At 38.4% G+C, this 72,089-nt stretch overlaps 1 protein-coding gene and 1 non-coding gene across 10 annotated transcripts; one reads left to right on the top strand and one right to left on the bottom strand.

The window, feature by feature from the left end:
• Window positions 1–13,470: 13,470 nt before the first annotated feature.
• LOC122039165 lies at window positions 13,471–13,576 on the top strand. Its single transcript, XR_006128054.1, has one exon. It is a non-coding gene; the product is annotated as a small nucleolar RNA R71 (small nucleolar RNA).
• A 33,981-nt stretch (window positions 13,577–47,557) lies between these two features.
• Window positions 47,558–59,776, bottom strand: LOC122038150 (bZIP transcription factor 1-D-like). 9 transcript variants are annotated; one of them, XM_042597774.1, is made up of 14 exons: window positions 59,632–59,776; window positions 56,695–56,884; window positions 56,517–56,582; window positions 56,314–56,400; window positions 55,617–55,703; window positions 55,460–55,519; window positions 55,345–55,372; window positions 55,203–55,266; window positions 55,047–55,101; window positions 51,285–51,327; window positions 50,945–51,213; window positions 48,336–48,413; window positions 48,122–48,247; window positions 47,558–48,022 (listed from the first exon to the last, which is right to left on the bottom strand). In XM_042597774.1, the coding sequence occupies exons 2-14, from the start codon at window positions 56,749–56,751 to the stop codon at window positions 47,879–47,881; spliced, it is 1,164 nt and encodes a 387-aa protein (XP_042453708.1). In that variant the 5' UTR covers window positions 56,752–56,884; window positions 59,632–59,776; the 3' UTR covers window positions 47,558–47,878. The 9 variants fall into 9 exon arrangements, with proteins under 9 accessions (XP_042453708.1, XP_042453706.1, XP_042453711.1 ...); XM_042597772.1 differs by having other exon boundaries at window positions 55,203–55,372; window positions 56,695–56,776; window positions 56,862–56,884; window positions 59,632–59,763; XM_042597777.1 differs by having other exon boundaries at window positions 55,203–55,372; window positions 56,314–56,450.
• Between the last annotated feature and the right edge of the window lie 12,313 nt (window positions 59,777–72,089).

The raw sequence follows: 72,089 nt of genomic DNA, 5'->3' as shown, positions 1-72,089 counted from the left end.
CCTGGTTAAAGGCGCCTCCAACGCCTGGTCAAAGGCGCCTCCAGCTTCCTCCGAGGCACCTCCAGCTTCTCTGGATAGCTAGCTTCGGCTAGCACCCGAGGTGCCTCCAAGCTCCATGGAGGCGCCTCGGACACTGTTCATCCGAGGCTAAGTGTGCTTCTTTGTTCCTGTAAAATGTGTTAGTCCCAAACACAAACCCTGCAAAACAAAGTTAGCACAGAAACAATATGATAAACATTATTGACAGTCATCGGACTATCTGGGTCTGACTTCGGATTTCCAACCGAAAACCCTAGGTCGACCCGACGCCTACTGTTCCCTCTATGGGGAACGCGTCCTCACCTACTCCACTCAGGAGATTTATCTGTTGCCAGTGCGATCCTCCAGATCGACTGGACTTTTGCTCAGCGTTTAAAGCTTCCGGACTTTCTGCTGGACTTCCGCTTCCCGGCCTGTCCAGTCTTTCACCTGGTTCGCGACACTAGGACTTTCCACCTAGGGTTACCCCCCTAGGACTTTTGCCTGAAGCTGTCAACCCGCCAAGACTTTCCGCATAGGGTTACCGCCCCCTATGACTCAAGGTTACCACCCCCTAAGATTTTCCACTAGCCTAACCGCAGCTAGAACTTTCCTGAAACACTCAATTAAGTACCTTAGATCACAAAACAACTTAACTTTGAATTCTTTTGCCATTATCAAAACAACTGTCGATCGTCAGATGCTTCCCACACCAACAATCTCCCCCTTTTTGATTATGGCAACTGAAATTCAAAGCTAAGTAAAATAGATGCATAAAGTTTGAGTAAGCAAGCTTAATACATTTTGAATGCAAGCATGGTTAAGCTAAAACTTAAACTTTGTCAGGCTCCCCCTTAATAAAGGCTTTCTTTATAAAACTTTCTTTTGAATTTTCCTACTCTCCCCCTTTGCCATTTATCAAAAAATAAACACGTTTGAAAAAATCTTAACTTTTTATAAAGATTTAAGGAAAAAGGTAAAAGGAAAAAGACTAAGTAAGGATTCTTTAAGTTACTTTGTTTTTTTTTTCTTTTTAAAAGCCACATTTCTTGTAAATCAAATTTGCTAAGTAAGATAGTTTGAGCTCAAAGTTGGCTTTCTAAAACTTTATCACTTAATTTAGCTTAGAGAAAGATTTTTCTTTGCAATATAGTAAAAACTGTAGTTTCAAATATTTTTAAAAAATTCCTTAGGACACTTAGCTTTTTATAATTCATTATAAAAGTCTTAGCTAAGTGAAAATCAAAGTCGAAAGAGTATTTTTTTCTTTCAACTGAGTTTAAAAGGCTAATAAAAAGTTGACTTTGAAATGTAACTTTAGCCAATTTTGAAGCCTAGTTGAATTATTTGAAAAACATGTTTTAGTGCTAAATTTTCAACAGTTATTAAGGGAGAGATTTGAAAGACTTAGCTAAATTCGAAAAAAGCGTTGTTGATAATTATTAATTTCAAAAAGACTTTTAAGAACGGCTAAGGCTAAAAAGAACAAAATGATTTTTGAAGGGAAATTTTTGAAAGCAATAAGCTAAATTTTGCAAAAACTTAGCTAAATTTGAAGGGATTTTTCTTTTAGACGAATAGTCAATTTAAAACTTTTTGAAGGCAAAAGAGGAGCTTAAAGCCTTAATATCCAAGCATGAGTTGAGTTAGATTGATTGTAAATTAGCTTACTTCTTTTAAGTAAGATATCAGAGCCCTAATGTTCAAGCCTGAGTGAACTAAAAAATTTAAAAGTCAAGCACTTAGGTTCGCGGTCAACTGTCTAACCATTTAGCTACTTGCTGATTACCTAGAGGGCAACAACTTTCACTTGGTTAGTCAAGTTAAGTCAATAGATCCAGTTAGATTTGACTAGGGATGGATAACTTGACTTGATTACTGTTACTTAGGTGTTTAACGCCCAGACTCATATTGATGCACAGACATAAGCATTCTTGAGTCTAGGCTGTACCCTATGCATCTCACACCATTCTATGTTTTTCAAGCATAATCAAGGTACACCTAGGTGTTTGTAAGATGCTCTGGCTGAATTCTAGGAGAACATGATTTCTAAGGTAGAGCCTAGGCTAAGTCCAAATTTGAAAATCTAGAAAAATTGGAAGTTTGAAAAAAAAAATTTCCTAGAATTTTAAAACATAAGATGATTTTGAAAACAAGTAAAAATGTAGGAAACTGATTTGAAAATAAAAAACTATTCTACCTAGCACATTCCTATTTGTCTTCTAAGAGTAGGATTTAACCAAAAAGAAACTAATAAGCATAAATAAGTAGAGTTCAACAAAGCACCAGTACAGTCAAACTAGACAATATAGGTCTCTATCCAAGATACACCAAATAATAGTGTCATAAAGCAAGATCATCGAAAGCAGGATCATCAGCTGGAGGGTCGTTAGCTGGAGGTGGTGCAGGGGGCTGCTCGGATGCAGGCTGAGGTTGTTCCTGACAACGTATCTCACCTCAGAGAGAGGCGAACCCCGCAGTTATCTCGGATCGTAGAGATCAGAGAAAGCGATGGCTCTCTCGAGCAGCGCGTCGAGTCTCAATGGACTGAACCTCAAGACGGGTGAGTCTGTCCTCGACGGAGAGTGATGCCGAAGTCAAAGGCCCAGCTGATGTGGAGGGCTCGACAGAGGTGGAAGGATCCGCGAAAAACTCCTCTGCTAAGAAGTCAGGCCACTCCTCTCCCTCACTTGGTGCATCCTCGGCCTATGGAGCAGCGACTGGCGGCGGCCGGCCCTTCCAGGCCAGAATCCCCTCGGCAGTGACCTCTATACCGGCTAATCGAAGACTCTGCTGCCCTAACTCATCGTATATGGTAAGTGGGATGAGTGTCCCTATGGTCATGTCTATCCTCGAGGTGGAGAAAATTTGGGTCAGGATATAACAGTAGGGCATATGGATCACTCCAGAAGTGACTGTACTAGACGCATGAATGATGTTATGAAACATATGCAGTGCAATGTCTATATCTAGACGCTGACTAAGAGCATACAAAAAGAATGAATGGGATGGTCGCATCTTCGAGACGTCTCGAGATGTGATGGGCAAAATGCATGCTGTCAGGACTCTGTACATAACATAGTCCTGAACCCTAAGAAGGGTCGACCTGAACTTAGTCAGTCCAAGAGGTCTCTCCTCCCCAAAAAAATGCATATAGATGTCATATAAGGTGATATGGGAATAGGAATCACCGAATGGTAGATCCCGACTCCAGTAACATAGGAATGTACACATAGACTCCCTAAGCTCTAAGATGGTGCGAATCAGGGAGGGAGTAAACTGAATGTTAGTTCCACCAACTCTGGTGGAATAGGTATTATCATCAACCTTTTCAAGGTTGTGATAGAACTGGGCAAACAAATCTTGATTTATTGTGGTGTTGCAGTCAACCAGTTTCCCTAGGTGATAGTAGTCTATCATCTGGACTGCGGGGAGACAAAACTGGGCAAAAAATGCCCTACCTACATACCTAGGTTTAATGGACTCAAATGTAAACCTAGCAAAATGTACCCTATGTTGCTCCAAGGGGAATCTAGGGTCCGTAGAAGGGGCCCTAGCCGGTGTAGGATCAACAATGCGACGTTTCCTATTTTTGACAATATATGAAAAAAATGCAGAATAACTACAAATAAGGATAATAGGGAGGTGTAAGATATACCTAGGAGGCATTGTAAGGGGGATGAGGGAGTTGGAAAGGGTTGAAGGTGCCTTAGGGGAAGGGATCGCACGATTTGGAGAGGGAATTGCGGAGAGAAACAAACCGTGAACGAAACAAAAAGCTTTTGTTCATTTCTGAAATCTCGGATTGGAGGCTCCTTATGCGGTTCTTAAGGCACCTTAACGGGACATTTGGAGGCGCCTCGGAGACCATCCGAGGCGCCTTAGGTTAAGGTGGCGGGAGTTTTCCCGCCGCTATTTAGGGCGCCTCCCTTGTTTGGGAGGTGCCTCTGAAAGGTGCCACGTGTATTATTATTATTATTATTATTTTTTGTTTTTGTTTTTGGCTAACTTATGTTAAAGGTTGGGTTTAAGTTTTGAGGAGTATTAGGTTGATTTAATTCATTTTAATTTTAAGTTGATTTAATTTTGAAAAAAAAAATTAAGTTAATTAAAGTGAGTAATAATTAAGTTAATTAATCTAAAAAAATATTTTAAGTTAATTCAATTTTTGAAAAATATTTTAAGTTAATTGAATTTTTGAAAAATGTTTTAAGTTAATTAAATTTTTGAAAAATATTTTAGGTTAATTAAATTTTTGAAAAATATTTTAGGTTGATTAAATTTTTGAAAAATATTCTAAGTTAATAAAATTTTGAAAAATATTTTAAGTTAATTAAGTTTTTGAAAAATATTCTAAGTTAATTAAGTTTTTGAAAAATATTTTAATTAAATTTTTGAAAAATATTTTAAGTTGATTAAATTTTTGAAAAATATTTTAAGTTGATTAAATTTTTGAAAAATATTTTAAGTTAATTAAATTTTGAAAAATATTTTAAGTTAATTAAATTTTTGAAAAATATTTTAAGTTGATTAAATTTTTGAAAAATATTTTAAGTTGATTAAATTTTGAAAAATATTATGTTAATTTAATATTTTTTTGGAAAAATATTTAATTTAATTTTTGGAAACTATTTAAGTTAATATAATTTTTGAAAAATATTTAATTTAATTTTAGAAAACTATTTAAGTTAATTTAATTTTGAAAAATATTTAAGTTAATTTAATTTTTGAAAAATATTTAAGTTAATTTAATTTTTGAAAAATATTTAAGTTAATTTAATTTTTGAAAAATATTTAAGTTAATTTAATTTTGAAAAATATTTAAGTTAATTTAATTTTAAAAAATATTTTAAGTTAAATAAAATATTTTAAGTTAATATTTTTAAATTAATTTGAAAAATAATTTAGTTAATTAACTTTGAGGGATAATTAATTTAATTTTAATTACGAATTTTAATTTCGAATTTCAAATTTTAATTCGAATTTCGAATTTGAATCTTGAATTAGAAATAATTACGAATTTGAATTTCGAATTTTAACTCGAATTTCGAATTTGACTCTTGAATTAGGAATAATTACGAATTTTAATTTCGAATTTCTAATTTTAATTCGAGTTTTGAATTTTAATTTCAAATTTCGAATTTTAATTCGAATTTTGAATTCGAATCTTGAATTTTAATTTCGAATTTTAATTTCTTTTAATTTCTATTTCTTAGTCATCTCACCCGATCTAAATTTTCAATCAGGTAATTCTATAATTTTTGTGAGATGAATTAGGTTCAATTTTAGGTTGTGGTTTAACTTTGTGTTAGATTCAGGTTTAGCTTTGGGTTCAACAAGTAGGCGTTCTTTGGATAAACTTTTGGGCTATGGTGAGTCACAAGGACATCATTAAAGTAACCATGCCTTCGAGGTTTTCCAAATAGTCCTACCCATTGAACTTAGTACAAAACCTTGGTCTAACTGGTTAATTAGGATCCATAAAGGGTAGCTTCGGTCAGTTCCACTTAGCCAAATGCACCAGGCCGAAGTCATATCTTCCTAGACATGCGATTACTAAGCTTCCCCAACGTACTATCATCCAATACTTCACCAGTACCGTGAGTCAAGTTAAACATAGCCCAGTTTAATCTAACCTTAATTACCCTGCCGGGTAGTCTACTCTTGGTTACCCTTGTGGGGTGGATTAAGTTTGGAGGTGCCAGCTATTCTGGAGCCTTCCCATGGATTTTTAAGATTTTGTTTGACTTTGATCTTAATTTTAATTTAATTTAGATTTTGATTTAATTTGAATTTTAATTTAATTTTATTTTTAATTTAGTTTTATTTTTATTATTTTTCTTCTAGCTCCCCCTGGATCATAACCTCGATATGGTCTATCGAGGTAATGTATTTGATCCTTAGGGACCAAATATTGACCAAATCCAACTTGATTAACCAAGTTGGACTAGGGTACCCATGCTTGGACTAATTTATCATTTTGTCTATTTACTAAGGACAGGTAAGATCTATATTTTCTTTTAGTTTTATAACCTAGCCCAGTTTTGTTGTAAACGACTCTTTGTGTCCCAAGAATTAGGTCAAGCTTCTTGGAGCCCAAAGAGAACCGTTCTAATGTGTTTTTCAAATCCTTGACCTGAGTTTTTAGACTAGAATTTTCTTCCTCAAGTTTTTGAACTCGAGTTGAACTTCCAGTCTGAACTGGGTCAGGTAAGGTCTTGGGATTAGTCACTTCTTTAAGGTCTGCTACTTCCTTTAGAAGTGACTTGACCTTTAGATTTGACTTAGCTAATTTGCGTAGTAAGTAATTAACTAAATTGTTAAGTCGAGGAACACTTACAACGAGGTCAGGCCCTTCGGAAACGGATACGGATACGTGGCTTCGCTCGGACTCGGCTTCTGACTCGCTCTCGCTTTCGGGCAATTCAATTTGGTCCCGGGCCATCAGCGCAAGTAGACTCGTCTGATCGAGTTCATCGTCGGTGTCTTCTTCTGAGGATTCTTCCCAAGTTGCTTTCATCACCTTCCTTTTCTTCTGCTTCTTTGCTTCCTTTTGGTTTGGGCAGTTGGCCTTGATGTGCCCTTTCTGGTTGCACCCATAGCAGATCACCTCGAACTTGACTCTTGAGCTGGGTTGACCTTCCTTGGATTGTACTGCTTTCTTTAGGTCTCTCTTGTTGAATCCCTTCTTCTTCTTGTAGAGTTTCTTTACAAGATTTACTAGTTCAGTTGTCAATTCATCGTCTTCATCGTCTGAGTCAGGTTCGACTTCCGATTTCGGTTCAGTTCTTCGCCGTGATTTTGGTTCTCGTGTTCGACTGGTACCTGCAACCAAAGCAACACCCTTCTCGGTTGGCTGTGTATTAGTCTGTTCATGCAATTCAAACTCACAAAATAACTCATCTAACTTTATAGAAGATAGATCCTTGGAGACTTTGTAGGCATCAACCATTGATACCCACAATGTACTCCTTGGAAACGAGTTTAGTGCGTACCTTATGATGTCTCGGTTCTCGACTTTCTGCCCGATTGCATGGAGGGCGTTGAGAACGTCTTGTATGCGCGCGTGGAGTTGACTTGCCGTCTCTGTTTCCTACATTTTTAGATTATATAGTTTATTGAATAGAAGATCTCTTTTACTGACCTTGGTGTCGGAGGTGCCCTCGTGGAGTTCGATCAGCTTCTCCCAAAGCTCTTTTGCGCTGGAGAACGGTCCAACTCTATTGAGCTCCTCCTTGGTCAGTCCGCACTGGAGGGTGCAGGTCGCTCTGGCATCAACTTCAACCTTCTTGATTAGAGTCGGTTCCCATTTTTCGTAGGGTGTCGGCTTGCCATCTTCATCGGTTGGCAGTTGTATTCCAGTCTTGATAATCATCCAGGTATCAAACTGGATCTTCAGGTAAATTTCCATTCGTCCCTTCCAGTACCCGAAGTCTTCTCCGGAGAAGAGCGGGGGACGAACGATGCTGAAACCCTCTTGTTGGGCCATTTGTTAAATATGCAAAACAAAAATAGCAGAAATATCCCAAGAATATGTCTTGGATTAGCAGTGCGGGAAATAAGGTTAAGAAATAATGAACTCGAGTGGTGTTGCACCAGCCTCGAGCAAAAATCGATTCGAAAAAAATAATTAGAATATAGCTATTAAGTTAATCCTAATTGACTCCGTAAAACTGAAAATATCATGAAAAATTGCGTGATTGGTGGTTGCACCAGATCAACGCGACCCCGCTCTGATACCAATTGTTGGATCGAAAGCACTAGAGAGGGGGGTGAATAACGCTCGTGGCTTTAACTCTTTTCGAATTCGTAAATCGTACAAGTTTAAGCAGTAGAATAAAGAAAAGGGAACAAAAACAATACACAAGGACACGAGGAGTTACTTGGTTCGGAGCCTGTGGCGACTCCTACTCCAAGGCCCGCGATCGTTGATCGCTTCCGGTGGGCAACAACTATAAGCTCGAAAAATATTAGAACTGAAGTACAATAAGGATTACAGCAACATAAACTGAAATATAATACCGACAACAACAGATTGAAGAATCGCAGCTCCGGGTCGTCGGAAACTTGTCGTAGCACTTTTGGGATGTCTTGTTAGCAGCACACAGGAGAAAGGTCGCTTGAGAATTGTTGTACTAAGCTGCTGCTCGAACCCTCCTTATAAACAGTGATGGAGGCGCCTCCAAGCCTGTCCGAGGCGCCTCCAGGCCGCCAAGTCGCACGCGTGGATCAGCTCTGATCTGGTCGCACCTTATCCCATTGAAGGCGCCTCTAAGCTGCTCCAAGGTGCCTCGTCGCCTCCAACGCCTGGTCCAAGGCGCCTCCAGCTTCTCTGGACAGCTGGCTTCAGCTAGCACCCGAGGCGCCTCCAAGCCCCATGGAGGCGCCTCGTACACTATTCATCCGAGGCTAATTGTGCTTCTTTGTTCCTGCAAAATGTGTTAGTCCCAAACATAAACCCTGCAAAACAAAGTTAGCACAGAAACAATATGATAGACATTATTGATAGTCATCGGACTGTCCGGGTCTGACTTCGGATTTCCAACCGAAAACTCTAGGTAGACCCGATGCCTACTGTTTCCTCTACGGGGAACGCGTCCTTACCTACTCAACTCAGGAGATTTACATGCTGCCAGTGTGATCCTCCAGATCGACTGGACTTTTGCTCAGCATTCGAAGCTTCCGGACTTTCTGTTGGACTTTCGCTTCTCGGCCCGTCCAGTCTTTCACCTGGTCGCGACACCAGGACTTTCAACCTAAGGTTACCCCCCCCCCCTAGGACTTTTGCCTGAAGCTGTCGACCCGGCAAGACTTTCCGCATAGGGTTACCACCCCCTATGACCCAGGGTTACCACCCTCTAGGGGTTTCCACTTGCCTAACCGCAGCTAGGTGATGTGCGTAGATTATATATACTTTTATGCATGCTTTGACGCACATCTACTTGTATTTTATTAGCATAATCTAATTTTATTGCACCCTATTTCATTATAATGTCATACTTCCATCATATTTTGTTCAGAGATCTACTCTTTGCTTGTTTTGATTGATAGGATGCAATTTGAAGCAAAAACAGAGCTTAAATGAATTCTAGAGCTTTCAGAGTGTCACGGGCATGCAAAAATATAGTTTTCCCAAGTTTAGGCCATGTGGAGACCACACCCCCATGTCAAGGCCGTGTAGGGGGCGTACTAAGGCCGTGTGAACTTCACACGGCCGTGTGAAGGCCGTGTGAACATCACACGGCCGTGTGAAGGCCGTGTGAACATCACACGGCCGTGTGAACATCACACGGCCGTGTGAAAATTCAGCACTGCAGACCAAAAGTAAAATGATCATAACTTTCTTTTCAGTTGGAGTTATGAACCGTTCCAGATATCAAAATGTAGATATCTTCATGATCTACAACTCTTATGAAGACTTCAACCAGAGAAAACTACGTCCTGAAGGTCTAAAATGCGTTTCTATGAGACACGACCTTGGCACACGGCCGTGTGGAATTCCTGCATTGCATACCAAGAGTAAAACAGGCATAAATTTGTGCTCCATTGGTGTTTTGGGCTGTTATTTAAACCAATTTGTAGATAACTTCAATCTCTACAACTTTGAAGAAGACATCAACCAGAGAAAATCCCATCTTGATGGAGTAAAAGACGTTGCAATAAGATATAGCTATGCAAGGGGGGGTGTGTGAGCCACATGGCCATGTGATGTAAGGGGGTGTGAGCTCCACATGGCCGTGTGAGCCACATGGCCGTGTGAGCCACATGGCCGTGTAATGTTTCCAGAGGATAAGTATGACATGGCCGTGTGAATCCACACAGCCGTGTAACCTTAACAGAGTAGGAGAAGAACATGGTCGTGTGTAGCACACGGCCGTGTAGGCCATCCAGTGTTGAAACCTTACATGGCCGTGTAGATCTACATGGCCGTGTAAAGAAAACAGAAGCAGAACATGACATGGCATTGTAGATCTACATGGCCGTGTAAAGAAAACAGAAGCAGAACATGACATGGCCGTGTGCACCACACGACCGTGTGGATCTCACACGGCCGTGCCACGGGGCCATGTGGCGCCCAAACCTCACCTCTATTTAAACTCTTCTTCAAGATTTGAAAGGGGATCTTCTCCCTCTTGGGGAGAGAGAGAGATTTGGAGCTTTCCTTCTAATCTTGGGAGGATTTCTGGGCAATCTAAAGGTGGATCTTCAACGGAATCGGCTCCGGGAGCGTGGATTGGATCCGAAGACGAAGCTTCATCTTAAATAAGTTTTCTTTCTCTCCTCTTCTTGGATTTGGGGGGGGGGGGGGTCAAGAAATGCTTGTAATCTTTGTATTTTCGGATTTCTCTCTTTGATTCATGGAGTAGATCTCTTTGTTCTAGGATGGAGGGAGTATTTGTATGATGAATTGATGTAAACTCTTGTGGATTTGCCATTTCCTTATTTCTATGATGTTGTCTTGTTTGTATCAATTCAATCTTGGATGTATTATTATGATTTGGACCTAATTCACATTCTTGATTGATTGTTTGAATGTCTTGTGGATCTTGTAGAGATTATCTTTCACTCGATTTTCCAAGGGAAGCACGCGTAAGGTGCAAGCCCGTGTAAGGACGTGTGAGGGATGAACTTTAGGGGGGAAATAGGATAATTCAAGAGGGTAGGATATGTATGCATTAATCTTTTTATCTAATGGGTTGAGAGGCAATGATTTCTATGTTGATTTTCTGAGGGATCTTCGTGACAGGAACATGCCCGTGTAAGGACAACATAGGTTCATATCCAATTGATCGCATTTAGGTATAGATTTCAGTCCTAAGTCGGTTGTCTATTGCAAGAGAGAACCGGCAACCTTCTATAAATGTTGGACAATTGAGAAATAGGGTTTGGTAGATCATTTACATTGAGGAATCTTACAAAGAAACCAAAACTCCTAGAACATTCCTTTATCATAGCACATAATCTTGTTTGTTGATCTTTCATTCCTATGTTTACTTTTCATTAGTTACATTTAGCTTTTGGAAACCAATTGATTAATTATTTAGCTAACTCGTGTTGAAACATTTCTAGTGCTTATTCCAGTCTCTGTGGATACGATAATCTTTTATATTACTTGTGACATTTCCGTACACTTGAGCCTCATCCAGTAACCAAAATGGAGTTTGAGAAATCACCATGGAAACCAAGTACTAAACAAACAAGATGAATCATGACTATTTCAATGATATCAACTATTCAAGCATCAAGTTAAAGTGTAGTGAAAGTAAGATCCTTAAGGTCAAGCCAAAACTAAAATTCATCTCCATAAGATACTTAGCTTATTTCATGCTACCCAAGATAGAGAAAAGAGGTACATTAAACATACTACTAGCATCATTTAAAACATCATGAATTTAGATAATGAACGTGCTAACATTTTCACTTGAAGACAAGAAAGCATATAAGTGAAGTTTGATGTTCTCAAGATGAATGCCATAAGAAATCAAAACAAAATGCAAGACATAAGCAAAAACAAAAACAAACAAAGCAAATCAAATGCATCTAATGCATCCCCCCAGACTTAAACTTTTCATTGTCCCAATGAAAACTAAAAACAATGTGGAGGAGATTTTAAGAGAAGTTACCAAGTGATGAGCTCCAAATGGTTGACATTCATGTTTTTAAAGATACTCCTCCATCCAATACTCACATTCCTCCACAACTTTGAATTCTACAACAATAAGATAGACAAGAAAAATTAAGTAGAGGATACAAGTTTATTATAAAGAGAGAACTAAGACATAAAAGAAAATAAGAAAAATGAACTTGGGTTGCCTCCCAAGAAGCGCTTTTTTAAGGTCATTAGCTCGACCACCTCATTAGATTCATCGAAATCTCGCTCTTGGAGGGGTAAGATATTTTAGAACCCTCCTACCAAGGGCTCTTATTATGGAGAGAGCTTTCATCAAAGGAGCTACAAAGTAAAGTATAACTCTCTCCATCTTCGTCTTCTTGGAAATTTTTTTAGGTGGTCGAAGACGGTTCAGATTGAGCTTCCAATTATTGGCCCATGTGAAATCTGCACATCCAAAAGAAAAACAAATCTCCCACAAGCATGTTATATAGTATAGAGCTAGAACCATATCAAGATAAGATGAATAAGTAATAAAAACTGAATCACATCCAACAAAGTCAATTATAGGTACCTCCATAAAGTTTTCCAAAAGATCACAAGAAATACAAACCTTACTTTGCTGAGAAATACCTGAAATTTCTAAACATGTAGATGTGACTTCCTCTGAATCAAATGATAGTTCTGGCTCTATCTCAGGTGTTGATGATATCAATGATGGTGATTCTTGAGACTCTGCTAGCTCTGCATAAGTTCCTACACATTGTTCCACAACATGATCAATTCTTAAAACCTCTAAGGGTTGTGTTGACAAAGGTGGTGATCCTTGAGATGTTGCTTCCACAACACAGCTCCCTACACATTCTTCCATATCATCATCATCAACACATACATCAAAAAATAATCCAACATCTATGTCCTCAATAGGAGAATCAATAACAAGAGGATCAATAACTTCACTTGCAGTTTTAAGTTGATCTACCACAGCACATTCATCATCTGAAAATTCAATGTCACTATAACACCCTATAAAATTTTGAGGTAGATCTGAAAACTTATTTACCACTACATTATCAATAAAATCCTCATATGAAAAATCCTCATCTTCATATACATTCAAAAATCTGCACTCAACCATATTAGTGTCACAGGATTTGCCGAAGTCTTTATTTTCATTGACCCCCACTAACCTTTGTGGAAAAGGAACCCTTAGTGAAGGTCCTGGGAAAGACTGAACTTCCTTTTTCCCAAATTCCCTTTGAGCTTTTGGAGGAGGTCCAACTTGCTTATCTAGTGTTGGTGTGATTAATCGTTGAGGGAAAGGTACTTGTGGCCTTTGGGAACTTCCTAGAGAAATAGAACTGAGTTCTTGTGATCTTCTATTATTCTTCTCCTCAATTCTAAACATGTCATTCTTCATAAGTTCTTCATGATTTTTGCCACTTCTCAACCCAACATCATCACACTTTTCATTAGATCTTGATTGTGTAGGAGGGGGATCTTCTTTAAACCATTTTGAAACAATACTATCAAGCTTTGCCCCCAAATGTTTGAACTCCTCACTCTGTGACTTGTGAATTTCAACATTTTTAGGTGGTTGAACTTCATTTTGTTTGACAGACTCTCTTACATTTATGGCTTGCACTTCTTGAATATCTGAGGGAAATTCCATCCAACTTTTGTTCGACCATTCATGGAGGTTCAATGTCACTTGATCAATTAATGAATAAGCTTCATCTACACTTTTATCCATAAAAGAACCTCCAGTTGATGAATCCAATAAACTCTTGTTTGAGAAAGAAATTCCCCCATAGAATATGTGCAAAATCAACCATTTTTCAAAACCATGATGAGGGCACTATCTTTGAAGACTCTTGAATCTATCCCATGCTTCAAATAATGATTCTCCATATGCCTGAGCAAAATTTGTTATGCAATGCCTCATATACACTGTTCTACTTGGAGAGAAAAAATGATTCAGAAATTGCTTCTCCAATTGTTCCCAACTTGTGATGCTTTGAGGACAGAGAGAATATAGCCAAGTCCTTGCTTTATCCTTGATACTGAAAGGAAATGCCATCAATCGAACTACATCTGCTGATACTCCTTCACATTTCACTAAATCACAAATCTCTAAAAATGTTTCAAGATGCAGATAAGGACTTTCTGATACTTCTCCTCTAAATTTGTGACCTTGTATCATGGAAATTATCTCTGCGTCTAGTTTGAAACTTTCTTCTTCAATTTGAGGTTGCACAATGGGAGATACAAATCTTGCAGAAAATGGTGTAGAAAAATTTTTCATAGGCCTGCTTGACATGTTAGTGCTCATGGATATTCAAGAAAAATTATTAGAAGAAAAAAAAATTGAAGAATCAAAGACAAGAAATAAAATGCAATATGAGAAGCAAGAAAAACAATGCAGAATTAAAATTGCAAGAAAGAAAGCGCATAATGAAAACAAGAAAGAAAAGATAAAAAGAAAAAGAAAAATGTCTAGAATAATTCATATGCTAAGAACAAGATTGCAAGATATGTTTACAAAAGAAAAAGACAGAGCAGAGTGTTAGAAATCAAGAATGCAAAGTTAGAATTAGAATTAGAATTGCAAAAAAAAGAATTGTCAAGAATGTTATTCAAGAAAGGAAAAGCTTATAAAAACAGAATTCTAAGAAAAAATTAGTTGCAACTATGTAAATGAAAAGAAAGAAAAGTTATGTTTAGTCTAATTCAATTGATAATCTCTAATGTTATAGTGCAGTCCCTGGCAACAACGCCACTAGGACTTTCCTGAAACACTCAATTAAGTACCTTAGATCACAAAACAACTTAACTTTGAATTCTTTTGCCATTATCAAAACAACGGTCGATCGTCGGATGCTTCCCGCACCAACAATCTCCCCCTTTTTGATTATGACAATTGAAATGCAAAGCTAAGTAAAATAGATGCATAAAGTTTAAGTAAGCAAGCTTAATACATTTTGAATGCAAGCATGGTTAAGTTAAAACTTAAACTTTGTCAGGCTCCCCCTTAATAAAGGCTTTCTTTATAAAACTTTCTTTTGAATTTCCCTACTCTCCCCCTTGCCATTTATCAAAAAATAAACATGTTTGAAAAAATCTTAACTTTTTATGAAGATTTTAGGAAAAAGGTAAAAGGAAAAAGACTAAGTAAGGATTCTTTAAGTTACTTTGTTTTTTTTTAAAAGCCACATTTCTTGTAAATCAAATTTGCTAAGTAAGATAGTTTGAGCTCAAAGTTGGCTTTCTAAAACTTTATCACTTAATTTAGCTTAGAGAAAGATTTTTCTTTGCAATATAGTAAAAACTATAGTTTCAAATATTTTTAAAAAATTCCTTAGGACACTTAGCTTTTTATAATTCATTATAAAAGTCTTAGCTAAGTGAAAATCAAAGTCGAAAGAGTATTTTTTCTTTCAACTGAGTTTAAAAGGCTAATAAAAAGTTGACTTTGAAATGTAACTTTAGCCAATTTTGAAGCCTAGTTGAATTATTTGAAAAACATGTTTTAGAGCTAAATTTTCAACAGTTATTAAGGGAGAGATTTGAAAGACTTAGCTAAATTCGAAAGAAGCGTTGTTGACAATTATTAATTTCAAAAAGACTTTTAAGAACGGCTAAGGCTAAAAAGAACAAAATGATTTTTGAAGGGAAATTTTTGAAAGCAATAAGCTAAATTTTGCAAAAACTTAGCTAAATTTGAAGGGATTTTTCTTTTAGACGAATAGTCAATTTAAAACTTTTTGAAGGCAAAAGAGGAGCTTAAAGCCTTAATGTCCAAGCATGAGTTGAGTTAGATTGATTGTAAATTAGCTTACTTCTTTTAAGTAAGATATCAGAGCCCTAATGTTCAAGCCTGAGTGAACTAAAAAATTTAAAAGTCAAGCACTTAGGTTCGCGACCAACTGTCTAACCATTTAGCTACTTGCTGATTACCTAGAGGGCAACAACTTTCACTTGGTTAGTCAAGTTAAGTCAATAGATCCAGTTAGATTTGACTAGGGATGGATAACTTGACTTGATTACTGTTACTTAGGTGTTTAACGCCCAGACTCATATTGATGCACAGACATAAGCATTCTTGAGTCTAGGCTGTACCCTATGCATCTCACACCATTCTATGTTTTTCAAGCACAATCAAGGTACACCTAGGTGTTTGTGAGATGCTTTGGCTGAATTCTAGGGGAACATGATTTCTAAGGTAGAGCCTAGGCTAAGTCCAAATTTGAAAATCTAGAAAAATTAGAATTTTGAAAACAAAATTTTCCTAGAATTTTAAAACATAAGATGATTTTGAAAACAAGTAAAAATGTAGGAAACTGATTTGAAAATCAAAAACTATTCTACCTAGCACATTCCTATTTGTCTTCTAAGAGTAGGATTTAACCAAAAAGAAACTAATAAGCATAAATAAGTAGAGTTCAACTAAGCACCAGTACAGTCAAACTAGACAATATAGGTCTCTATCCAAGATACATCAAATAATAGTGTCATAAAGCAGGATCATCAGCTGGAGGGTCGTTAGCTGGAGGTGGTGCAGGGGGCTGCTCGGGTGCAGGCTGAGGCTGTCCCTGGCGACGTATCTCGCCTCGGAGAGAGGCGAACCTTGAAGTTATCTCGAATCGTAGAGATCGGAGAAAGCGATGGCTCTCTGATAACCATGATTTTGGCTATATTATCTTGATTTATAATGCACATTTTTAATGGTCTTTTTACAGCATAATCTCACATTTAGATTGCATTTCATAATTTGCATGTGATCTTGAACTTAATTGCAAATTAGCCTATTTTCATGGTATTTTGGTGCTAATATTTGTTTATTATTTTGTAGGCATCAAAAGGGTCATGGACCCGATCAAATCAGACCGCATTTGGGCTTAAATCAAGGGCTTAATGAGGCGATTACACCTTGGAGCTATTTGGACCGTTCATCTACAATCAAGCAGATCTGAGCCTTCCGTCAAGAATCTGGTCTATCCGACCTAATGAGAAGCAGATCCAGTCCATTGATGAAGATCCGGAAGTTTTGATTCAGATTCGAGATGATCCAACCGTTGATCGAGCCCAAATCAATCTCAACCGTCCGATCAGATGAGGAGAGGTTTAAAACGTTTGATAAGCTGCAGTGCTTCCCTGAGCTCGGTTCACGATATTTTGCTACAGTGCCATCATCTTCGTCGCGCGACGCCGAGACTCCCATTCTCCGATTCCAGATTCGTGAGCTTAGCTTCTTCTCCGACGACGATAATCAAGCTTCGGCGTTCATCTTCCGGCGATCAGAGAGCAGCCGAGGGAGGTTTCTCAGCCGCGCCTTGATTCTGTCCACCGCCACATTGTTGTTCGGGGAGGTTTCCGATCAGTGATCTCCGCATCCACTAGAGATTCGAGGGAGGTTTCTGTTGGTGCAATATCCCTCAGGTCAAGGTTGACCTGGGTAACCAAGCTGAGTCTTGGTTTGGGTTTAGATGTTTGACAATAAGATATTGATTGAAGAAGAGTCAAGTAGGTCAAGGTTGACTGGATACTTGACTGGGAAGTCCTAACTGGGATGTTAGGCAAAATGAAAGACCTAGTGAGTGAAGCTAGGCAGATGGAAATCCTGGTGAGTGAAGCCAGGTGAAAGTCCTAGTGAGTGAAGCTAGGCAGATGGAAATCCTGGTGAGTGAAGCCAGGTGAAAGTCCTAGTGAGTGAAGCTAGGCAGATGGAAAACCCTAGTGAGTGAAGCTAGGTGAAAGTCCTGGTGAGTGAAGCCAGGCAAGGGAAAATCCAGATGGATCAAGGATGATCGGACATCTGGTGCTGGGAAGTCCAAGTAGGTCAAAGGATTGACTGGATACTTGGCATGAAAGAAAAGTCCAAGTAGGTCAAAGGGATTGACCGGATACTTGGCACAGAGAAAAGTCCAAGTGGGTCAAAGGGATTGACCGGACACTTGGTAAGGGAGTCCTAGCAGGTCAAGGGAGTGACTAGATGCTAGGCATGACATACCAACAGGTCAAGGTTGACCGGATGTTGGTTTGGGAGGTTTGGGACTTGGTTTTGGACAAAAATCAAGTGCTGGATCGATCAGTGAATCGATCCAGACCTGTCCCAGCGAACAGAGAGCCTCTGGATCGATCCGTGGATCGATCCAGAGGTCCCAATCGATCAGTGGATCGATTGGGACGCGGCTGCTTCGCGCGATAAGCGCTGGATCGATCCGTGGATCGATCCAGGCGTTTTCCCAGAGCACAGAGGCGCTCTGGATCGATCCGTGGATCGATCCAAAGCCTCCCCGATCGATTGGGAACATTCGAATCGATCGGGATCTGACCGTTGGCATCGATAAAGGCCGCAGGCGCACGATTCCTTCGGCAATATCTTCTCCGATTCACTCCAGATTTCTCGCCAGCTCCTCCACAGCACTCACAAAGCTCAGATCGCCAGTTCTTGAAGGATCTTGGAAGTTTTCCAAGTCAAGAGGCGGATCAAAGCTAAGAAGAGAAGCTAGGGTTAGGGTTTATACTCATTGTAGGCTTGTAAGCTTGTATTTCTTGTATCCTTTCCCTCTCTTCTTGTATTGAGTCTTGTAGGGCTTCTCCGCCCTTGGTAGTTACCATAAAGGAGAGTTTTATTTAGTGGAGGGTGTGTGTGTTGGTGTGGATCCTTGGATTAGTCACCTCTTGTGAGGTGGATACCAAGTAAAACCAACCGTGTTAGCGTTGTGTGTTTGTTTCTGTATTTTCCGCTGCACATCTTTGAAGGAACAAGCAACGCCGAGCAACGAGCGAACGCGACGAGCTATTCACCCCCCCCCCCTCTAGCTACTTTTGGTCCTAACAGTTTCTTGGAGTTTTTGTACCTTTTCCGCATCCCATTCCGCAGCTACATTGGATAGATTTGGCCGATCGATCTGATTTGCGCATTCTCAGAGTCAAGCTCTGTTTTCTTCGGTTGATGGTGATACCAGTCAGATGCGAGCTTGAGGGGAGGTTTCCAATAGCTATGAACGTTATCTGGTGATAGTAGAGCGCTTGGAGATTGCTTGTTGGGTGTTTGAGGGGAGGTTTCTGAGAGCACCTTTGTTTCGGCAAAGTGGAGAAGATTTGTTCCGATTTGGTTTGTGGAATGTTTAGGTTTTGTTTTTCTTTAACTTGTCTTTGAATTGTGTTCAAACTTTGCTCAGATCTTCAGGTCTGATACCTACCTTTGCAATTTCAATTTCTGTTGAGATTTTATGTTTTTGATTCCGAATTCTTACTTTCAAACTCGGATTATTAACCTGATACTGATACTGATATTGACCTTAGTTCTGTTAGGTTTATTCTGCTACTAATGCTGATAGTTGTAGGCTCTTGTAATGTAGTTAGTAATTCTTTGCTCTGATTTTGGTCTTTGAACTTGTGAGCTTGCTTAAATGAAGATGGATCAACTTTAGTTTTGATTGTTACCTCTGTTTAAGGAGTTTATGAGTTTATCTATTTCTGTAAATGAGCTTAATTGTAGAAAACTTAACTTGAGATTTGATTGTGTACCTTGTTACTGAGATTGTATATTGTAGAGATAGGAATTGAACCATTTGATTCAATGATGCATAAAAATCCTCACTTAAGTGATGTTCATTTGGTTTTGGAAGGAAGGTGATCAAGTTAAGAAGAAAGTGATATGTAGAAAAGAATAAACCTTATCTGATTTTAGTTTGAATTGAAGAAGAACTCAATTTGCTAAGTGAATCAATTCTAGAATACTCACACATTTATTAGTTACCCTTGGAAAGAAAAATACGACTTGGGACTCGTTGCTACAACGCTTGTATTAATTTTAATGAGTTTCAATTTTAATTAATTTGATGTGCCACGTGACATGAAAATGGCTCACACCACTCTCTCGAACAGCGCATCGAGTCTCAATGGACTGAACCTCAAGACGGGCGAGTCTGTCCTCGACGGAGAGTGATGCCGAAGTCGAAGGCCCGACTGATGTGGAGGGCCCGGCAGAGGTGGAAGGATCTGCGAAAAACTCCTCTGCTAAGAAGTCGGGCCACTCCTCTCCCTCGCTTGGTGCATCCTCGGCCTATGGAGCAGCGATTGGCGGCAGCCGGCCCTTCCAGGCCAGAATCCCCTCGGCAGTGACCTCTATACCGGCTAATCGAAGACTCTGCTGCCCTAACTCATCGTATATGGTAAGTGGGATGAGTGTCCCTATGGTCATGTCTATCCTCGAGGTGGAGAAAATCTGGGTCAGGATATGACAGTAGGGCATATGGATCACTCCAGAAGTGACTGTACTAGACGCATGAATGATGTTATGAAACATATGCAGTGCAATGTCTATATCTAGACGTTGACTAAGAGCGTACAAAAAGAATGAATGGGATGGTCGCATCTTCGAGACGTCTAAAGATGTGATGGGCAAAATGCATGCTGTCAGGACTCTGTACATAACATAGTCCTGAACCCTAAGAAGGGTCGACCTGAACTCAGTCAGTCCAAGAGGTCTCTCCTCCCCAAAAAAAATGCATATAGATGTCATCTAAGGTGATATGGGAATAGGGATCACCGAATGGTAGATCCCTACTCCGGTAACATAGGAATGTACACGTAGACTCCCTAAGCTCTAAGCTGGTGCGAATCAGGGAGGGAGTAAACTGAATGTCAGTTCCACCAACTCTGGTGAAATAGGTACTATCATCAACCTTTTCAAGGTGGTGATAGAACTGGGCACACAAATCTTGATTTACTGTGGTGTTGCAGTCAACCAATTTCCCTAGGTGATAGTAGTCTATCATCTAGACTGCGGGGAGATAAAACTGGGCAAAAAATACCCTACCTACATACCTAGGTTTAATGGACTCAAATGTAAACCTAGCAAAATCTACCCTATGTTGCTCCGAGGGGAATCTAGGGTCCGTAGAAGGGGCCCTAGCCGGTATAGGATCAACAATGCGACGTTACATATTTTTGACAATATATGGAAAAAAAAAGCAAAATAACTACAAATAAGGATAATAGGGAGGTGTAAGATATACCTAGTGTTAGGACCTTCGGATGCGGCTAGAGAGGGGGGGTGTGAATAGCCGACCCCAAATTCTCGTTTCTTCCTACAATTTGAGTTAGCGCAGCGGAAATAAAAGATAGAAACGAAACAGAAAAATATAAAACCTCAAACGTGACGATATAACGAGGTTCGGAGATGATACTCCTACTCCTCGGCGTGTCCGTAAGGTGGACGAATCCTATCAATCCGTCGGTGGATGAGACCCCGGAAAACCGGCTAATAAAAAACTCCTTCTGGGTGGAGAAACCTCGCCACAATCTCTCTTGCAACAGCAAGATCAGTGTACAAGAAATACAGCAAGAAGCCAAGAACAATATGAATGTAAAAACACTAGTTTGCTTGCCTTCTCGTCGACTATTGATGAAGCAGCAACTTCACGGATGCCAACCACAGCAGCAACTGTTGTTGGAGACCCAGCCGAGGGAAGCTCACACGAAGCTTCAGCAGTAGAGAGCTCAACAAAGCTCAGATCGCAGAAGCAAGAAGAAGAAGAAGAAGAAGTTCTGTAGAGGCCCTCAACTTCTTTTATAACCTGAACCCTGCGAAGAAAGAAGACACAGAAATCTAGCCGTTGTGTCTCAACGGCTAGGCCTGGACCGATCAGGCTCCATCCTGATCGGTCCAGAGCGGATCTGATCGGTCAGGGGACCGATCAGGGCCTAGGCTGATCGGTCCCTAGACCGATCCCAACTCTTACAGAGAGTTGTTGCCGATTCCTGATCGGTCTGTGGACCGATCAGGGCATAGGTGGATCGGTCCACAGACTGATCCCCCTATTGATCCCCTGTTGTCTCGCTTCTTACTGATCGGTCACCAGACCGATCAGATAGCCCACAGAAAGTTACTGTGTGGTTACTGATCAGATAACTAAGGTATCACTGGATCGGTCGACAGACCGATCCAGACAGCCAAAGTATCACTGGATCGGTCAACAGACCGATCCAATGCCTCTGTTGGTTTTAGAGCTTCCCAACCCTAAACCCTAACGTCTTCCTGGTCCAGAGAACGAGCTACCGAGCCCTCTCTGACCTAGTCCGGAGAACGAGCTACCGAGCCCTCTCCGACTCCCACATCCGGTCCAGAGAACGAGCTACCGAGCCCTCTCTGACCTAGTCCGGAGAACGAGCTACCGAGCCCTCTCCGACTCCATCCAGTCCAAAGAACGAGCTACCGAGCCCTCTCTGACCTCCCATGCCAAGCTTTCATATTTGGACTTTTCCCGTGCCAAGCTCCCTGCTTGGACTTTTCCGTGCCAAGTCTCCATACTTGGACTTTTCCCGTGTCAAGCTCCCTGCTTGGACTTTTCCGTGCCAAGTCTCCATACTTGGACTTTTCCCGAATCAGGTCAACTCAAGTCGGGTCAACCAGGTCAACCTTGACCAAAGGTTGCACCCACAATCCCCCAAGTTCCTATTCTTGTCAAACATCAAAGTATAACTTCTCCATTCTTGTCAAACATCAAAATATACCTCGAGTCAGGTCGACTCGAGTCGGGTCACCCAGGTCAACCTTGACCTAAGGTTGCACCAACAATCTCCCCCTTTTTGATGTTTGACAAAAATCATAATCAAGTTAGGTTAACCTGATAACCTAACTTAGGTTTTCCAATAGTTCTCCAATGTTCTTCCTTGAACATTCTCTGAACATTCTCCCCAAACTCCAATGTTCTTCCTTGAACATTCTCTAGACATTCTCCCCCTTTTTGACACACATCAAAAGGGGTGAATCAAGGTTAAGAGTTTCTTCCTAATGAAAGTCTCATACCTTTCATTGAAACCCTTAATTTCCCCCTTGATACTTAAATCAACAATCAAGTTAGTGATTATCACATATCACTCATCCTCAGAAATCTTGATGAGTAAAAACTCCCCCTAAAAGTCAACTCCCCCTTGACTAATAGGTAAAACTCTCCCTAAAGGTCAACTCCTCCTTAACCAATAGGTAAAACTCCCCCTAAAGTTCAACTCCTCCTTGACCATTGCACCAACAATGTCTTGGAGAGTTTCAACCCTTTAGAAATCTAAAACACCAACTTCCATGGCTGAAATTTCACACAACAGTCGAAAATCAGCATTTTGGCACACTCTGATCGGTCACCAGACCGATCAGGACTCCCCTGGATCGGTCACCAGACCGATCCACACTGCCCTGGATCGGTCCAGTGACCGATCCAGACTTCCCTGGACCGATCAGAATCCTCTCTGATCGGTCCACAACTCTCTGATAAGGATTTCTGATTTTTCTCCCGAAATTCAGAAACCCCTAAAAAATTACAAAAAATTCAAAAAATTGTAAAATTTTGAGGATGCATTCCTCATAACATATATTATCATGAAAAAATAGTTTTCTATGAAAATAACTCCCAATTTTTAATCTTGATACAAAGTTCGAAATACTTTGAAATAGCTCAAGGTTAATCCATCTTTGTATCAACTTGCTCAATGATGAATGCTATCACTAGAAAAGCTTCATCAAGGTTTTTCAAATCAATTTTGAAATGATCTTAAACCATTCAATTTAGGACCACAATCTTAGGGCTAAATGTACATGACTTGTACACAAGTTTTCCCTATGATCCTCAAATTCGAATTAGGCTCATCTAGGTACAAGAACTATGCACCTTGATCCTAACTCATAATCCTAATATCTCACACACATCTAAGGTGTATCAAACACATCCAAGTCAATTTTGATGTGAGATATGGGTTTAGGTCATCTTAAGCTAAGTTCTCATGCATTTTCTAAACAACAATTAGATCTCCATATCAAATTGTGTTTTTATCCTTAAATCAAATTAATTGATCATAAATGCAAGAGATGATGACATGGCATAAAATAATATCATAAGTGGAAATATGTGTCAATGTCATGATGTCATGGCATAAAGTATGAAACTTAAATAAGGCATGATATATAACTAACCTAAGTATTATCATGACATTTCAAATGATAATAAATATGATGTCATGACATGGCATATGACAAACAATGTATGGCAAATAACATATAAAGGTATAGAAAATACCTAATTCTAGCCTTAGTTGCCATTTTTGATAATTTTGATCATTTTGCCATAAATTCTATATTCCTAAGTGTAATAGACCTAAAATCATAAATTAGAGATTTTTAGATCACTATGTGCCAATTAGATTGATCCTAGAAAACTCCTCAAATGTGGTTGGCACATCCTAATCACCTTAGGAATAATTCTTAATTTCATTTTCAAGGCTTGAACACACCTTGAAAATTCCTAAAATGCCACCTTTTGCCATGAGTAGGTTAACTACCTATCCAATTAAGGTTGGCACACCCTAAACCATCTAGCGTGAAGGAATCACGCTCCTAGGAACCCAATACCTATTTAAGCTCATTGGGTTCACTAAATATTCACTAGGGATAACTTCCCTAGCAACCCTCCTAATGACCCTCCTAGGCTTTAAAGCCTTGGTCATTTGGGACTCATCAAGATCAACTCTAGGGGTGACTCCCCTTGTGACCTTGGTGATGGTCTTCTTAGCCCTAGGTCTTGTTCCATAATCGAATGGAACATTATGGTAAGCGGGCTTGACCACTTGAGACTTAGGTTTGTGACCCAAACCTCTCATGTCCTTGGGCTTTGATTTTTGACCCTTAGACCCTAGAGTTGACTTCTCCAAATTCTTAAGAGCCTTTTCTAAAGTGTCAAGTCTTAACCTCAAGACTTGATTTTCCTTCTTTAATACCTCAAGCTTTAATTTTCCATTTTTCTTTGAGGTATTCCTAGGCATATGTCTAGTTGTTTTGGGATTCCTATCTAGGTTTTCCTTAACCTTAGATGAGTTAACTCTAGGTTTGGCATTTCTAGCATTGTCCTTATCTAGGCTAACATGTTTGGCACCTAAGGACATGTATCGGTTTCTATAGTTATCATGCTTATCATTATTAACAATTGCAATAAAACTACTAGCATGTGTCTTATTAAAATTGCAAGAATGTGCCTTAAAGGATACCTTAGGGTTTGCCTTAGCTCCCCCCATAGATGTGCTTGGTCTCTTGTCCTTGTGAGGTTGCCTCCCCCTTGGACATTGACTCCTATAATGTCCCCTTTGCTTGCATTGGAAGCACACCACGTGCTCCTTGCCCTTGCGTATCGGGACTCCGGCTTCCTTGACTTTTGGTGCCGATGGAGTCTTCCTAATCCTCTTTGGACATTTACTTTTGTAATGCCCATATTCCCTACACTCAAAGCACATTATATGTAATTTACTTGAAATTAAGTTGCTTGAGTTACCTAGGATTGAGGATGGATATAAGCTCTCTCCTTCATCCCTTCCGGAGGTAGAGGCTTCTTCTTCTTGCTCCAGTCTTGAAGAAGAACTCTCCTCCTCTTCTTCCTTAGATGTTGAGTAGCCCTCAACTTCTAATTCCATACCTCCATGATGTGAGCTACTTGGCTCACTTGACTCCTCTTCATGACTTGAATTGGAGCTCTCCTCATGGAACTTAGCCAAGTTGTTCCACAACTCCTTGGCATTGTTGTATCTACCTATCTTACACAAGATATCATTAGGTAATGAAAATTCAAAGATTTTCGTTACCTCGTCGTTGATTATGGATTGGTGGATTTGTTCCTTCGTCCACTTCTTCTTCTCGAGAGGTTCTCCTTCTTTATCCATCGGAGGAATAAAACCTACTTGTACACAATTCCAATTTACTAGGTTAGTCATAAGAAAATACTTCATTCTTACCTTCCAATACGCGAAGTCGTCGCGATCGTAGAAGGGTGGAATTGTGACGTCTTCTCCAAGTTGATCCATACTCTAGCTCGTGCTCCCCTGGGTGTTAATCCGACGAAGAGCGACCTCGCTCTGATACCACTTGTTAGGACCTTCGGATGCGGCTAGAGAGGGGGGTGTGAATAGCCGACCCCAAATTCTCGTTTCTTCCTACAATTTGAGTTAGCGCAGCGGAAATAAAAGATAGAAAGGAAACAGAAGAATATCAAACCTCAAACGCGACGATATAACGAGGTTCGGAGATGATACTCCTACTCCTCGGCATGTCCGTAAGGTGGACGAATCCTATCAATCCGTCGGTGGATGAGACCCCGGAAAACCGGCTAATAAAAAACTCCTTCTGGGTGGAGAAACCTCGCCACAATCTCTCTTGCAACAGCAAGATCAGTGTACAAGAAATACAGCAAGAAGCCAAGAACAATATGAATGTAAAAACACTAGTTTGCTTGCCTTCTCGTCGACTGTTGATGAAGCAGCAACTTCACGGATGCCAACCACAACAGCAACTGTTGTTGGAGACCCAGCCGAGGGAAGCTCACACGAAGCTTCAGCAGTAGAGAGCTCAACAAATCTCAGATCGCAGAAGCAAGAAGAAGAAGAAGAAGAAGTTCTGTAGAGGCCCTCAACTTCTTTTATAACCTGAACCCTGCGAAGAAAGAAGACACAGAAATCTAGCCGTTGTGTCTCAACGGCTAGGCCTGGACCGATCAGGCTCCATCCTGATCGGTCCAGAGCGGATCTGATCGGTCAGGGGACCGATCAGGGCCTAGGCTGATTGGTCCCTAGACCGATCCCAACTCTTACAGAGAGTTGTTGCCGATTCCTGATCGGTCTGTGGACCGATCAGGGCATAGGTGGATCGGTCCACAGACCAATCCCCCTATTGATCCCCTGTTGTCTCGCTTCTTACTGATCGGTCACCAGACCGATCAGATACTGTGTGGTTACTGATCGGTCACGAGACCGATCAGATACCTAAGGTATCACTGGATCGGTCGACAGACCGATCCAGACAGCCAAAGTATCACTTGATCGGTCAACAGACCGATCCAATGCCTCTGTTGGTTTTAGAGCTTCCCAGCCCTAAACCCTAACGTCTTCCTGGTCCAGAGAATGAGCTACCGAGCCCTCTCTGACCTAGTCCGGAGAACGAGCTACCGAGCCCTCTCCGACTCCCACGTCCGGTCCAGAGAACGAGCTACCGAGCCCTCTCTGACCTAGTCCGGAGAACGAGCTACCGAGCCCTCTCCGACTCCCACTTCCGGTCTAGAGAACGAGCTACCGAGCCCTCTCTGACCTAGTCTGGAGTACGAGCTACCGAGCCCTCTCTGACTCCATCCAGTCCAGAGAACGAGCTACCGAGCCCTCTCTGACCTCCCATGCCAAGCTTCCATACTTGGACTTTTCCCGTGCCAAGCTCCCTGCTTGGACTTTTCCGTGCCAAGTCTCCATACTTGGACTTTTCCCGTGCCAAGCTCCCTGCTTGGACTTTTCCGTGCCAAGTCTCCATACTTGGACTTTTCCCTTGCCAAGCTCCCTGCTTGGACTTTTCCGTGCCAAGTCTCCATACTTGGACTTTTCCCGAATCAGGTCAACTCAAGTCGGGTCAACCAGGTCAACCTTGACCAAAGGTTGCACCCACAATCCCCGAAGTTCCTATTCTTGTCAAACATCAAAGTATAACTTCTCCATTCTTGTCAAACATCAAAATATACCTCGAGTCAGGTCAACTCTAGTCGGGTCACCCAGGTCAACCTTGACCTAAGGTTGCACCAACACCTAGGAGGCATTGTAGGGGGGATGAGGGAGTTGGAAAGGATTGAAGGCGCCTTAGGGGAAGGAATCGCTTGATTTGGAGAGAGAATCATGGAGAGAAACAAACCGTGAATGAACATAAAAGCTTCTGTTCATTTCTGAAATCTCGGATTGGAGGCGCCTTATGCGGTTCTTAAGGCGCCTTAACAGGACATTTGGAGGCGCCTCGGAGACCATCCGAGGCGCCTTAGGTTAAGGTGGCGGGAGTTTTCCCGCCGCTGTTTAGGGCCCCTCCCTGGTTTGGGAGGCACCTCTGAAAGGTGCCACGTGTATTATTATTATTTTTGTTTTGTTTTTGATTTTGGTTAACTTATGTTAAAGGTTGGGTTTAAGTTTTGAGGAGTATTAGGTTGATTTAATTCATTTTAATTTTAAGTTGATTTAATTTTGAAAAAAAAATTAAGTTATTTAAATTGAGAAATAATTAAGTTAATTAATCTGGAAAACATTTTAAGTTAATTCAATTTTTGAAAAATATTTTAAGTTAATTGAATTTTTGAAAAATGTTTTAAGTTAATTAAATTTTGGAAAAATATTTTAAGTTAATTAAATTTTTGAAAAATATTTTAGGTTGATTAAATTTTTGAAAAATATTCTTAGTTAATTAAATTTTGAAAAATATTTTAAGTTAATTAAGTTTTTGAAAAATATTCTAATTTAATTAAGTTTTTGAAAAATATTTTAATTAAATTTTTGAAAAATATTTTAAGTTGATTAAATTTTTGAAAAATATTTTAAGTTGATTAAAATTTTGAAAAATATTTTAAGTTAATTAAATTTTGAAAAATATTTTGAGTTAATTAAATTTTTGAAAAATATTTTAAGTTGATTAAATTTTTGAAAAATATTTTAAGTTGATTAAATTTTGAAAAATATTTGAGTTAATTTAATAATTTTTTGAAAAATGTTTAATTTAATTTTTTTAAAACTATTTAAGTTAATTTAATTTTGAAAAATATTTAAGTTAATTTAATTTTTGAAAATTATTTAAGTTAATTTAATTTTTGAAAAATATTTAAGTTAATTTAATTTTTGAAAAATATTTAAGTTAATTTAATTTTTGAAAAATATTTAAGTTAGTTTAATTTTGAAAAATATTTAAGTTAATTTAATTTTGAAAAATATTTAAGTAAATTAATTTTGAAAAATATTTTAAATTAAATAAAATATTTTAAGTTAATATTTTTAAATTAATTTGAAAAATAATTCAGTTAATTTACTTTGAAGGATAATTAATTTAATTTTAATTACGAATTTTAATTTCTAATTTCGAATTTCAAATTTGAATCTTGAATTAGAAATAATTTCAAATTTCAAATTTTAACTCTGAATTTTAATTTCGAATTTCGAATTTGAATCTTGAATTTCAAATTTTATTTTCTTTTAATTTCTATTTGAATCTTGAATTAGAAATAATTTCAAATTTCAAATTTTAACTCTGAATTTTATTTTCTTTTAAATTAATTTGAAAAATAATTCAGTTAATTTACTTTGAAGGATAATTAATTTAATTTTAATTACGAATTTTAATTTCTAATTTCGAATTTCAAATTTGAATCTTGAATTAGAAATAATTTCAAATTTCAAATTTTAACTCTGAATTTTAATTTCGAATTTCGAATTTGAATCTTGAATTTCAAATTTTATTTTCTTTTAATTTCTATTCCTTAGTCATCTCACCCGATCTAAATTTTCAATCAGGTAATCCTATAATTTTTTTTAGATGAATTAGGTTCAATTTTAGGTTGTGGTTTAACTTTGTTTTAGATTCAGGTTTAGCTTTGAGTTCAACAAGTAGGTTTTCTTTGGATAAACTTCTGGGTTATGGTGAGTCACAAGGACATCATTAAAGTAACCATGACTTCGAGGTTTTCCAAATAGTCCTACCCATTGAACTTAGTACAAAACCTTGGTCTAACTGGTTAGGATCCATAAAGCGTAGCTTCGGTCAGGTCCACTTAGCCAAATGCACCAGGCCGAAGCCATATCTTCCTATACATACGATGACTAAGCTTCCCCAACGTACTATCATCCAATACTTCACCAGTACCGTGAGTCAAGTTAAACCTAGCCCAGTTTAATCTAACCTTAATTACCCTGCCAGGTAGTCTACTCTTGGTTACCCTTGTCGGGTGGATTAAGTTTGGAGGTGTCAGTTATTCTGGAGCCTTCCCTTGGATTTTTAAGATTTTGTTTGACTTTGATCTTAATTTTAATTTAATTTGGATTTTGATTTAATTTTAATTTTAATTTAATTTAATTTAATTTTTAATTTAGTTTTATTTTTATTGTTTTTCTTCTAGCTCCCCCTGGATCATAGCCTCGATATGGTCTATCGAGGTAATGTATTTGATCATTAGGGACCCAATATTGACCAAGTCCAACTTGATTAACCAGGTTGGACTTGGGTACCCATGCTTGGACTAATTTATCATTTTGTCTATTTACTAAGGAAAGGTAAGATCTATATTTTCTTTTAGTTTTATAACCTAGCCTATTTTTGTTGTAAACGGCTTTTTGTGTCCCAAGAATTAGGTCAAACTTCATGGAGCCCAAAGAGAACCGTTCTAATGTGTTTTTCAAATCCTTGACCAGAGTTTTTAGACTAGAATTTTCTTCCTCAAGTTTTTGAACTCGAGTTGAACTTCCAGTCTGAACTGGGTCAGGTAAGGTCTTGGGGTTAGTCACTTCTTTAAGGACTGCTACTTCCTTTAGAAGTGACTTGACCTTTAGATTTGACTTAGCTAATTTGCGTAGTAAGTAATTAACTAAATTGTTAAGTCGAGGAACACTTACAACGGGGTCAGGCCCTTCGGAAACGGATACGGATACGTGGCTTCGCTCGGACTCGGCTTCTGACTCGCTCTCGCTTTCGGGCAGTTCAATTTGGTCCCGGGCCATCAGCGCAAGTAGACTCGTCTGATCGAGTTCATCGTCAGTGTCTTCTTCTGAGGATTCTTCCCAAGTTGCTTTCAGCACCTTCCTTTTCTTCTGCTTCTTTACTTCCTTTTGGTTTGGGCAGTTGGCCTTGATGTGCCCTTTCTGGTTGCACCCATAGCAGATCACCTCGAACTTGACTCTTGAGCTGGGTTGACCTTCCTTGGATTGTATTACTATCTTTAGGTCTCTCTTGTTGAAGCCCTTCTTCTTCTTGTAGAGTTTCTTTACAAGGTTTACTAGTTCGGTTGTCAATTCATCGTCTTCATCGTCTGAGTCAAGTTCGACTTCCGATTTCGGTTCAGTTCTTCACCGTGATTTTAGTTCTCGTATTTGACTGGTACTTGCAACCAAAACAACACCCTTCTCGGTTGGCTGTGTATTAGTCTGTTCATGCAATTCAAACTCACAAAATAACTCATCTAACTTTATAGAAGATAGATCCTTGGAGACTTTGTAGGCATTTACCATTGATGCTCACAATGTACTCCTTGGAAATGAGTTTAGTGCGTACATTATGATGTCTCGGTTCTCGATTTTCTGCCTGATTGCATGGAGGGCGTTGAGAACGTCTTGTATGCGCGCATGGAGTTGACTTGCCGTCTCTGCTTCCTGCATTTTTAGATTATATAGTTTATTGAATAGAAGATCTCTTTTACTGACCTTGGTGTCGGAGGTGGCCTCGTGGAGTTCGATCAACTTCTCCCAAAGCTCTTTTGCGCTGGAGAACGGTCCAACTCTGTTGAGCTCCTCCTTGGTCAGTCCGACCTGGAGGGTGCAGGTCGCTCTGGCATCAACTTCGTCCTTCTTGATTAGCATCGGTTCCCATTTTTCGCAGGGTGTCGGCTTGCCGTCTTCATCGGTTGGCAGTTGTATTCCAATCTTGATAATCATCTAGGTATCAAACTGGATCTTCAGGTAAGTTTCCATTCGTCCCTTCCAATACCCGAAGTCTTCTCCGGAGAAGAGCGGGGGACGAACGATGCTGAAACCCTCTTGTTGGGTCATTTGTTAAATATGCAAAACAAAAATAGCAGAAATATCCCAAGACTATGTCTTGGTTTAGCAGTGCAGGAAATAAGGTTAAGAAATAACGAACTCGAGTGGTGTTGCACCAGCCTCGAGTAAAAATCGATTTGAAAAAAAATAATTAGAATATAGCTATTAAGCTAATCCTAATTGACTCCATAAAATTGAAAATACCACGAAAAATTGCGTGATTAGTGGTTGCACCAGATCAACGCGACCCCGCTCTGATACTAATTATTGAATCGAAAGCTCTAGAGGGGATGAATAGCGCTCGTGGCTTTAACTCTTTTCGAATTCGTAAATTGTACGAGTTTAAGCAGCGGAATAAAGAAAAGTGAACAAGAACAATACACAAGGACACGAGGAGTTACTTGGTTCGGAGCCTGTGGCGACTCCTACTCCAAGGCCAGTGATCGTTGATCGCTTCCGGTGAGCAACAACTATAAACTCGAAAAATATTAGAACTGAAGTACAATAAGGATTACAGCAACATAAACTGAAATATAATACCGACAACAACAGATTGAAGAATCGCAGCTCCGGGTCGTCGGTAACTTGTCGTAGCACTTCTGGGATGTCTTGTTAGCAGCACACAGGAAAAAGGTCGCTTGAGAATTGTTGTACTAAGCTGCTGCTCGAACCCTCCTTATAAACAGTGATGGAGGCACCTCCAAGCCTGTCCGAGGCGCCTCCATGCCACCGAGTCACACGCGTGGATCAGCTCTGATCTGGTCGCACCTTATCCCATTGAAGGCGCCTCCAAGCTACTCCAAGGCGCCTCTAACGCCTGGTCCAAGGTGCCTCCAACTTCCTCCGAGGTGCCTCCAGCTTCTCTTGACAACTGGCTTCGGCTAGCACCCGAGGCGCCTCCAAGCCCCATGGCGACGCCTCAGACACTGTTTATCCGAGGCTAAGTGTGCTTCTTTGTTCCTGCAAATGTGTTAGTCCCAAACACAAACCCTGCAAAACAAAGTTAACACAGAAACAATATGATAGACATTATTGACAGTCATCGGACTGTCTGGGTCTGACTTCGGATTTCCAACCGGAAACCCTAGGTCGACCCGACGCCTACTGTTCCCTCTACAGGGAACACATCCTCACCTACTCCACTCAGGAGATTTACCTATTGTCAGTGCGATCCTCCAGATCGACTGGACTTTTGCTCAGCGTTTGAAGCTTCTGAACTTTCTACTGGACTTCTGCTTCCCGGCCCGTCCAATCTTTCACCTGGTTCGTGACACCAGGAATTTCCACCTAGGGTTACCCCCCCCCCCCTAGGACTTTTGCCTGAAGCTGTCGACCCGCCAAGACTTTCCGCATAGGGTTTCCACCCCCTATGACCTAGGGTTGCCACCCCCTATGACATAGGGTTACCACCCCCTATGACATAGGGTTACTACCCCCTAGGGTTTTCACTTGCCTAACCGCAGCTAGGACTTTCCTGAAACACTCAATTAAGTTCCTTAGATCACAAAACAACTTAACTTTGAATTCTTTTGCTATTATCAAAACAACGGTCGATCGTCGGATGCTTCCCGCACCAACAAGAAATTGAATTATGTGATTTAATTAAGATAATACTTACAGTGGATTGGGAACCTTCTAAACTAAATATGGATAAGTGGTTTCACTCGGACTCAACTTCTAATTCTATCTTAGACTTAGATTCAGTCTCGATAACATGAGCTTGTACTAGTAGAGCAAGAAAGCTTGCTTTCTTGTGTTCTTAGTTGGAGTTTTCCAAGGATTCAGACCATGTGGCTTTCAAAGCCTTCCTTCTTCTTTGCTTCTGGTTTGGACAGTCAACCTGATATACCCCTTCTTGTTGTAGCAGTAGCAAGTGACTTCGATCTTGATCTTTATGTTTGATTGGGTTACCTTCATGATCTCACATTTTGTGAAGCCCTTCTTCTTCTTGTATAGTTTTCATATCAGTTTCACGAGTTCAACGGTAATTTCATCTTCTTCTTCTGAGTCAAATTCATCTTCAGATTCGGGTTTGGTCCGGTGCTTGTCCTAGACTCCTTGGTCTTCCTTGTACCTGCAACCAACGTAATACCTTTTTGGCCTGAAGTGTATTAGTCTGTTCGTTCAATTAAATTCTAAAAATAGATCGTTTCGTTTAATTAAAGAAAGATCTTTGGATACTTTGTAAGCATCTACCATCGATGCCCATAAGGTATTCCTCATAAAAGCATTTAATTCGTACCTTATTATATCATGATTCTCTACCTTCTAACCGATTACGTGTAGTCTATTGAACAGGTCTTGGATCTGAGCATGGAGTTGACTTGCCGACTCACAATCCTGTATTTTAATATTGTATAACTTATTTAAAATTAAATCCTGTCTGCTTACCTTAGTGTCGGAGCTACCCTCGTGCAGCTCGATTAGTGTTTTCCATAATTCCTTAGTACCGTTGAAGGGGCCGACCCGATTCAACTCCTCTTTGGTTAAGCCACATTGAAGGGTCTAGGTTGCCTTTGCATCGGCTTCAACCTTCTTTATTACGCTTTAGTCTCAATTTTCATAGGATACTAGTTTTCTAGTGTTGTCGAGTGGAAGTGAGAAGTCGGTTTGGGTGATGATCCATATCTCAACTTGTGTTTTGAGATGGGACTCCATTCGGCTCTTCTAATAGTCAAAGTTCTTGCCGAAGAAGAGTGGTGGGCGTGTGGTGCTATAGACTTCTTGGTATGCCATTTGAAGAGAAAATCTTACACATAATAAAACACGGAAACTTGTCCCAAGACTTAGTCTTGGATTAGTAGTGTGGTATAAAGAATTTATGAAAAACTAAAAGAAATCTAGTGGTGTTGCACCAACTTCGAGAAACAAAAAAACTCAATTGTGAGAAAAATGATCAGTGAATACCAATTATAGGATCATTGCGCTAGAGGGGGGTGAATAGCGCTCATGGGTTTCACGTCCATTTAAAAACAATTGAGAGCAAACCATGCAGCGGAAAGAAAGTAAAAGAGAAAGAAGATCACACAAGAACACAAGTTAGGATTTATTTGGTTTAGAACCTATGATGATTCCTACTCTAAGGCCCGCGATCGTTGATCATTTTCATTGGGCAATCACTATAATTTTAGAAAATCTTTACAAATAGAGAATTACAAGTGTACTTAATTACAATAATTTAAAATTATACCAACAACGACGGTGTTGAAATTGTGAGCTTCTGGTCGTCAGAGCAGTGTTACGGCTTTCTTGGATCGTCTTTTGGAGCAGCGCGCAAGGAAAGAATTGCGAATTGGAATTTTGTAACAGCCATTGCTTAAATAAGACCTTTATAAACTACTGAAGACACCTTCAACCCCATGGAAGGTGCCTCCAGCTATGAAAATTATCCCCACAGCATCGGAGATGATAACTTCCGCAGCCTGTGTTGTTTATCCATCCGAAGGCGCCTTTAAGCTTATGGAATGCACCTTCCATCTAGTCTCCAAGGCACCTTCAGGCGCATGGAAGGTGCCTCCGCACCTCTCTATGCGAGCCTTCGGCCAAGACAACTGAGGCGCCTCCAACAACCCCGGAGACACCTTGAACACTGTTCATCTGAGCTTGTTTTGTGCATTTCACTCCCTGCCAGTCATGTTAGTTCGAAATATCAAGCATACCATACAAGACAAAGTTAGCACAATAAAATATGATTAATAAAACTACTTGGCAATTTCTAAACTGTTTGCTTTTGACTTTAAGATTTTTTGAAAATCCTAGGTTGAGCTGACGCCTACTGTTCCCTTAATGAGGAACGTGTCCTCACCTACTCCTCTTAGGAGAAATTACTTTTTGGTAGACCGGTCCTCCAGACCGTTTGGACTTTTGCTCAGTGAGACTTCAGCACTTCATGCTGAACGTCTAATCCATGACCCATCTAGTCTTTCACCTGGTGTCCGTGATCCCTAGGATTTTCACCTAGAGTCCTCAACTCTAGGATTTCTCCCAAAGTCCTCGACCCGTCAAGACTTTACCCAGTTCCCTGGACTAGGACTTCGTTGCCTAATCGCAGCTAGGACTTTCCACCTGCCTAACCTCAACTAGGACTTTCCTTTGCCTAAGATCACTTAGGACTTTTCTGCGAACTCAGTCACACTTGTTAGATAACAAAAAATCATAACTTTGAACCATTTTCCATCAAAACTTAGATTCGATCATCTGGTGCTTCCTGCACCAACATCTGATACCAATTGTAGGTGTTGGTAGGTCGGCTAGAGGGGGAGGGGGTGAATAGCTGGAAATCATAGTTAGAAAAATATCTCTTGCTTTTTTTACTTATCCCAAGGATGCACAATTTAATTAATTAAAATAAACTTTATAAAATAAAATAAACAACTCATAAAATAAAAAGAGACACAAGAATTACTTGGTTACAACCTAGGTGGTTGTTAATCCAATACAGATGAAAGCGTACTAAAATTCTCCTTCGTCGAAGGTGGAGAAGAAGCCTCTTACACACGTCGAAAGCTCAGAAAAGACTAAAAAATGAATACAAGAGTTATTGTTCAAATTGTTGTTTATTTCCTAGCTCCAAGGGCTTTTTATAGCATCCTGGGATAATGTTACCATTGGTTTTTATCGATCGAAGGTACCTCCAAGGAGGTCCAAGGTGCCTCCAAGAAGATAAGCTTTATTCGCTGAAGATAATACTTTATTTTCAGCTAACAGCTATTGAAGGCGCCTCCAACATGCTTGAGGGAGCCTTCCATGAGGGCTCAAGGGCACCTTCTATATCATTGAAGGTGCCTTCCATGATCAAGCGTTGAAGGCACCTTCCATCTCCTTGAAGGCGCCACCAGTAGCTTCTGGCAAACTCTAAAGTCAACTTTGGAGATAACTTTTCTTCATGTGGGTGATACTCCAATTGTCCAGAGTTGAGCTCACCCGAAATCAACTTTAACCTTCTCCCCGAGTAGGCTTCCTTCCCGGTTTCTCGTCTCTTGGATATGCTACACGCGTCCTTCTCATCCGTCGATGTACTATTCCACAGCTTCTCGTCCCTCGGATGCATCGAGCCCATCGACTCCCTTCCCATGTCATCCTTCTCGTCTACTGTGTCTTTCGCTCAACTTCTTATTTTCCTAAGTTCCTGCACACTTATCCACAAGGATTAAACATAATATGACCTAACTTGACTTAGTTGACTACATCAAAATCAACTGAAGGTACTTAAAAGATGGAATAATTCTGTTATTTTTTTAAAAAGAAAAGATATAACATAAATATCCTAGCTCACCCCCTAATTTTTAAAATTTACAATATCATTGTGATTAAGAAGTGCATGAAGTTTACTAGCAGGTGAACAATATGATTTGCTCATGTTTAAACAGTGCATATTAATTCTTTCTATAGTTAAATTCTAGTTGTATAATAAGTTGCAATCATTCCTTTGGAATGCTCCATATTTTGTCACTTCAATATCATCTATTTGATTTATTAAAGATATTCCAAACACTGTAATCAAATTTCTTGCAAATTGGATTAATTTTATCTCACTGTAAACACTATTATATAATTTGGGACTTTGATGGGGTTCTCCTAATTAGCTTTATTTTAGGATATTGTTACACATTTTATGAATATATTGTAAATCAAGTTTTTGACATACAATACTATACATTATTTAGCTCTTTTTTGTTTAAAAATATTATGTGTCATAAAATTTAGGTATTTTAATGCAAGTTGTGGCTACTTTGAGTGAAGTTTATCAATTTTTTCATAAAAATGTGTGATTTTCCATTACTTATGAAAACTGCTATTATGTAGATTAATTTTGTCAAATTTTACTTTTTAAGTTGCTATTGAATGGCATCATCAAGTAACAACCGCATCGACCATACCAAATTTGAAATTGTACGATGCAGGGGCTGCGAACTAAGAGCATTCCTATTAGTATCTGGATTAATCAAGAACCCAAGAAGACTATATTATGATGTAAGCAACATGAATGGTTAAAGTGGGTGAGGTTTAATACTAGACTAAATGAAGGCACCAGTGATATACATTTTAGGATGTTGCCAAGAGTGGAGTCAAGGGTATGAAGTGAACACATTGCTTATCCTGGACATAGTATGAGAAATTGGAATGTACCGCTTATAGTTTGGATATTAGTGATAGTGAACTTAATTCTTTTGGCTGTATATTTGTTTTATTTGTTAGTTGGTCTGGTTAAATAGCGCTAGCATTGTAATGTGATAAAGAGAGGTAATTATGGATGATGTCGATATCTAATTTTTTATTATTTATGGATGGATATTAGTTTTGTATTATTAGTTTTGTATTAATGTGATAAAGAATGGTCGTCCAAGAATAAGTGGAGATCTATTGGCCAGATAGTCCCCCTCCATATCAAGGATATAAAAGTCTACAGGAAAATAAGTTCTTTCACCTTAACCAATACATCTTTTATAACTCTAGCTGGATGAGTCTGACTACAGTCAGTTAACTGAATAACAACCCCTGTAGGTTGTAATGATCCAATCTCTAGAGTCTAAAGCACTGATCTTGACATCATATTTATTGAAGCTTCCAAATCTAACATGACATCTTTAAAAAGATAGCTCCCAATCTCACAAGGTACTGTGAACACTTTAGGATCTTCACATTTATAAGGAACTGGTTGAATGAGAGTAGATACATTCTTACCCAAGATAATCAACTCATTTCCCTTCAATAACTTCTTCTTGTGCACACAAAGATCCTTAAGAAATTTTACATACTTAGGAATTTGTTTGATCATTGTCAACAAGGGAACATTGACTTCCACCTTACTAAATAAATTCACCAACTCTTGAAACTCCTTACCTTTCTCCTCCTCTACATTCTTTCTTGGCTACACTTTGCGTTGAGGAAAAGGCAAAGGAATGCTTGGCTCAGCCACTTTGTCGTGTTGGAATTTCTGTTGCTTTTTCTACTGTTGGAATTTTCTGAATCAATGTCAACCCTCTCTTTATTTTGATCTATAGTCATGGGATCAATGTGAATTGGCTTCGAGTTTGAATTTGAGTGAAAGTTAGTTGCTGAAAAATCCAAATCTTGACTGGATGAGGATGCTTGGAATTTGCTGGAATCCTGAAATTTTGCTGCTGGAATTTTTCAGTAGCATTATCTGAAATCTGCCTTCCCCTTCTTAATGTTAATGCACTAACATTACCTTTTGGATTTGGTGTTGATTGAGAAGATAGCTAATTTGATCCTTGAGCTTGCAAACGATTTATGCTGGAAGCTAACTGTCCAATCTACCTCTCAATATTCTGCAAGGCTGAATCTGTTCTTTGCTGATTTTGTTGTTGTTGCAGCATCAACTCCTCCAATCTAGCTTGTTGTACATCCGAATTAGAGGTGCTATTGGAACTTCCTTGAGTCAAACTTAATCTTGAAGGTGCTGGAAGTGCATTCTGAATTTGATTCTGCCCGTGCTGAAAATTCTGATTTTGATAATGTTGCTACTAATTTTTATTATAAAACTGCTGATAAGGCTGAAATTGTTACTGAAATTGACTTGTGGGCTGATAATGATGCTGAAAAAGTTGTGATTGCTGTTGGAACCCTTGTTGAGGTTGCTAAAAGCCCTGACTTTGCCGAAAATTCGGATTTAAAGTTGGTTGTTGGTAAAAAGAATTATCATACTTCAAATTTGGATGATCTCTCCAACCGAGATTATACGTAAAGGAATGAGGATCATATTTTTGTGGAAATTGAGCTCTAGAGAATGCTGCCAAAGACTCATCTTGATGAAGATTAGGACATAACTCTGAATTATGATCTTGACTAGAACAAATACTACAAACTCCCCTTGATTGATATAGAAATTGTGTACTCGGCAAAGTAGAAGTTTGATTAGTATTGTTCAATGCCAATTGATTCACCAAAGATGTTAATTTCAATAATGAGCTCCTTATCTCCTTTTGTTTATTAGAAATCATTTGAACCTCTCCAACTCCTCTTGTACTTAATGACCTACTTCCAAACTGCAGTGAATTCTCTGCCATGTTTGAAATAAGCTCTCTAGCTTATTCTGGAGTCTTGTTCACTAAAGCTCCTCTAGCTACTGCATCTATCATACTCCTGTCTATAGGTAATAAACCCTCATAGAAATATTGGACTAGTAGATGCTCACTGATCTGATGCTGATGCTGAGGATAACTTGCACATAGCTTCTTGAATCTCTCCCAATAGTCATAAAGTGTCTCTCCCACCACTTGTTGAATCCCACAGATACTCTTCCTGATAGTAGCAGTCCTTGAAGCTGGAAAAAATTTCTCCAAGCAAGCCTTCTTTATATCAATCCAAGATGTAATGTATCCTGGTGGCAAATAATACAACCAATCCTTCGCTGCTCCAGTTAATGAAAATGGAAAAGCCCTTAGCTCGATATCCTCTTTTGAAATTCCCTGTGGCTTCATGATAGATCAAACCACATGAAACTCATGCAAGTGTCTGTTAGGATCTTCTCCAGATAACCCTTGAAATTTGAATAGCAAATGGATCAGTGCAGATCTAAACTCAAAGTCTCCTACCAATTTTGGATAGGTAATACATGAATACTTAAATGCTTCATCAGGAGCTGTAAGCTCCTTCATAGTCCTATGATGCTCGACCATGGAAGTGTCTAAATTTGAAGAAGTACTTTCAGAAACTCTTGAAGATTTCTCTTGAATTTTTAAAGCTTTGAAAGTTCTCTCAATCTCAGGATCTAACTCAAATAATTTGTTTGTTGAAGTCCTGGTCATGAAAACAATCAAATCAGTATTCAAGTTGATATTCAATAAAGTCAAGTAAAATACAAAACAAAGAAATTAAGTCTATGCACAATCTAAAAACAAACACACATTACTAGTTCGTTCCCGGCAACAATATCAAAATTTGATGTAGACCATATTGCATGTCACGTGGTACATCAAATTAATTAATATTAAAAACCCATATTAAATCAAAGAAAGAAAAGTAGCATAGGTTCCAAGTCGTATTTTTCCAAGTGAACTAGCTAATGTGTGACTGATGTAGATGTAAAATTCTTTTTGGGGTTTTCATCTATAAGGAATAAAAATTTCTGATTTTCGATTAAAGAACTAGAGTATTAAAGGAAATGCAACTAAATGAAAGGAAATGCAATGCAACTAAGAAACAGGAATTAAAATTAGTTGAAATTTCCACTACTTGAGATCAAATGGATTCTAATTGCCAAAGGAAAGTTAAAAGCTTGTTTAGACCATTCATGAATCTACTTCCCTAAGGCTTACAATTGAACAACTTCTTGACTAAATAAAAGTTAACCCTAGCTTAAATCCTCATAATCTGACCAACAATGAACTAGGCGAATTCTATTAAAGCTAGGATACGAATTCTATCAAGTACAGTCTAACAACAATTTAAGTGACTAAAATTCAGAAACAAAGGAAAAGAACATATTGTCAGGTTTGCAGTAATCTTCAAGTGAATTCAAGCCTTGAATTATATTCAACTCCGCTAACTAAAACAGGAATATAAACCTAATTGCAGAATTAAAACTACTCGACAATTGGGTTGCTAGTCTACCAAAATATCACAAGGGAAATCCTAATTACAGCATTCCAAATGGTAACAATTCAACTCGGGAAGTGTTCTTATGATTAAAAAACCAAAACTAAAACTAGGTTCTATCAATTGAGTCTAAATGCTTAATGTAAAACATCCGCAAACTCAAATCATTGTTCAAAAACCCTTCTCTCTTGGAAACTCCCTTCAAGCAATCGTTAGGTAAATCCGAACTCTCAGCTAGAAAATTAGATGCACGCAACTCATGGAAACCTCCCTACAAGTTCGCGATCACATTGGAAGCTCATCGCTCAAAGAACAGAGGAAGAAGAACAGGATCGCGATCGCCAATCGATTGATTGGATCAATTACGAAGTCGCGAGCAGATTGGAAGATGGATTGGAAGCAGAAACTCCGGGAAAACTCCTCCAAATCTTCTGTTGATGGTAGAGCTCTCAGATCAGGAAAACTCCCTCGATCGGAGCTCGTCCGTGATGTGCGAAGCGCAGGAATCATGGACAGCAGAACCTCCCTCTGTCGCTATCTATTCCTCGAACGATGATCACTAGTTGCTCAGAATCTCGCCGTCGATGATGGGTCTCAATCGCTGATATGGAAGTGGACAGAGCTTGCGCCCGTGCATGTGGAGAAGACAATGGTGGCATGGTGAACAGTAGTGCAAGCCACTATTCACCGTGCCAAAACTAGGTTTTAAACTCAGTTTGAACTAGGTTCAGTGGCTTGAATCTGGTTTGGCTTCAACAGTATGGCTCCTTTGGTGTAGCTGCTTACTTTATCAAACGAGTTCAACAGTGGGCTCGGGTCAAGTCCAAATCTAAGCTAGCTAACTTAAGTGCACCCCAAATGTAACCTATATGTCCAAAATCTTCACCTACAATCAAGATTAAAATATACTAAGCACAAATCATGAATTAAAAGTAACGAATTAGATTAGCTCAAGATGCAATTTGCTTAGCAAAAACTAACTCACAAATAAATTTCCCAATCAAAATAATCTCCAAAACCAAACCATTCCAATCAAAGTATAATGCCACCTAAACGCATCAAAGAGCTTGTCAATTTAAGTTTTAAAATGTTCACAAAGTAACAAAATAATTTTTCAAAATATGTTAGGAATGATTGTCAAAGTACTAAAAAAACCACAATTTTTGAAAAGTATAAGATTTTTTATTTTATTTTTTAAAAAACAAGTTCAAATGTTAATATGTTCAAATACTTTTACAAAAGTAATTTGGAAACAAATTTTTGTAATTTTAAAATGTTTACTTAATTTTTAAAATATTTTCAAAAGGTTGAACCCTTCTCTCCCCCTAAAAATTAACACTCCCCATTAAATTGTACTAGGGTTTGGACATATTGATTTGTGTAACATGTTTTCAAGGTCCTTGCTCCTCCTTAACCTAGCACCTTCTGGTTATCTTTGTTAGCAACAAGGATTTCAACCTTAGTGCCTAGGAAATTTTATTGTTCGTAACACTAATGTGCAACAAAACAATTATTTACACCTTTTTTATGATTGTTCACTTAAGTTTGATTAATCATTAATCAATTATGATTTTTATGTTAATATTTTTTTTTTTAATTTTAAGTTTTGATTAGGTTTAACTCAAGACAAATTATTAATTAAAGTTGAGTTAGGATTAACTAAGTTTTAAGTTTGAATTAACTCAAAGTTAAATTTGTTAAAGTTTGAAAACAAAGTTAAGTAAATTTAAGATTCAATTTGAGTTAATCTTTAATTAATATAAATTATGATTAAGATTTTGATTAACGTTGACATTAAAGTTTATTAAGTTAAATTGATGTTAAGTGTTCATTAAATTGTAAATTCAACTTTGATTTAAAGTATAAAGTTAATGTTTTAAGTTTTTACTTCAATTAAATTTTGATTAATTATTTAATTCAGTTTAAAATTTAAATTAATTAAATTTTAATTAATTTAATTAAGTTTTTGTTAATTAAGGTTTCAGTTTTAAGTTAAGTGACTAGATTTTTAAAATAATTTTTTTAAAAGTAGTTTTTAAACAATTTTTAAGATTATTTTTAAATAATTTAATTTTTTTAAAAAAATTTTAACAATTTTTAAAATAAATCTTGGGAAATTTTTAAAATAATTTTTGGGAAATTTTTAAAATAATTTTTAGGCAATTTATAAAACAATTTTAACAATTTTTAAAATAATTAAAAACAATTTTTAAAATTATTTTTAAACAGGTTTAAAATAATTTTTAAAATAAGTTTTAAACAATTTATAAAATATTTTTTAAATAATTTTAAACAATTTTTAAAATAATTTTAAACAATTTTTGAAATAATTTTAAACAATTTTTAAAATAATTTTTATACAATTTTTAAACTATTTTGAAAATAATTTAAAAATAATTTTTAACCAATTTTTAAAATAATTTTTAAAGGATTTTTAAAATAATAACATTTTAAAAATATTTTAAAACATTTTTTAAAATTATTTTTAAAAGTTTTCAAAAATAATTTTTAAACAATTTTTAAAATATTTTTTAAAAGTTTTTCAAAAATAAATTTTAAACCATTTTTAAAAGTTTTTTAAAATAATTTTTAAAATATTTTTCAAAAAATTTTAAAATTTTTTTCAAATAATGTTTAAACAATTTCTAAATTAGTTTTAAAACAATTTTTCAAATAATTTTTAAAATAATTTTTAAACCATTTTTAAACTAATTTTTTTAAAAAAATTAGACTGATTTTTAAAATATTTTTAAAATAATTTCTAAACAATTTTTAAATAATTTTTAAACAATTTTTAAAATAATTTTAAAAAGCTTTTTAAAAAGAAAATTTAAACAATTTTTAAAGTAGTTTTTAAACAATTTTTAAAAGTTTTTAAAATAATTTTTAGATAATTTTTAAAATAATTTTTAAACAATTTTTAAACTGATTTTTAAAATATTTTAAAAATAATTTTTATGTAATAATTTAATTAACATATGTTTAATTAAATTTTGATTTCAGGGTTTTGATTAAATCAATATTGGTATTTATCTAATTTAATTTAATTTTAGTTTTAAGTTTAAGTTAATTTTGATTTCTTTTTAATTTTAATTTAATTTTGAAGTTTATTTTAATCTAGTTTAATTTTAATATACTTTTAATTTTAAATTAATTTTAAGTTGGCTAAATCTTTATTTATGTCACCGAATCTATATTTTCAATCAAGAAATCTTATAATTTTGTGAGATTAATTAAATTGAATTTCAGGATTTTGTTTAACTTTATATTAGATTCTAGTTTAATTATGAGTTCAACAAATAGACATTTTTTGGATAAACTTCTGGGCTATTGTGAGTCACCTGGACATCATTGGAGTAACCATATACTCAAGATTTTTTAAATAATCCTATCCATCGAACTTAGTACAAAAATTTGGTCTAACTGGTTAGGATTCGTAAGGGGTAGCTTCAGTTAGTTCCACTATGCTAAATACACTTGGTCGAAGTCATATCTTCCTAGACATGTATAGATAGAGTTTCCTTAACTTACTATCATCCAAAACTTCACCGGTACTGTTGGTCAAGTTAAACCTTTTATCCCTATTTAGACTAGTCCTAATTACCCATATGGGTAAGTTGTTGATTTTTGAGGTGCTAACTAGTTTGGAGTCTCCCCCTGAATTATTGAATATTTGTTTTATTAGGTTTATTTATGTTTAAGTATTGAGTTAAGCGTAAATTTTATGTATTTTAATTTATGTTTCTGATTTAAGTTTGGTTTGTTATTATATTTGTAAGTTTGGTTTGTTATTATATTTGTTGATTAATTTCATAATCAAGAGATACTTGATTATATTTTTTTATTTAAATTTAGTTTTGACTTGTAATTCAAGTCTAGATTTAATGATCGGGTGAGATTATTAACTATTTTTTTTCCAATTTATAAATTTTATTTTTCAGAATATTATTTTGTTTTTCTAATTTTCTAAAGCTTAAAGATAAATTTTTAAAATTTGAAGGATTATTAAATGATTTTGAATTAGCTTGGTTAGTTAACTTAAATGATTTGTTTGAGTGAGCATGCATATCTAATTTTTGGGGAGAATCTAAATTTGAGTAGTAATGATTATTCAAATTACTAACATGTGTAGAAAAATAGGATTTTTTATATATTGTAAACTTACTAACCTTTGCTCCCCCTAAATCCTTGGGTCCTTTTTCGGTTTGTAATGACCCATCTTTTTGCACCTAAAACATTAGATATGCTCATTCCCTTTTTGAACTTTTAGTGTGGACTTCTCCTTTACCTTTGGTTGTGTGGTTTGAGTCTTATAGGTGGGGCACTTACTTTTGTAATGTCCTCTTTCATTGCATTCGAAACATATTATGTGATATTTGAATTTTGAATTTACAACTTTACCTTTAGAATCCTCGTTAGGGTTCTCCTCCTTCTCCACCATTGTCTTAGATTCAAATTCTAACGTTTGTTCTAATTTTGATTCAGATACTTCTACCTCCTCTTTTGCTATTAACGTCATAAAGCTGGTTTGGTCTGATTCTGAGGATGACTCTGGGGATTCGGACTCAAATATGAACTCTAGTTTGACTTGATCCTCTAGCTCCATCGACTCCTCGTGAAGTTTGGTCAGTCGAGTCCAGAACTCATAGGCATCTCGATGTTCTCTAATTCTGCATGTGATTTCATTAGGTAGCAATATTATAATTGAATTTATTATCTTTTTGTTGGCTTCTGTGTTTTGTGTTGATCTTTTCAGTGTCATGCCACCATCGAAGTCATTCATAAGGATGAAAGTTTCCATCTACATCCTCCACAGATTGAATTCATGTCTCTTGTACATCTCATATGGAGGTGGTTCGTGAATGCTTTATCCTTCACCTTAAGCCATTGCACTGAAGATAGAAAACTCAAGGAAGATACCAAGACTTTGTTTTGGATTAGCAGAGTTTGAGATATAAAACATATAGAAGAATTTGAGAGGTGTTGCACCAATCTCAAGTTAAAATTGAACGAAAAAAATTATATGAATAGGTAAAGTTTTACCAATTCAAATAGAATGTGAAAAACAAAGAAATCTGAAAATGATTCCCCCGGCTTGATTGGTGGTTGCACCAAATCAAAGCAAAACCTACTCTGATACCACTTGTTGGATCGATACACACACGTGAGAGGGGGTGAATCACATGATTTTTTAAAAACTTATTTTCTTGTTTTAAAATCAAAGTGTATGCAGTAGAAAGTAAATAAGAAAGCCGACAAACCACCAGAAAACACGAGCAGTTTTTACTTGATTCGGAGCCTTCGGTGACTCCTACTCCAAGACCCAGGTCTCATGGATCTATCGATGGGTAATCCACAAAAAACCTCTTTCGGTACCTCCGGAAGAGACAATCGAGTACAAGAAAGATTAGATCAAGTGCAACACACTGCACTTGTCCTTTGTAGTAAAGAAAAAAAACGTTACCAACACTTAAGGATTGAAATAAGAGTACTTGGGTTGATGTCCCGGACACGATCAGAACTCCTTAGAGCAGTCATCAGGCATAGTAGTTTTGCCATAGAGTTGTAGCAAGAACCAGGAGCAGTTGGAAGCTTAAACAGATGCGCAGTAGCTCGTATATTAGTGTTCTTTGAATGCCTTCTCGAAACTGCCTTATAAAAGACATGGAAGGCGCCTTCCATAGCCGTTGAAGGCGCCTCCAATGAGTTAAACTTTACCCCAAATAGCCCAACACATATCTACGGACAACCTCATATATAAAAATCATTGGTCAATAATTCCTTGGTCACTCAGATGTTTCTTAGTCTTGTCGATCGGACGCTACCCGGTTGACTATTTGATCGGGCGTTGCCCGACCGGAGACACCACTCCCAATCGGGCGTTGCTAGGTCGGATGCATCTCGCTTTTGCAGGGCGGATATCCATTGGTCTTCTCGACCGGGCATTGACCGATCGGAGGCAACCTTCCTATCGGCTACACGAGCCCAGATCAGCTACGCAGGATTAGTTCATCAGGTTGTTTTGCAATTACCTTTCTTTTGTTAAAGGGTAGTATTGTCCCGGATTTAAATTCACAGTATAATAAGGATATTATTGTCCAAAAAAAAATGAATTTATGATGACATCAGTATTTTAGTGTGCATTCCCAGCATCAAAGGGTTATAATGTTACAATGTTACCGGTCAGGGATTTTTTTGTTACTTTTGAAACTATGACGGTTGTTTCGTACTTAAGTCAAACCTCAGGAGGTAAATTGTAATTCACCAAAAAAAAATTCCTTCAACAAACTGCAAGTTTTGGGAGAAATTTGCACATGTTTTCATAGAAAAATGATATACTCAAGGAAAAAAATTCAAGGAAAAACTCAAGAATAAACACATAAAATGATGAGACCTATAAAAAAATAAAATGATGGACCATGATTTTATATGTCTATCCGGAGCTTTTCCTGAAACATATCATTGCCCTTTTACATATACATCACTGTTTACATCTTTGTCGTTTTCTAAGAAAGACACGGGGACCAACGCAGTTCAACTAAAATAAATAATTATATCATGTACAATTGAAACACCTCGCAGGGATTTTTTTTCCTTGGTATCTGCAAACATAAGTATACAAGTAAGCTTACTTTAGAGTTTAGACAGTAAGATTACTTAAGGAATAAAAGATCAGTCCTTAAATCATTTAGATCGTGGTTGAACTTTAGACAAACAATTAGAAAACCTTTTAGGATAAGGTTTATCATCACTTTGGCAAACGAAAACTTATGCAGATTCTACTGCGAAGAAAGAGTCAACATAACTGGATTAGCAATAATCGTTGCTGTCAATACATTCAATTGAGAGTTAGACATACAAATTAAGAGGCAATTGAGCAAGCCATGCTTCAGCATAAAAGGAAGCTGGGTTTATGCACCCACCCTATATCAGCTTAAATAGTGAGAACATAATTATAGGAAAACCAGACCTAAGGTGGTTGATTTTGATATCAGTCTATCTAACGACCAGTCAGCTGAGAAAAACTGTAAACTTCAGTTGCAGACTAATCGGGTATGCATACAGGTCGCTCAGGGTTAGGCTCTGATCTGTGCACCGGCCAGGCTAGACGTCCATCTGCACTTGGTCCCTTTTTGCTGCTTGTGTATCAGAATCCAAGTTCATTCTGGAGTTCTCATCTACAGAACCTTGCTCCTTTCTATCAGCACTTGGATCATCTGCACCTTGCTCTGGCTCGCTGAGCTTTTCCTGAAAGATTTAGTTTAACGATCAGTAATTGCCACAGATTGCATGGGGTAAGCATTTGTAGATGCTAATGAAGTATCGGAAGAAGATTAGTCTCGTCGCCTTAAGCAATGCGTTTTGAGAAACAAGTTGTTCATATTCCTTCTTGATCCTTGTCAGCTCTGCCCTCAAGTTGGCGTTTTCCTCTCTCAAAGCCTCAGCTCGTACTGCCAGCTCTTCATATTCTGCCTGTGATCATTAGCTACCAATGTAACTACACCTTCATATGGTCAAATAATTATTCAATACATAAGAAAATTAATTTCAAATAAAATACCTGCTTGCGTAGTCTGGACCTACGAGCAGATTCCCTGTTTGATTGCTTTCTTTTCTGCCTTTTAAGTTCTCTCTCATCCTGAAAATATCAAACTGAATGTTAGCAGAAATATCAAGAACACCAGAGTTAACTCTAGTTGTTAGATTATGAGAGCAAGTATTGTTAGATAAAGCCCCACTTCACTGGATAATGCCTAACGCTGACCAATAGAAAAGTATGGAATCTTAATAATGACAACTTGAGTTTAGAAATAGTCCACTGTTCCTGTGGCAAGGAACAGTGGACTATTTCTAAACTCAAGTTGTCATTATTAAGTTCCTGCTTCTACTTTCTGATGTTTCATTTCCCAACATTTTTTACAATATTTTTTCATATTTTTGGAAAATATCAGGCATTTTTAGGGTAAGAAATAAATTTTTTCATATGGTGTAAAAATTTGATGATGTGCGAGCAGGGGGCTCAGAATATTAAATTTAAGATTGCACAAATGACAATTAATGTGTATGTGGTGATAGAAACAAAACACATCTAAATGCCAATCGTTGTGATCAGGCATTTTTATTTCTATAAGCAAAATTGGCCTATGTGGAACCCAACCATAAATGGTCATCAAGGCATTTTAGATGTAAGTGAAATTCTCAGCTTTCTGCATATTAAAGGGTGTGGCATTGCTGCTAGCAACATCTCAATTGATGCAGCCGGTGGTACAGGGTCTTAAGTTGCATACTATAATTCTTGAGCTATTCACAGCTTGTTCTTTCAAGAAAATGGACACCAAGATTGTCTTGCCCACTTCTGGGATTGTCTTAATGTTGACCAACTTCTTTTCCCTGCAGGAATTATATCACATGGTATAACAAATCTACAGCAGTCCTCATTCTTTCACTACATAGAGATAGACTCCAAACAGGTTTTCCCAAGTAATCTCAGCTTACTCACTGCTATCATACAGATGAGTGCTTGACCAGTACTTAATTTGATATGGTTTCCCTTTTTCTCCCCCAAAGCATCAAATGTTGGCGTGGTTGGTCTTGCATGAGAGGATGAATGCCAAAGAGCTTCTTGGAAGGAAAAACATTTGGCATTTGGAGCCACATTGCAGTATTTTGCGCAGAGGAAGAGGAATTAAATACTCTCTTTTATCACTGTTCATTTTCAAAGCATGGATTCACAGCTATTACTATCAACCTTTCCATCACAGACAGCTATAAAGGTTCCTCTTGATTGGCATATGGAAGCATCTACTATGGCAAGTACCCACTTCAGTCTCCAACACCTTATGTCCAGCATGGATTTATATGGTATGGGCAGTACGTGAAGCCATTTTCAATCTAGAGTCTGGATAGTTTCTTTGGTAGATTCATGGATTACCTCCTACAACTTTGGGTGTGTCCAGTTAGACCAGCACAAGGATCCTTTTATCTTTGAGACCCTACATAGGCAGCAATTCTAACTAGAGTCTAGATATAGCTCCTCATACTCCTCATAAAACTGATGTAATCTTGATCCTCTAGTAGCCTGGTGCCAGCATTTTGATTTCTGTGGATGTTTTCTTATAGTTGTTGGTTGCATTTTGAACTCGAGCACTGAATATGTCTAGCGAGGTGAACCACTTAGGTGCCTCCCTTTTACCTTTCCCAAAAAAAAAGTATGGATTTGTGTCTCAAAATATAGTATCAATGTCCATTATGTAGACTAATCTCAGCTTCGTGATCATCTTGTTACCAATTCCAACCTAGCTACAGAACGTCTCTCCTGTTAGCTTCTAATATAATGGATATAATGGAAATTATCCTCCGAATCAAGCCAGTTGATGTACAGTGTCCCTTCTGTTGGCATCTACTAGAGGAAATTATCCTCCAAATCAAGTCACTTTATGTGCCTTCCTAAGGATTGCAAGAGTTTGTGTACCTAGCTAAAGGAAATGTCCCTTCTGCTAGCATCTCCTGTAGCGGAAGTAATACTCCTAATCAAGTCAGTGGATAGATAGTGTCCTGTTAGCATCTACTATACCATAAATTATCCTCCTAATCAAGTCAATTGATGTGCCTTCCTTTTCTTCTTTATTTTTAATATTAGGTATCCATATCTTACGACCCGATTAATCCTAAGGTAGACAGTCCAGCCCCACATTCCACCAACAAGTAAATCCAGGAAGTTTGGTGGCTCCTGATGTGATGCTCCGGTTTCACTATAGTTCAATCGTCGTAAGTGTGCCCTCCGTGGGAATTGAGCCCTAGTTACTTGGGAAATGCACCCTGCCTCTTACCACCACACCAAGCCCCGAAGGCAATTGATGTGCCTTCCTAATGATTACAAGGGTGGTGTTTCAACCTTCAAGAAGTGCCATTCTAACTGAAAATGTTATGAATAGATGTGAAAATGAAGAAAGAAGACTCATAAGGACAATGAATTTGTCCAAGTTTGTTCTTTTACAATAAGCACTTGAGCTGAAAATTTTTTCCTACCAACTAATCCATGCAATTTGTAACGATCAGATAATGAGCTAAACACAATCATGGCACGTGAGAAGACACAAATACTAATGAAACAAAATAGCCTAAACCAAGAATTTGCAGAACAACTTCAAAAGGAGTAGTAATGGAAACCTGCAACCAAAGATCTGATGGAGCACCAGGAACTACAGCCCCTCCAACTGCAGTTGCAGGAATTTTTCCATGCATTGGAATAGGTGATGAGCTTGGAGTGCTCCAATAGTCTATCCCTATATTCAAGTTTGTGGTAGGACCAGTTATTGATCCAGGTGGTGTTGCAGGCAAAGGCACCATAGCCATTGGATGACTCAACATCGCCTGTGATGGTGTTTGGGACACACCATTTTGAGATCCACCAGTAAAATTGCTGCTCTGAGAAACCCCTGTTATAGTGCAAAAATATTAAAGCTAAGGAACATAAACATAATAACTACATATATTTGTATTTACACACCACCATGAGATTCATGTCCACGAGCTGTCTTTGTGTGTGAATCCTGTGAGACATCATCAAATAAATGCCCTAAGCTATTAAGTCAAGACAGAACAGAACTCAAACTCATTTAAAATTCAAATAACTACTTTTACTCAAGATAAACTAGAAGATGGAAAAAAAAATTACTACTATTTCTATATCAACTCTGTAAACATGTCAAGAATTTGGTGGTTGATGGAACAGCAACAGCAAACCACAATTTAATTAGCATAATTTAAACAAGAAAATTATTTGTTCACAGAGGATTGATATTTATCAACAACATTATTCTAAGGATGAAATGTGTCGCAGCTACAATAGGTAGCAAAAGGTCTCAATGAATTCTATTATTACCATAACTTATAGCATCTAACGCATCACTCTTCACATCACTCTTCAAACATCTTATGCATGATAAAAATTACAGTCGATAAGCAAATGGCAAGTGTGTAACTGCAGAAAAAAAAATTACATTAGTTTATTCCAACATTTACAATTTTATGAGGCCAATATCACCAATCAAACTTGATTTCTTATAGGTTCTTTAACAGCCCTTTTAGATGGGCAATATCACTCGAATGAGTTCTTTATAGTTTCTTTAGGAGTCCTTTTAGATGTCCCTCTATTGTTCCTTCCACCACCAATGATAGCCACATCCATTCACCTAATTGACACATCAAGAGATATTACTTTATCCTAGCTCATGCTAATTAACTATTATTACTATTAACTTGTAGCATCTATTGCATCATTCTTTAAACATCTTATATATGATAAATGCTACAATTGATTAGCAAATGGCAAGTGTGTAACTGCAGAAAAAAATTTACATTAGTTTATTCTAACATTTACAATTTTATGAGGGCATTGTTATCACCAATCAAACTTGAGTTGTTATAGGTTCTTTAGCCGTCCTTTTAGATGCCCCTCTATAGTTCCTTCCACCACCAATGATAGCCACATTCATTCACCTAATTGACGCATCAAGAGATGTTATCTTATCCTAGCTCATGCATAAACCTAATTACCCATAAATGTAAAGCCTTCTTGCTTTATCTTTAAATAGTAGTTTCAGGTACCATCTGACATCAGAGTTAGGCATAAATTAAATTTCACAACATATCAGATGATATGGGCGAGAGAACACAGAAATCAGAGAACCAATAATATAATTGTAATAAAAATGCCTCACATACATACATCATAGAGGTGTAATATAATTGTTAATAAAACCAATCCAGAACGAGACAAGAAATTGTTTAATTATGCCAAGAGAAATTATCATGTAATTTGCATGCTATTAAGTTGGAGAAACTACAAAAACGAACACAATCTCATTTTTTTCAAATTCAAATACTAATCTCTTTGAAGCTGTAATCTTATAAAGACAAGATCCTCAAATATTAGCTTAGACCATATTCAAGGAAAATAAATAGGCCACACCATTAAGCCACAAGCAAAAATAAGCACTAGTTTATTGAGCATAATTGCAAACTAAATTAAGAGCACATCAACCTTTATGTGTAATCTATATGCAACTTCAACAAGATCCATTTTGAGATCTTTGAGGTTCAAAGCTTCTAATAGGTAACCTAAGCAACGCTGCCAAGCAATCATAAATTTACAATTTGGAGGGGTAAATAAAAATGTCAAACAAAGAAATTTTGTGTTAGCACCCTACATAGCCCACTGGATTGGCCCAATTCCCTTCATCCCATAGTCAACTGCTTTGAATCGACAGAGTTGTCCATAGTCAGTTGCTCCGACACCAATAGAGATGTGACTGATCTCCAATACCAATATCAAGCTATGCAACCATTAGCAGAATCACTTTCATCCAATCTGTTAAGGTTTGACTCACTTTGAAGATAACACGATTTGCATAAATAAGTAACAAAAGCAGCCATCATCTTTCCAATGCCGGATGGCCTATACACACAGTCAAATTATCTTACCATAGTATTATGTCCCAAACTACGCCTTATGCAAGTAATGACACAATTCTTGTTTGCGTGTAAGTTTTGAGGGTAAGACGTTGAGGTACAAGTTAGTAAATTTTCCTGAAATTGGAAAATAAAGTGTCACCACAAAGGTAGCTCAACTCAGGGCTGTTATTCCAATAGAGGGAAGCGTTGAGATTCACACTTCTAAGTTACTTCTTCTTATAGTAGTCTCTACCTTAGGATTGCTAATTATCGAAAAGGGGAGATGGTTGAGGAAACAATACTTCCTTTATGGTTGGGCTTAATCACATGATTTGATTGTAATGCGCTGACAATACAATTTAAGTTTTTTCTGTGTTCTGATATGTGCATCAAGTGCACAGAGATTGCACATGGAGCTCGTGGAGCTTATTAACTCAATGAGATTGAGTAATGGACATGGTGATTGGGGAGACTGTTTGCTCAATGGCTTGGCAGATTAGATTTGGGTGATAACTTAGATCAAGTGGTAACACCACAAAATGAAATATTGAGTTCCTATCTGGGGATCATGCACTCATTGGTGAATTATAGAGGCTCTTAGAAAGGACCTCTCATGGAGTCTCATTGAGTTCACCATGCAATGAAACATTGAGTTCCTTTCGTGGAGTTCACCACTCATTGGTGAATTAGGCTTGCACTCATTGTGTTTGGTCTCCCAATGAAGGAAGCCAAAGGAAAGGTGAGCCCGCCTGTTATTTTCCTAGGTTTTTCCACACAGCAAAACATTGAGTTCCTTTGTTGATACACACATTAAGGCAATGGGTTTGGGATATTCACAATTTATGCTAGTTCTAGTTGCATTGCATCTTTAGTTGGATGTTGACAACTTGTTATGTGATATGCTGAATCACCAATAGTTTTGACATGCTAATGGCAAGTGCCAAGTAAGCACACTACAGCGAAGTTAAAAATATCTGATGGCTTTTACATAAGATTCTTAACGGCAATATTTGTTATATTTTAATGTTTGGACTGTAACCTTTGAAATGCCATAACTATAGGCTAGAGTTGTCAATTAACTCATTAATTTCATATTGCCAAAACTTAGCTGTCTTGTTTATTGTTGTACCTGACCATCAAAAATGTAGATGCAACTCCATACAGCAATAGGCTTCAAGGGATAGTGAAGTTAAAAAGTGGATCATTGAGCAACACTTTCAGAAGGTAGGCATTAGAATTGCATGACCTAGGTTTAGTTCTCTTGTCCTCCCTCCATTCCTGGTCCATCCTCAACTCTCTCATTCTTCATTGTTTCATTTGGCATGCAAGCATTTCAAAGTGCATTCCATAGAAATATCTGAATTTGATTGACCAAATCCCAACATTATTAAGCCAATTCTAGCTGATATTGTGATTCAGACCACTTCCGTGAATGGAAAGATACTAGAAGATATTTTCTGACTAATTTGCTTTGAGTCCTGCCAAATTTGCCTAATTTCCACATTTCTCTCCAATTTTTCTAGATTTATTGTGATATATTTCTTTTAGATATTTCCTTTTGTACTATGTTACAACTTTCATATAATCATTGCAATATTAAAAATATTGAATACAATTTTATTTCCACCACAAATTTAATGTAAAGCATAGTAGAAATGAAAATATAAAACCAACCATTCACATAATGGAAAACAATGGATAAAGGATCATAATATAAGTTATAAAGGCCTATTGCAACGGCTCTCTCCATTATCCTCTGATGATAAGTATAAGAGATAAAAAAAAATCCACAGAAAAATATGACAGAAATTCTTACATTTTGAGAATTGGCATCACTCCCTTCACTTGAACTATCACTTCCACTTTCCCCACTACAAAACCATGTACATTTAGCCAATAGACAATATTACACTAAGTTGTTGCTCTTAACATAGTAAATAACTCAAAATAGTCAATCTCAATTTTCAAATACCTTTGAGAAAATGTTCCATTGGTTGGTTGCCCTGATGTTTTACCTGGCTCATTGTTGTTTTTTCCTGTAATCATATTTAAACTACCTAAACTTCCTTTGGATCTTTTTAGGGGACTTCTTTCCATACAACCAGATGACTTACCATCTACTTCTACACCAGCAATGGCTCCCTAGAGATAAGATATATAAGTGGTATTAAAAGCCCACATATATAATTAAAGAAAATAAAATATGGTTGTATGAGAGTGGCAACTCACAGAAGCCTCAACATTGCTGTTTGGGGAAGTTATTGCATAGGGGCTGAAAGGGTGTGCCCCCTGTTCAACATTTGCACAATTAAAAGTGGCACAAGGTACATTTGTGAATATAAAGCATTTGTGTAAGATAATCCAAGATAAAATTTGAAAAACATACAGGAGGCATAGATGGATGAGGATACAACCCTCCAGGAGGATACATCACATATGGAGCTGGTGGAGCCCCATATGGTGGCATAAGGTGCTGCAGATAAAAATGATTAAAAAATGAAGGTTTCATGGCAAGATCGAAAAATATAGATCCAACATAATGAACTAGAAGCTACAAGGAGTTAAATCATATGCTGCTAAATTAAAAAAAACATAAATAGTAAAAAAATAAGTAGAGAGATTAATGAAGCTTCAATATATAACCAAAAACCACAAGAATAGTAGACCAAAAATTTCACTTTATATCAATAAAAGCATTTTTCAAGAAATGTATCCATATATGATTATTCCTGTGTGATTTTGCATAGCTTGTATATTGACCTCACTACTGGATAAGTAAATCCAAGCAGTGTGAATTTGTCATGAGAATTTAATTCTTACTGTATCACACTCACCTGGTTAGTCGCTGGAATATTACAATGTAAGAAACTTATACAATCCGTGCAATATTGTGACTACATCAAAATTCTATGTTTTCTGGGCTCCCATAATGATTGCAAACTACAATGACAAATATAAGTGGTTGTGCCTCACTAAGTTTTTTCTTCTGATATGTCCAAAAACATTCATAATAATTCTTCAAATTATTTAAACAAAAAAAAATTCAAAAGAATCCTTTGAATTATTTGAATAACAAGAAACACCTGAGGTCCCCACATGTAAGGATGGGGCTGAGGACTAGATGCCACAGGAGAATGAAAGAACCCATGAGGTGGAATTGGTGAATATGCCTGTCAGAAGAAGTGACAACTTGATGAGCCTCCCCAAGCATATGCATTATCTACAAGTAAGAACCTTCATGACAAAATTGGTGAAAGAGTTGATTGACAGAAATAAGGTATACCACCTGAAAGCTCGACCAGTCTGGGTAAACAGTTACAGATGGGGTGGAGCTAGTGGCAGGGGTTTGCTCCTAAATAAGAACACTCAAGAGAGAATTTGGTTTTCCAAGAAAACAAACTAAAATAAAGTATAAAAACTAAAACCATAATGATTGAATTGATGATACGAGGATTGCAGAGTACCTGAGCTACAGATGTTCTTGGAGTTTTGGCAGATGCATCAGCTTCACTGCTTCCCATAATACAATGATCTCTCCAACGTTTACTGCAAGCACACCTCTATTTCAATGGCTTCTGGATTGCAGGCCCAGTATGAAAGAAATGAAGGACGAGGTTAATATAAACTCCACCAATGATGCAAGTCCCAAATCCACTGCAACAAGGTGATCACTTTCAAGACATAAAGCAGCACAAACTGAGATCTACTAAGATAGAAGGCCAAATTAGATTGGAAAAATGGAAACATGTGCCATGGAATAGGTAGAAGAAGTTATAAATTTGTCATAATCAGGCACTCGCTTAGGCAACACTCGGTTGAAAGTTGTCCCCTTAACAAGATTTGAGGCTCCTGATTGGTCCTTGACTTTACTGCCCAGGTGCCCACTTGAACACCTTTTTGATGGCATTGACAAGTTCATGACTTTGTTTATCTAAAGCTAAGACCTAGGTACTAATACTACAAACATTTAAATAGAAGTATGGATACTAATTTCTTTTCTCTTCAAGTTATTTAACAACATTTCTTTTCTCTCTAACACACCCAAACAAACAAACAAAAAAGAAGAGACAATTCATACTATCCTTATCCTTTCTTTTCTTCCTCATTTGTCTTCCTTCCCCCTTTTCTTTGTTTTTGCCTCTTTCAATTATCAATTAAACCAAGCTTATGCTCTATTTTGATAAATATTTTTCCTTTCTCTTCCATGTTTTCAACTATAATGAGCCACGGACTTTGTTGAATAGAAAAACTAAAGAAGAAAAGATGCTGACTAAAGGGTAAAAGAAAAATCCATTCATTCACATTGATCAATCACAGAGGCCCTAATTAACTATTAAAAAAAAATCCTTGGCATGCACTTCACTTGATCTTATATATACCCACAGCAATCCCTCTTGAGATGAACTGTATAGGTCATATTTTCTAAGCTTGAAACAAATGAAAATAACCCAAGGACCTCTCAGTCATTCAGTAAGAAGATCATAAGTTAATCATTAGAGATTATAGTTAACATATGCCCTATAATTTCTTTGAATTACTTCACTTTTAATGTGTTCTTGAAACATTAGATTGAAACTATATGGATGTTTGCTTGATTACCACACTACAATTTCATAGCCGCAGTTTTTTGACCTTCAATTCAGATAAATATTTTCAGAATCTAACCACCATATTATGTTTACTTTCCTTCAATGAGAACATGGTAGAACAAAAATTACAAATAAGTTAGCATGTATCATCTAGAAAGCATGGTCCATCCCGATCTTCACAAGAAAGCCTACAATATGCAAGAAAACATTTTTCTTAATAGAACAAAGCCTAATTTTTAGAACCCACCTTATAATTCCTCAAAGAACGACAGTTGCTTCCCAATGAGAGTGTTAGAGAGAGTCCAAAATTTACTATCCACGCGACAAATACAGCATTGGCGTAGTATAAGATAATTAAGTGCATGTTTACAAAACAGAATGGTCTAATTACAGCAAGGAGAATGCATAACAGGTAGGACTGTTGAATCCCAGGTCTTGGTTCGAGACTAGTGGTACTTTCTTTATAAAGCTAAGGATACAAATTTCAAATAGTATGTGAAATAGGGGCATGTTGCAATCAAGTACAACTATTTTTAATGCAGTCACGTGCATGAAAGTATCTCCTCCTTGCCACCAATATTGTACCCATCCTAGAGGATGCACTATACTGTAACTGTTGCCCATAACGTGGATGGAGCTGCCTCCAGCCTACAGTCATTGTGACGAGATGAAGAAACAGCATGGAAGAAAGAGAAGATGGGAGGAAAGGGGAAATTTTCAAAATATGTTTAGAAATTTATTTTACTAAAAAAAAAAGACAGCCCGGTGCACGAAGCTCCCCCTATGCGGGGTCCCAGGAAAGGATTCATTTAGAAAAATAAATTTAGAAATTTATTTTACTGATTAACAAAAATTATTTGGGTGTCCTAGACAGTTTCTTGTCATATTCTACTGATTTAAGTTGATGGAATGTCCAAATTGATATGTATAAAGTTCACAAATATGATTGGATCAAAAAAGAAGTTCGGGTACTAGATTGTAACACAACCATAATTCATGTATGTTTTGAAACCTTTGCCCTGAAGTCCACTTCTCTTAGCTCCATTTAGAGGATTTTTCTTTACCTTTAAGCTTGAAAAGACTAAATCATTTACTCTTTCATCTGTTTCCTCCCTGTGCATAGATTCCCCCCTCTATTTCTAATCAGAGGAAACCAATATTGTCTATCTCCTCATCTTCTTCCAATTTCTTTCCAAATCAAAGGAGTAGATTACGAGATACAAAAAATAGTGCGCCATTGGTAACTTGTTATACAAAAAGGGACGATGATTTTTATTTTTTAAAAAAAAAAATTGTCATAAGAAAGACATATTCATCCAGAATTCCTAGCAGCACTTTTTGACTAGTGCGTTCTAGATTATCCTACATTTCCATTTTACGTGATGGAAACTAAGTGAAATAAAAAAAAAACATGGAAAATTCAACACCGCCACTTACACACACACACACAAAAGCAATTTGATGGACTTATTAAGAAGAAAAGACAATGAACAAGATGTGCAGAAAAAGAAGAGTTCTTTAACCGGTGCTTCTGCCTTCTATCTAAAGCTCCGGAGATCCAATTAGAATATCAATCAGAGATACAGATCCAGGTTAAATAAGAAGAGATGAAGAGCGAAACCAAAGCAGGAGTGTACTGAGTGATCAAGATGCAGCCTTCTGGAAATTCAGGCTCAAAATTCAATAAGCAACGTACAAATTAGACTCCTTAAGCTCTTCTTCTTCCACAATAAACTTTCAAGACCCAAGGAGAAGGCGACTACAGAGATCGAGCCAGAGATAATACAAAGACGAGAAGAGGCGGAGACGAACCTGAGAAAGAGAGGGAGAGCAGAGACAGGAAGGTAGTGGTAGGGAATTCGGAACCGGCCCCGGCTTTGCGTGTGTGGACGCCACGGGAGAAAGACGGGTGAGGATGCAACAGCTAGGGCAATTGCAATATGACCCAATAGCAACAGGTCCCCACGCCCGCGTACGTAAATTCCTTTCCTTTTCCTAAACCCATGGTCGATTTTGTTTTTAGAAACTATATTTTCTGTTATTTTTCATGTCATAAACCAATTTATTCCTTCTCACCGGAGACAATAGGCTGATGGGGTAGGCCTAGGACCCATCAGCGCGAGTCCGACTCAAGATGAAGCTCTGGTCAAATCAACCTAGCTGATTACAAGAGAGGAAGGACGGATCTAAAAATTTTATTTAGAGGAGCATAATTTATATAAAATCGTAAAATATAATTTATATTAATTAAAAGATAAACAGAAGAGTTAAAATATTGGAATGGATCTCTTAGATAAGATTATCTTCCAACTCTTGCATGGATATTGGATTGATAATTCATAATTCATAATTTAAATTTTCATTATAAATTTAATAGAAGATGAATTACATCTGAACGAATATAATATAAGATTTATCAAAAAATCTCTTCAGACTTTTTTTTTATTAGTACAATATCCCTATGTTAAAGAGATTAAGTTAATCAACTTTGAGTTGACGTAAATTTGAGACTTGATATTTGAATTTTGATATTTGATAATATTTAGAGATTGTAAATATAATCATTCGATTAGGAAGATTGTTGGTGCAATTCTCATCTGATCAACGGTTGACTAGTTTGATGTGAAGAAGAGTCAAGTAGATCAAGGTTGACTGCATACTTGACTGAGAAAGTCCTAACTAGAGGTTAGGCGAAGGCAAGTCCAATAGGAAGGTTAGTAGAAGTGAAAATTCAAGTGGGGCAATGTTGACCAGATACTTAGTGATGAAAGTCCCGATGAATGAAGCCGAGTAGTGGAAAAATCATGGTGAGTGAAGCCACGTGAAAATTCTAGTGAGTGAAGTTAGATGAAAATCCTGATCAGTAAAGCCAGACAGATAAAAATCCTTGTGAGTGAAGTCAGACAGATAGGAAATTTTGGTGAGTGAAGCCAGGTAAAAACCCTAGTGAGTGAAACTAGGCAGTGGAAAAATCCTGATGAGTGAAGCCAGGTGAAAATCCTAGTAAGTGAAGCTAGGTGAAAGTCCAGGTGAGTGAAGCCAGGCAGGTGAAAGTCCTGGTAAGTGAAGACAGACAGATAGAAAGTCCTAATAAGTGAAGCTAGGCAGATAAAAATACTTGGTGAGTGAAGCCAGACGCATAGAAATCTAGGTGGATCAAGATTGACCCGGCACCTGGTGTTGGGAAGTCAAAGTAGGTCAAAGGAGTGATCGGATACTTGGCACAAAGAAATCCAAATAGATCAAGGGTGACTGGACATCTGGTGGAAGGAAGTCTAAGTAGGTCATAGAAGACCGGACACTTGGCATGAGATAGTAAGTCCAAGTGGGTCAAGGTTGACCGGTCACTTGGCACGAGGAGAAAAGTCTAAGTGGATCAACTGTTTGACCGGACACTTGGTGAAGAAGTTCGAGAAGATCAAGATTGACCGGATGCTAGGCACGAGAAGTCCCAACAAGTCACGGTTGACCAAATGTTGGGTTTGAGAGCCCTAGACTTGATTCGGGCGAGCTAAGGTTGGTCAATTTGATCAAGTGATCAAATTGAACCAAGCCCAATCGATCAGCTGATCGATCGAGCACAGTGCTGCGATAAAAAAGTAGCTCAATCGATCAATCAGTTGATTGGGAGTTTTTATCGCGAGCACAGAAGGGTCCCCAATCGAAAAGTCCTAACTGGAGGTTAGGCAAAGGCAAGTCCAACAGGAAGATTGGCAAAAGTAAAAATTCAAGTGGATCAGTGTTAATCAGACACTTGGTGGTGAAAGTCCTGATAAGTGAAGTCGGACAGTAGGAAAATCCTAGTGAGTGAAACCAGGTGAAAATTCTAATGAGTGAAGCTAGGTGAAAGTCTTGGTGAGTGAAGTCAGACAGGTGAAAGTCCTAGTGAATGAAGTCGGGCAGTGGGAGAATCCTGGTGAGTGAAGTTAGGTGAAAATCCTAGTGAGTGAAGCTAGGTGAAAGTCCTGGTGAGTGAAGCCTGGCAGTGAATGAAGCCAGACAGATGGAAAGACTTGGTGAGTGAAGCCAGGCACGTGGAAATCCAGGTGAGTCAAGGTTGACCGGACACCTGGTGTTGGGAAGTCCAGGTAGGTCAAAGGTGTAACCGAATACTTGGCACAAGGAAATCCAGATGGGTCAAGGATAATCGGACATTTGGTGGAAGGAAATCCAAGTGGGTCATGGAGGACCGGACACTTGGCACGAGACGGTAAGTCCAAGTGGGTCAAGGTTGACCGGTCACTTAGCACGAGGAGAAAAGTCTAAGTGGGTCAAAGGATTGACTGGACACTTGGTGAAAAAGTCGCAGCAGGTCAAGATTGATCGGATGCTAGGCATGAGGAGTTCCAACAGGTCACGGTTGACCGGTTGTTGGATTTGGGAACCCTTGAGCTTGAGTTAAGCAAGTCAAGGGTGGTCAATCGATCAATTGATCGATCGAACCAAAACCCAATAGATCAGTCAATCGATTGGGAGAGTGACGTGATAAATAGCAGCCCAATCGATCGGCCGATCGATTGGGAGCCTGAATCGCGAGCACAGAAGCATCCCCAATCAATCAACCGATTGATTGGGCACTTCCAATTGATTGGTCGATCTATTGGGGGCTGGAAATCTCACACGACGCAAGAAAGGCTAAATCGATCGGGCAATCGATTCAGGCCCTTTCCAGTGAGAGCATAGAGGCGCTCTGAATCCATTAGTCGATCGATTCAAGCCTCCCCAATTGATTGACCAATCGATCGGAATATAACCGTTGCGAAGGAAGCACACAGTTTAAAGTCGTGGTGAGCCTTCTTCGTTCGCGATATTCTCCACTTCCTCTTCTCACAATTCTCTCAGGTGATCTCGCCAGTTCTTGAAGTTTCTTGGGGCAAACTGTTGTTGTATTTCCAAGGTCAAGAGGCGTTCCACACAAGAAGAAGAAGCTAGCTAGGGTTTCATTTGTGGAAATCTTGTAAGATTTTCTTTGTATTTGCTTCTTCTTTTCTTCTCGTTGTATTGATAGTTTGTACAAGGCTTCCCCCCTTCAGTAGTTACCGAGAAAGAGTATTTTTCTTAGTAGAGAGTGCATCGTGTGTGGATCCTTAGATTAGTCACCTCTTCTTGAGGTGGATACCAAGTAAATCATAGTGTTAGCGTTGTGAGTCTTGTTTTGAGTTCTATCTGCTGTAAATCAACAACACCGAAGCAAGCAAATGAAGCGCGACGAGCTATTCACCCCCCTAGCTACAAATCGACTGTAACAAGTGGTATCAGAGTAAAGTCGCTCTTCATTAGAATCATCGCTAGAAAGGACAACGAGCTAGAGGGAAAAAAAGTTGAAGCAAATTCAACAAAGTCAAAGACTTCATAAGAGTTTAACTTTAAATGGAATTCCAAGATGGACTTGGATACGACACAAGGGCGCTTCCACCATTCACAATGACAAGTTTCGATTCTTGGAAATCAAGAATAAAAAATTTCTTCATGATGGAGATAGAACAATGTTTTGCTCTCATGGAAGGCTTTAAAGCTCCAAAGAATTCAAAAGGTAAAATTCTTGAGAAAAGAAAATGGAGCAAGTAGCAAATTCAAAGGTGTGAAGCAAATGACAAGGTAACTATATTATTGGTTAGTTTATTATCAAATACAATCATTTACAAAATTGGAGAATTTGAAGATGCTAAGGAGTTATGAAGCAAATTGGCTAAAATCCATGAAGTCCCTTCCACTGCACCAAACCAAGAAGAATCCAAAGAGAGTGACTCATTGGATCAAGACTAAGGGGAAGAAGAATTCGAAGTTGAGAGGTGCTCAACATCGGATGTAAAATACCGCACAAAAAAAAATTTAAACAATAAGATTTAATGGACGAAAAATCTTAATGGAATTTTTTAAAAATTTTTAGAAATTTTCTGGGATTTAATTAGAGTTCGTATGACGTAATCAAAGGGAATGCTTTACTGGGCTCGAGAAAAACCTGTTTGGAATACCCAGAGGTGGGAGTTAATTGAGGAACGGATCTAGGGTTTAATTAGAAAATCCCTAAGTTATAAAAAGGAAAACTCTCGTGCCCTAACTCTCCACACGGCGCCAACTCCTTCCCGAGCCTTCACCGCGCAAGTACCAGCAGACCTTCCTCGTCCTCGAGCCCTCGCCCTCACCGGCCTCTCCCTCTCTCAAGCCACAGTCGCCGCCCTCCCCATCTGATCTCTCCCTCACACGAGCACACGCCGACGATCTCTCCCTCTTGCCACAGCCAACGCCAGCGGACGAGCTTTCTCATCCTTCTTCCCCGCATCCGACGCCGCCGACCACGCCAAGCCGTGCCGCACCATTGGTTGCTAAAGCCGACCATTACCCTCTTCTCTTCTCCCAATTCTCTTAGAGTCGTGCTCTAGTTTGGCTGCCACCGCCGGATCGTCGCCTTTGTTGCCTCTTCTCTCCGCGCTGTGCCCCGATGAATCCAGCAGGTATTCGATTTGGTAAGATGGAATTATCAATTTTCTGTTGCAGCTGATGGGGATTTACAACTGGTTTACATATGGTTCTTGATTGAAAAGATGGATTCACAGTCTCATCTCGATTTGTTGGGTTTTGTTCTGAGGGAGGTTGGTCTTATTGGCATGGAGGTTTTCAGATTTCCAAAACTGACCTTGGTAGTAGTGGTTTGATTTCCATATGTGCTAGTCTCGCCGTTGTTGGCTGATCGCTTGGATAGATTTGTGTGCTTTCGTTTGATTCAAATGTTGTATCTGTTTCCTCATGTTGGCTAATTTGCTAAATAGGTTTAGAGGGTTATAGGATGAATTCGGTGTTGGTTTCACTGGTTTCTGTGGAAGAATTTAGGGAAATGACATGGTGTTTGATTGGTTTGTAGTAGAACCTTTCCTTTTGAGGTGTCGGTTAGTTTTCGATCGGTTATGGGAGAATCCTTTCTTTTGAGGTGTTTGGTTTGTTTTTGATTGATATGTAGCATAATTCTTTTGTTTTGAGGTGTTCGAATAGTTGTAGAAGAATCCGGAGTTGATATGTTGTTTTATTGCTGAAAGTTTCCAACGTCCGCTAGCGTTTGTTAGGAAGATGGGTGACTTCAGAGTTGTAACCATATGGGTTTCGGTTTAGTTAATGTTGTTATGAAATTAGCTAAATTGTACATCACGTGATTTGCAGGATGTTGGTTGAAGACGGTTGACACGATCTGCATATAAAGGCAGGTACTTCTTGCTTTTGTTTTCTTTTAGTACTTTGACCTTAGTACATGAATTATTTTGGATAAGGACTGTTTACTTTGACTCTATTCTTATTTTTCCTGCGCTTGATACTTCCACGTGATCTTTGAGATATTCGTTTCCATATCTATACAGTCTCTGGTTGTTGTCCATGATCAGTAGCAGATACTAGATACCATGTTTGTATGCTTTGACTGTTGCTTATTTATGTATGGTATTGAGCATGCTGACTTCATGTAGCATACCTGTTTCTGTTTATATATATATGATGACTGTTGCATTGTTCGCATCTTGTCATGACATACATGTCAACGACCAATTCTCCCTTGCGGTCTAGAGAGTCGTTAAAAAGGGGTCGCATCCTCGACCACTCGAGAGAGTGGTAGCTGGAGTCGATGTCGCTTGTCCTGTCGTGCCGCACTCGGCCACTCGTGTGAGTGGTAGCTGGAGTATGAGCAGCAGGGACCCCGTCGCAGATGTAGCTAGTTAGCTACTATGTAACTGTCCCCTCGGCCACTCGTGTGAGTGGTAGCTGGAGTGGTGTACAGTCTGTCACTGACCCGGCCTCTCGACCATACGGGGGTCATGGTGTAGAGAGGTGGGCGGGAGTGACCATCCGTGCATACGCTGTTGTTATTATATTTGTTTTGGTTGCTGCTGTCTATATATGTTGTTATTGCTTACTTATTGCTGTTGTTCACATATGCTGATATGCTTACTTGTGTTGAGATATATTGGGCGGGAGTGACCATCCGTGCATACGCTGTTGTTATTATATTTGTTTTGGTTGCTGCTGTCTATATATGCTGTTATTGCTTACTTACTGCTGTTGTTCACATATGCTGATATGCTTACTTGTGTTGAGATATATTCTCATTGTAGATGTTTAGTCATTAGAAATTTGTATATACCTTGCTTATTACCTCTGTAGTATGAGCAGTACTGTAGCAGATTAGTACCAGTTCTGACCTACTATACCTAGCCTAGGATATGGTTTTAGGTATGAGCATTTATTTTGGTTCTATTATAGTATCTGCTATTCTTCTTATGAGGCTGTATACTGTTGACACTCTCTACTTACATGTTACGTTCATGCACTATCTCTTTCCTTACCCGTTGAGTTCCAATACTCACCACCCCCACAAAATGGTTTTCTTTCGCCAGGTAATAGATAGATGAGTCATGAATGCTTGGAGAGATGTCGACTGCCAGTCCTGGGTCCTACGTCACACTCGAGGATAGTTTTCGTTTTGGTTTTGTGATCGTTTGGGGTGGTATATTGATTTTGTGTATTTTGCTTTTCAACAAGTCGATGTGAATTTTAGGTCAAGTCTGTGATGACAGGTATTTTTGTTAGTGTCGTTGTTGGTTTTACGTTCGTATCGTTTTATGTCTTCCGCTGCTGTGTGTTTACGTTCAGCCGTGTAGGCTTATTAAACTGCGTGGTTGTATTTATTTTGTTCCAACCGAGTGGGTTGATGATATAAACTACGTGGTTGTGTTTATTTCATTTTTGTTCAGCCGGGTAGGCTGAGTATATTAAACTGCGTGTTATGTTGTTTATATTTTGTATATTTTATATCCAGCCGTGTGGGCTATGGATTATGTTTATATGTTGAGTATGTATGTATTTATTACTTCAGATTGTCATCCGTACAGGGGAGAAGCTGTCGGATTTTTGTCTAGCATGGACTCCTTTGGGGGCGTGACATCGGAAGAAAAGGAAGAAAGTCCATCCTCTAGAGAGCACGAAGACAAAGGCAAAGGAGTATACTCTTTATTTCACGTGCAAGAAGATGAAGATGAAGACACCTCTAGGATCGAGGGGGAGCGTCATTCCTTGACATCAGAGCATGAAGAAGCTTCTACCTCTGAGTCAAATGAAGAAGAAGAAGATGGTGCCACCTCCACAAGTCAAGCAAATTAAATGGAGGATCATGTATCACCGTACAAGCAAAGAATGTATAACTATTTCAATTTTAAATAATAAAAATCACATTATATGCTTTGATTGTAGGAAAAAGGGTACTACGTGAGTAAGTGCCCTAAATTGACCAATAACAAGGGCCAAGTGACCTCAAAGGGCAAGGAGAAGCCCAAAAAGACCGCCCCCGTGACAAATAAGAGCAAGGAGTACATAGTGTGCTTCTCTTGCAATCAAAAAGGACATTACCGGAGTTAATGTCCTAAGGGGAAGAAATTGACCAAGCTCAAAAGAGGAAGCTCGAGTCAAGGGGGTGCTCTCAAGAGCAAACACAATGTATCATTTATTAAGAATATTCCTTTAAGTCATGATAAAAAAACATGTTAGTTCTAATTTATATCATTTTAATATTATTTATCCTGAAAATAGAAAGCATGATAAAGTTAAGGAAAAATATGTAGTTTATCATGCAAATACTACCTCACCTAAGGTTAGGAAGGTAGATAACAAATTAGGCAATAACTCTAAGGATTTTAGATTAAAACTTAATTAAAGGAAAAAGTCAAGGATTTAATGAAAACCCAAAATTTAAAGACTTATGAAAAGAAAATCAATTCTTAAGGTTAAGACTTGATAAATTAGAGAAGACCGTTAAAAAATTGACAAATGAAAAGTCCAAATGGATCAAGGGTAATCGGACATCTAGTGGAAGGAAGTCCAAGTGGGTCATGGAGGACTAGACACTTGTCACGAGACAGTAAGTCCAAGTGGGTCAAGGCTGACCGATTGCTAGGCACGAGAAGTCCCAACAGGTCACAGTTGACCGGATGTTAGGTTTGGGAGCCCTAGACTTGATTCGAGCGAGCTAGAATTGGTCAATTTGATCAAGTTATCAAATTGAACCAAGCCCAATTGATCAGCTGATCGATCGGGCACAGTACTGCGATAAAAAGCAGCCCAATTGATCAACCGATCAATTGGGAGTTTTTATTGCAAGCACAGAAGGGTCTCCAATCGATCGGTCAATCGATTGGGCACCGCCAATCTATCGACCGATCGATTGGAACTGGGATTATCGCGAGGAAGCAAGCGCATGCGCGCTGAATCGATTGATCGATTCAAGCTTCCTCAATCGATCAACCAATCGATTGGGATATGACTGTTGCACAGGTTGCAAGTTTTGGACGGCTGAGATTGTTGGGATCTGACATGACAATCGATTGGGAGCAAGTCCAATCGATTGGGAGCCCTAGAAGCCCCAAGTATAAAGTCATTGCAGGCTTTCTTTTTCGCAAGAATTCTCCCGATCTTCACATTGTTGGTGCAACCTTAGGTCAAGGTTGACCTGGTTGACCCGACTCGAGTTGACTTGAGTCGAGTTGTATTTTGATGTTTGACTTGGGAAGATTGTCGATGCAACCTTAGGTCAAGGTTGACCTAGTTGAGTTGTATGTTGATGTTTGACGAAAAGAGAGTTCTATTCTTGATGTTTGACAAGAATAGATGTTTGGGAGATGGTTGGTGCAACCGTAGGTCAAGGTTGACCTGGTTGACCTGATTCGGGAAAAAGTCCAAGTATGGAGACTTGGCAACGGAAAAGTCCAAGCAGGGAGCTTGGCACCGGAAAAGTCCAAGTATGGAGACTTGGCACTGGAAAAGTCCAAACAGGGAGTTTGGCACGGGGAAAAGTCCTGGTGAGTGAAGCCAGGCAGTCGGAGAAGTCCTGGTGAGTGAAGCCAGGCAGTGGGAAAGCCCTAACTAGAATGTTAGGCAGTTGGAAAGTCCTGGTGAGTGAAGCCAGGCAATGGGAAAGTCCTAACTGGGATGTTAGGCAGTGTGGAAAGTCCTGGTGAGTGAAGCCAGGCAGTCGGGAAATCCTGGTGAGTGAAGCCAGGTGAAAATCCTAGTGAGTGAAGCTAGGTGAAAGTGAAAGTCCTGGTGAGTGAAGCCAGGTGAAAACCCTAGTGAGTGAAGCTAGGTGAAAGTCCTGGTGAGTGAAGCCGGGCAAGGGAAAATCCAGATAGATCAAGGGTGATCGGACATCTGGTGTTGAGAAGTCCAAGTGAGTGAAGCTTGGCATATGGAGTCGGAGAGGGCTCGGTAGCTCGTTCTCCGAACTAGGTTAGAGAGGACACTCTAAACCTAGGAGTTGGATCGGTCTGCAGACCGATCCAGTGATACTCAGTGTTTCCTGATCGGTCTGGTGACCGATCAGATTCCACTCAGTAGCCTACTGTGGAGTTCCTGATCGGTCCACAGACCGATCAGGCGACGATCAGAAGTGAAGAAAGAAGCTCCTGATCGGTCCAGGGACCGATCAGGTGTATGCCTGATCGGTCTCCACGACCGATCAGGAGACGAGTGCGATTCTCTGTGAGAGCTGGGAGAGCTGGGATCGGTCTGGGGACCGATCAGTGACGATCCATCTCTTCCCTGATCGGTCTGCAGACCGATCAGGGTTCTAGCCGTTGCGACGCAACGGCTAGTTTTCTTCGCTGTCTTCTTCGCAGGTATAAAGGGGTCCAGGGCTTCGTTGCTGGGACTCTTCCTTTTCCTTCTTCTTCTTTGTAGGCCTGAAGCTTCTGCTTCTTCTTCCTGCTGAGCTTTGTTGAGCTCGTTGGGTGCTAAAGCTTCGCGTGAGCTTCTTCCTGTTGCTGGTTTTCTAGCTAGGCTTGGATCCGAGAAGCTGCTGCTTCACCAGGGTTCCTGCTGACTTCAAGAAGGCAAGCAAGTGTTGTTTACATTTCTGTTCTTGTTTTCTTGTTCCTTTTTGTACTCCTATTGCTGTTGCAAAGATTGTGGTGAGGTTTCTCCACCCACAAGGAGTATCTATTAGCCGGGTTTCCGGGGACTCATCCACCGACGGATTGGTAGGCTTCGTCCACCTTACGGACACGCCGAGGAGTAGGAGTTCATCTCCGAACCTCGTTATATGGTTTGTCTTTCTTCTCCTGTTTTCTTTCTACGTTGTATTTCCGCTGCACTAACCTAATCGTAGGAAGAAACGCGAAAGATTGGGGTCGGCTATTCACACCCCCCCTCTCTAGCCGTACGAAGGATCCCAACAAGTGGTATCAGAGCGAGGCCGCTCTTCGACGAATTCACACCCGTGGGAGCACAAGCTAGAGATGGATCAATTCGGAGAAGACATCACCATTCCACCCTTCTACAACGACAACTTCGCATATTGGAAGGTAAGGATGATGTATTTTCTTAGGACTAATATGTGGAACTGGTTTTGTGTACAAGAAGGGTTTACTCCTCCAATGGATAAAGAAGGAGTGCCTCTAGAGAAGAACAAGTGGACGAAGGAACAAGTCCACCAATCCACGATCAACAATGAGGTAACTAAAACAATTGAATTTTCATTACCTACTAATGTTTTGTGTAAGATAGGTAAATACAACAATGCCAAGGAGTTGTGGGATAACTTGGCCAAGTACCATGAGGAGAGCTCCACTTCAAGCCATGAAGAGGAGCCTAGTGAGCCAAGTAGCTCAAATCATGGAGGGAGCGAATTGGGAGTTGAGGGCTACTCAACATCCAAGGAAGAAGAGGAGGAGAGTTCCTCTTGTTCAAGTTCGGAGCAAGAAGAAGAAGTTCCCATCTCCGAAAGGGTTGAAGAAGAAAGCTCATCTCCATCCACAACCCTAGGTAACTCAAACACTGTGATTTCAAGCAAATTACACATAATGTGTTTTGAGTGTAGGAAACATGGACATTACAAGAGCAAATGTCCAAAGAAGGTTAGGAAGACTCCACCGGCACCAAAGGTCAAGGAAGCCGGAGTCCCAACACACAAAGGCAAGAAGCACGTGGTGTGTTTCAATGCAAGCAACGGGGACACTATAGGAGTCAATGTCCGAAGGGGAGGAAACCTCACAAGGACAAGGGATGCACATCGATGGGGGGAGCTAAGGCAAACCCTAAGGTATCTTTTAAGGCTCATTCGTGCAATTCTAGTAGGATACATGCTAGTAATTTTATTGCATTAGTCAATAATGATAAGCATGTTAACACTAGAAATCAATACATGTGCTTAGGTGCTAAACATGTCAACCTAGATAGGGATACTACTAGGAATGCTAACCCTAGGATTAACACTTCTAAGGTTAAGGAAAATCTAGGTAGAAACCCCAAATCAACTAGACACATGCCTAGGAATGCCTCAAAGAACAATGACAAATTAAAACTTGAGGTATTAGAGAAGGAGAATCAAGTCTTGAGGCCAAGACTTGATACTTTGGAAAAGGCTCTTAAGAACTTGGAGAAGTCATCTCTAGTGTTTAAGGGTCAAAAACCAATGTCCAAGGACAAGAAAGGTTTGGGTCACAAATCTAAGTCCCAAGTGGTCAAGCCCACTTATCATAATGTTCCATTCGATTATGGAACAAAATCTAGGGCTAGGAAGACCATCACCAAGGTCACAAGGGGAGTCACCCCTAGAGTTGATCTTGATGAGTCCCAAATGACCAAGGCTTTAAAGCCTAAGAGGGTCATTAGGAGGGTTGCTAGGGAAGTTATCCCTAGTGAATATTTAGTGAACCCAATGAGCTCTAATAGGTATTGGGTTCCTAGGAGCATCTTCTCTACCTCATAAATGGGTTAGAGAGTGTCAACTCCGATTAGAAGGGTAGTTAACCCAACTTTGAGGAAATTGACACTCAAGGAGCATTTTCAAGGTTTTGAGAACTTTTGAAAATAAAATGGAATTATCATTTACTCCTTTGAAGAGTTAAATGTGCCTAAAGATTGGAAATTTCATTTTTAATATCAATTGGCACAATTTGGGAAAATCTAGAGAACTCTCGAGGAAAAATGAAACATGCCAAGTTTTGAGGATAAATTTGATCTTTAAGTGGCATGAATTAATCTAGAGTTCAAGAAGTGTCAAAATTAGGATTTTGGCATTCTGGGGCAATCTAGGATTAAATTTGAAGTTAGCCAAGGCTAAGGATACTTAGATAGGGAATTTAGGTATTTTATTTGTGCTAACTTGCCATGATTTGTTGCCATATGCCATGCCATGACATCATATTTATTTTATTATCATTTGAAATGTCATGATAATGCTTAGGTTATCTATATGTCATGTTTATTTAAGTTTTCAAATTTCATGCCATGTCATCATC

This window comes from Zingiber officinale, chromosome 1A (assembly GCF_018446385.1).
Source record: "Zingiber officinale cultivar Zhangliang chromosome 1A, Zo_v1.1, whole genome shotgun sequence".
In the NCBI taxonomy this organism is placed as follows: Eukaryota; Viridiplantae; Streptophyta; class Magnoliopsida; order Zingiberales; family Zingiberaceae; genus Zingiber; species Zingiber officinale.
This window is presented reverse-complemented; position numbering and strand designations above follow the sequence as displayed.

Coding starts and splice junctions, on each gene's coding strand:
- LOC122038150 (XM_042597772.1), bottom strand. CDS start 56,751: ATGGGAAGCAGTGAAGCTGATGCATCTGCCAAAACTCCAAGAACATCT. Junction 55,373..55,459: donor ACAGCAATGTTGAGGCTTCT/GTGAGTTGCCAC, acceptor TCTTATCTCTAG/GGAGCCATTGCTGGTGTAGA. Junction 48,414..50,944: donor CATCAGATCTTTGGTTGCAG/GTTTCCATTACT, acceptor TGATATTTTCAG/GATGAGAGAGAACTTAAAAG.